Here is a 62,311-nt window from a genome sequence, read left to right on the forward strand (position 1 = left end):
CACAGGTCACTGGCCATCCTCACACACACTGACTTGCTGGTGCTTTAGCTGGTGTCCATCACCGCGTCGTAATCATCCAGCAGGGCGTCCATCTCCTCGCGGTCCATCTGGCCTTCCAAATCCTCAGTGTCCCTCATAGCGTTGTAAGTGTCCAGTAGGGTGTCCAACTCAGGGGTGTCCCTCATCCTGCTGTAAGCGTCCAGCTGGGCGTCCATCTTTTTGGTATCCCTCATTGAGTTGTAAGCTTCCTACTTGGCGTCCAACTACTTGGTGCCCCTCATCGCTTTTTAATTGTCCAGCTGGGCATCCAACTACTTGGTGCCCCTCATCACTTTGTAATTGTCCAGCTGGGCATCCAACTGCTTGGTGCCCCTCATCGCTTTGTAATTGTCCAGCTGGGCATCCAACTGCTTGGTGCCCCTCATCGCTTTGTAATTATCCAGCTGGGCGTCCAACTGCTCAGTGCCCCTCACGGCGTTTTCAGCGTCCTTCTGGGCGTCCAACTGCTCGGGACCCCTCATATCTCTGTAAGCGTCCAGCTGGGCGTCCAAATTTTTGGTGTCCCTCATTGATTTGTAAGCGTCCAACTGGGCGTCCAACTCCTCCGCTGAGATCTGTCACTTTGAATTGCGGCCAGTGTGCCTGCCTGTGCTCCCGTTGCTTCCGCAGGCGCCCCTCCGAGTGCTGCCACCGAAGCCTCCAGATCCTTGGTTTGTAGTCACCCAGCCTCTGTTGACACTCGGTACTGCCCTGGTATGCGAGTCTATCTGTGAGATGAGGATCTGATGTTGAGGGGACGGCAATCCAAAGGGACCCCGTTGTACTGCTTCCTGGCTTCCAGGGCGTCTGCCTTCCTTTCAAAGTGCACGTGGGCTGTTCCCAGGCTGCGGCCAGAGTGGTCGTAATGGACACCGGCCTTCTTCAGAGGCCCGAACTCCGCAAACAGCTGCTGGATGTCCGCGTCAGACACTCCGAAGTCCAGGTTGGACAACAGCAGCTTCCCCCGGTCATCAGGCCGGCGCCCCTGCCGAAGGCCCAGCGGAAGCTGCGGTGTTGCCACTCGTCGGGAAGCTGTCTCCACCTGCTGTAGGGCGCCGGCCGGTTCCTGACTTGGCCGAGGGCCGCCCAGTTCCAGAACGGCCCGCCGCCCCTGCTCTCTGGTGCGGCGGCCTGCGCTCCACAACCCCGGCCTCTCTGGGAGGCAGCCCGGCCTCGGTCCGGCCTAGGTCCTTGCCCCCATCCCCGCCGCAGCCGCGGCCCCGGCCATGACCGCCCCGCTGGCTCCAGTCCAGCCTAATGTCATCCAGTGACATGTGGATTTTGTCGGCCATGGCGGGGCCCGAATCGGCCTCGGATCGAGCCCCTCCGGAGGCACACAGGTCCTTCACTTCCCGCACAGCACCAGAGCTGTTCCTGTGCGGGCACCAGATGAGCAAAACCGGTTAGGGCGGGTCACACATCTTTGTACTGGTGAATGACAAGAGGTAACTAGTCACTTACCTTTTTTCCAGTGCCCTTGGGGCACAACCCAGAGTCCCAGGGAAGAGACCACAGATTCCCTCATTGTCACTGTTGTCATGTTAATTTTTGACCGCTCACTATCATTTTACAGTTTACCAACCCAGAGCCTCCGCTCCTTTGCTTTCTCCCACCTCCCTCATCTATCATCACTGGATTTCATGGAAACCCACTGGTCAACAGCAGGAAAGAGTGTAGAACAGTGTTTGAAACCACTTACAAGTCTCATCCTTGGATGGTGATTTATAAAAATAGGTCAAAGACATGCTTGTGGACTTTGGGCTTTGCTGTGCTGTGTATCTATTCAGAGACAGGGTGATTTTAAACTCCTATGTGATAACTTAAGTTTATTCTTCACCCCTTGTCTGGCCTCCGAACTTTGTTATCTAGGCCTTGGAAAGGTCTCCTCCCTGCCGTGAAAGGAATAGATTTTTAATTCCTTGAGATTCTGCTTCCTGGCAATTGCCGACAGTCTGGTTCAAATAAACTCATCACAGAAATTATTTACAGGTTTGAGTGTTTCTCAGGTTAATGGTATGGAACTCCAAGAAAACACACACACACCGCACACACCACACACACACACACACTCACCACACACCACACACAGACACACACACACACACACACACACGCAAACATACATGCAAGTTTTTCAAGTGTACAACTCAACAAAACATCACCTGAATACAGTGCCGAGAGTATAAAGCCTCTTTCTGTAACAATTTTCCTCCCCCCCCAACCCCCCCCCCCCGGTTTCTTTCTCTTTGGCTTTCTTTTGTGTTCCCCCCTTCCACTACCCCCCCACCACCCCAAACCTATTAATTTCAACATAGGGAGGGGGCATTTCCAAGGCATACAAACAAAGCAACAAAGTCAGGAAGCCATAGAGGCAATAAACGCTAACCTTGACCACATCTGCCACTGCCTATGTATATATATATATATATATATATATATATATATATATATATATATATTCACAAGAAAGCCCAAAGAGAGCAAGCAGGTGGGTGTGGGGAACATTCGTACAATGTCATGTGGTTGTCGATTTTAGCGTGACTCTCCTTATGAATGACAAGAAAGTGTTGGGGCGGAGCGGGAGCACACTGTAGTATGTGTGTTTGAAGTGAGGTAAATCTGGATGAGGCCTTGTCCATGAAATGTACAAAATCAATCAATTTGGACCTGGACCGGTGGCTCAGTTGGCAAGAGCACCTTCCCTTATGCCACTGTTTGTGGTTTGGATCCCCAATCAGGGCACATACAGGAAGCAACAGAGCCCTGGCTGGTGTGGCTCAGTTGGTTGAGCATCATCTTGTGCATTGAAAGGTCACCAATTAATTTCCAGGTTGGGGCACATGCCCAGATTTCAGGTTCATTTCCCAACTGGAGTAGGTATTGGAGGCAACTGATAGGTATTTCTCTTTCTCTCTCTCTCTCTCTCTCTCTCTCCCCTTCCCTTTCTCCCTCCTTTCCTAAAATCAATAATACACACACACAGACACACACACACACACACACACACACACAAACATTTGTTGCTGTCAATCCTCACCCGAGGATATTTTTCCATTGATTTTTGGGGAGAGTGGAGGAGACAGGGCAAGACAGAGGGAAACATCGATGTGAGAGAAACACGTCAATTGTTTGCCTGCGACCAGGGCAAGGGCCCAAAGAACCTGCCACCAAGGTCCATGACCTTGGCTGGAATCGGACCTGGGACCCTTTGGTCCACAGGCTGGCCACTGCTCAATGCACTGAACCAAACAGGCTAAGAGAATTATATATATATATATATATATATATATATATATATATATATGCTGTACCCAGCCACGCATTGCTGTGGCTCAGTCTGGTTAAATGGAAAAGAAAGAAAAGAGAAAGCACAGGTTTTCTAATGCCCTTAATTTCACAATGCCTGTGGGTATGCAACATTTTGTGTTGTTCCATTGTCTGTGCAGATATAGAGATTGTCTGGTTTGCCAACTCTAGAACACACAACATCTAATTGTCCATGTGAGAAGGAATCCACGTCTAGATCTAAACCGCACAATTCTAAAGATTGGCCCTGAGCTTTGTTGATGGTGATTGTAAACGCCAATCGAATTGGGAATTGCAATTTCTGAAATTGAAATGGCATATCCGTTGGAATCATAGGAATGTGAGGAATAAGGACATCTTCACCTTTGAAAGGTCCTATCAAGATTGTTGCTTCTATGACATTGCTCATTAATTTTTTTTACTGCAAGCCGCGTGCCTGTCAAAGCTTTGGCTGCTTAACATTTCGCAACATGGTAATTGGCACGCCGATTTTCAATTGCAGTGCATGCGGTGGCATCCTGGCAGATCGAGTGAATTCAAAAATTCTGTTGGATAATTAACCGCTTCATCTGCTTCCACAACAGTGTTAACGGACTTGTATGTGACTGCCTCGCTTTGAATGTTAGACTGAATGATATTGTTAAGTCCATAGAAGTCTTTGTTCTTGGCGGCAAGAATAGCTCATTCACTCAGCCAATCATGATTCTTATAATTGGTTTGAATATTGGGAAATACTTTTTCAACCAATTCTTCTTTTGATGTCACTAAATTGCAGAAGTGATGAGGCAATGAAATTCGTCCTGAGGTAAGATCAACCAGCACCTTTCCGTTCCCAATTCCCAGCAATTGATGTGAGAATATCTCAGCTGATGGACCGTTTTGCAGCTGGACATGCATATCTGTGGTTAATTTTATCTGAAATTTATAATTGTAAACAAAAACATTGAAATAGAATCGTAAAATATTTAGTTTAGCGTGTGTTGCTTTTACGTCCAAGAGATGGCGCTGCTTTTCAAAAAAGGCATGTTTTTACCTGTCACAGGTGTGACATCTATATAATATTAGGTATATAGATATATAAAAGCACGCGCGTGTTCGAATGCAACATTGTGTCAAAATTTCTAAGCAAGGCCATGTACTTGGGTTGCAGGCACATCCCCAGTAGGAGATGTGCAGGAAGCAGCTGATCAATGTATCTCTCTCATTGATGTTTCTAACTCTCTACCTCTCTCCCTTCCTCTCTTTGAAAAATCAATAAAATATATTTTTTAAAAAATTCAAAGCAATCGGTGAAGAGCTTTCGGAGATTTAAAATTTTGACCAAATGAACATTTGCATTTATATATATATTTAAAAGCTACCGACGAATGAATAAACAACCTCTCTCTCTCTCTCTCTCTCTCTCTCTCTCTCTCTCTCTCCCTCTCTCTCTCTCCCTCCCTCTCCCTCCCTCCTCTCCACACTTCTACTCTCTCTTTTTTTCCCCCACTCTCAAAAAACAAACAAACAAACAAAAAACTAACCCTAGCTTGTTTTGCTCAGTGGATACAGCCAAAAGGTCCCAGTTTTTATTTTAGTCAAGGGCACATGCCCGGGATTCGGACTAGATCCCCAGTACGGGGTGTGCAAGAGGCAGCCGATCCATGATCCTCTCTTTTCGTGGATGTTTCAATCTCTCCCTCTACCTTCCTCTCTGAAATCAATAAAAATTATATTTTAAAAAACACATCAAGCCCTAGTCGGTTTGGCTCAGCGGATAGAGCATCAGCCTGCGGACTGAAGGGTCTCGGGTTCCATTCTGGCCAAGGGCAAGCTCAATCCCCAGTAGGGGGAGTGCAAGAGGCAGTTGATCCACGATCCTCTCTCATCATGGATGTTTCAGTCTCTCTACCTTTCCCTTCCTCTCTAAAATCAATAAAGAAATACATTTATTTTAAAAAAAATACATCAGGAATCAGTGTAGAGCAGTGTTTGACAGCACTTGGGAATCACTGCTAAAGTGCAATACACTGTAGAACAGTATTTGACACCACTTGGGATTCTGGTTGGTTCTCCAGTTTGAAACTTGGAAGAAAATAATAGGATTAAAATTGTATTTTATCATACATTGACATAATTCTTGATAATAACTGCAGAACACTTATTCTTAGAATGAATCAGAACAGAATCTAATTTTGGTTGGGATTTTCGTCTAACTATATTTTCTGACAAAATTACTAGATGTTAAATGCAGTGTGGTATCCCAAATTGGATCCAGGAACAACAAAGTGCATTATAACAAAAAAATTGGTGAAATCTGCATAAAATTTGCAGCTTAGTTAATAATAATACGCAGACATTTTAGTTTTAACAAAAGTTCCATGCTAATGGAACATTAGGGAGAACTGGTGAGGGGTAGACAAGAATTCTCGGTATAATAGTTGGAATATTTCTATCAATCTAGCAATATATATATCTGACTTGAAAAAATGGGGTGAGGAAGCAAATTACAAGCCCATATTTTTATTTTTTCCATAATGCAAATCTATTGTTACACAAATGTACAGTGTTTGAACAGAGCAAGAAAGCCGCACTGTTGCCTAGAAAGAGGAGTTGAAGCAGCACGTGGGAAGCAGGATGGTCCCGAGATATCAGGTGTGTGGTTAGCGGCTCGGCTCCATGTATGTGGAGATGTCCATTTCTTCAGGAAGCTCCGCCACATTGACTTCAAACCGACCCTGAACCTCATTGAGGATTTTGGCATCATTCTCATGAGACACAAAAGTGATAGCCAGGCCTTTGGTGCCAAAGCGCCCGGCACGGGCCACCCGGTGGAGGTAGGTGTCCGAGTCCCCAGGCATGTCATAATTGAAGATGATGTTGACTCGCTCAATGTCCATCCCTCGGCCAAACAGATCGGTGGCCACCAGGATCCGCCGCTGAAAGTCCTTGAACTGCTGGTAGCATGCTAGGTGCTCCTCCTGGGCCATGGCCCTGTGGATGGCGATGGCTGGGAAGTTCTGTTGCACGAGTAGGTGGGCCAGGGCCATGCAGCACTGCACCGACCTCACGAAGATCACCACCTGGTTAAACTCTAGCACGTCCAGGAGGTCAAGGAGTTGATGGTTCTTTTCTCTCTCTTTGAGCTTGACATAGTATTGCTGCAGCCCATGCAGCGTGAGCTTGGTGTCGTCGTCCACCGACACCTCCATGGGATCTTGCATGAACTTCCTGCAGACAGGCCGGATCTCCTTGCTCAGCGTGGCACTGAACATCATGCACTGCTTCTCGCGTGGTGTCAGGCGAAAGATCTCCTGTACATCCCGCCGCATGTCTAGCTGCTCCAGCATCTTGTCACACTCGTCCAGCAGGAAGTGCTTCACATTTCTCAAGTTGAGGCTCCTGTTCCGCACGAGTGCCAAGATGCGACCTGGAGTCCCCACCACAATGTGGGGACAGTTCTTCAACACCTCTTCGTCCTTCTTGATGGAGAGACCCCCGGAAGAACACGGACACCTTGACACTGGGCATGTACTTGGAGAAGCGCTCATACTCCTTCCTGATCTGAAAGGCCAGCTCCCGAGTGTGGCACATGACCAGCACGGCCACCTGTCCATTGATGGGCTCGATCTGCTAAAGGGTGGCCAGCACGAAGACTGCAGTCTTACCCATTCCAGACTTGGCCTGGCACAGGATATCCATGCCCAGGATGGCTTGGTGCCCCGACCTGCAGGGCACGCTTCGTGGGTACACCGCACCAAATCCTGCAAAGGAATGAGAGGATAGGAGACGCGAAGAAATGGAGGCAAGACAAAGTTCTGATCAAGCCTCAGTTTTATTTTTACAGCGGGTGGTATTTATGTTGTTTCTAGAGGAGGGGGTTGGGCAAAGGAAGTCGTTAAGGATGTAACAGGCTTTGGAATGTCGCAGCTTATCAGCGGAGATGTAGCTTGCTTTGTGCTTAGGGTGAGGGTATGTTATCTTTTAACTCCAGGCTAAATCGCAAGGTTAACTTTTAACTCCAGGCCAAACCAGGAGTTGGCTTGGAGGAGCCAGAAACCTATTGTTGTAAGCTGGAGATGTATATGTGATTTATAATGGCTCCCAACAATTCCTCCCTTACCATTTAGTTAAGGGTGGGCATTAACCGACTGGGGGAGTAGTGACCTGGTTCCTCCCATGAGATCGGCAGATCTCACCTCTGGTGGCTCTTGGTATCTTTTGGGGAGGAGAGGCAGAGCCAACAATTATATATGTATGGATACCAACCTCTATGCAAACCAGGTGTGCTCACAGAGAAATCCAGAGGCGGTCGAGAAAATTTTGATTTTCTGTTTTGACCTTCCCTTGCAGTGCTTTGCCCTGCACCCAGACGGTACCCATACCATACCTCTATATAGAGTGTAGGTAAGCATTCCTCTGGCTTTATGCTGTCCCCGTGGGGAGGGAGCTCTGGCAATCATAATCACGTTCTCGGTCTATAGTAGTTAAACGGTGGTAGTGAACCTGAATGGGTTTGGCCAGGATGCTATCAATTTGCTGTTTGACAAAACTTGTCAGTTTCTTAAAAGCCCATGGACCAAAGGTTAAAATTAACAGTAAGCTGACAAGGGGGCCAAGTGCAGGAAGCAGGTAGGGGAGTAGGCCATTGAGTCCGCTCCAAAGGGGGTTTTTGAACAGCTTTCTTCGCCTTTTCACCAGGTCTTCCTGGAGTTTTCTTATCTTGTCTCGGACGATTCCAGATTTGTTGGCATAAAAACAGCAGCGTTACTGTAGGGCTAAACATATTCCTCCCTGCTCTGCTATAAGTAAATCTAATCCTCTTCTATTTTGTAAAACTACTTCTGCTAGGGAGTCAATTTGGTCTTGGAGATCATTGATAGTACCTGAAAGAGCCTGAACATCAATTAACTGATTAGATAATTTATTATAGGTATGTAATGCGGTTCCTAATCCAGCTGTGCCAGTGGCCACAGCTCCAGAGACTCCCAGTCCTGTAAGTAAAGGAATAAATTGGACAGCCCGCTTACTGCGTCCAGCAATGTAATCAAGGCTGGGTAGGGGGACAGGTTCTCCCCCTAGAATAATATCAATGTCAGGGAGAATACTAGCCTGAACACATAATCCTGTCCAGTTTAAAGGTAGAGCTGTATAGGCCATATTACCTCCATATACAAACACTCGTCCAGGAGCGGGGCAAAGGGAGGAACTGTGATTGTGAACGGGAGAGCAGTTAACAAAGCTAAGGGGGTTTTCGTAGACATGAGGAAAAGTTGAATGCAACAGGTTGAGTTCTAAAGGGTAAACTGAGGGTACAATTGTTATTAGAAGTGATGTTACTGATGTCATCTGGAATGACAAGGGGCATAGGTGTACCTAGGGTCATGCATAGCCAACAGTTTTCTGCAAGGGATGGATTGGAGGCATTTAAAGCACGGAGTGTGGCTTCTAAGATATCAGAGGTTTGGGTGTCTAGATCTACTCCTGGTGATTTAGGTAAGGCTAAAGGGTGATAGTGGAGGGGAGGATACATGTTTCTAATGAATTCTTCAATTTGGTTCTGAACTAGGGCTTCCCTGACTCTGTCAGAATTTATAGTATGCTAGGCAGCTTTCTCATTTGATGACCCATCAGTAAAAACAGTTAAAGCTCCAGGAATTGGTTCCTGCGTAGTATTTTTTGGTATAATGATGGAGGTCTTATATAAAAATTGTAAAAGTTTATCTTTTAGTAGGTGACAACTAAGTTCCCCTGAATATCCATTTAACCCAATTTGCCAATTTTAAGTCAGTTTGAAATAGCATTTATTCTTTTAACTTTGCTTCTCCTAAGTTATGGACAGTAAATGACCTTAATTAAATTTCTGGTATTAGTTTTTGGGTAAATTTACATAAACTTTGTTTAAGGAGACAAAACACAAATTATTTAATTTAGCTTTTGAGGCCCAATATATTGATTTTTAATTTTAGTTAGGCATCTGAAGGAAACCTTTTTATTTCCTTCCAGACAGCTTTCTTTCTCACACAAGCAACAAATGTAAGAAACATGGTTGCCTTTGAGATTTTAACAAATACTGTCGCAAAGCTATATATTTCAAGTGATTATTTTAAAAAGGCAAAGCGAAGCAAGTAAATTTAGTATTTAGTAAACTTTTGATTCACAAGGGACAAATGCTGCCCCACCTCCAGCCTAATTTAATATGCAGCGGTGAGGAGCTTTTGTTATTTCAAATTACATCTTAAAATTCCACTGCTGTATTTTAAGAAATATTAAACAAAATTACTTGTTTTGCCCTTTCTCAGAGGCAAAAACCTAAAATATATTTATTAATTTATATTTGATAAAGCTTTCCATGTGATTTCAAGTATATTAAATTGGCTTTATTAAAAAACCTTTAAGAAGAGAGAATAAACTTTTGAAAACATTTCAGGGCCCATAAAATGTCCCAAAGTCATTCCTTGGTTATAGTTTTGAAATCTAACTTGGAAGACCATCAAATATATATGTGTATATATGATTTAAAGATTATATACCTTTTATAATTATTAAGAGATATCAATTAAATTTAAACTGATCTTTATATTTAAAAATTTTGGTTGGGATTACAAAATTTATCCTCTTTTTTCAATTAGACAAATGTTGAAATTTTACTATAATTATATGATTTTTCCAAATTTATTCAACCAGAACTTTAAACTCGTAGCTGGCAAGTTAAATATTTAGCATTTCTCAATCAGTGACATTTTTAGGAATAAACTTCAAAAAATGCAGGACATAATCAACCAACAGATTTAATTCTGTTCTTTAGATTTTGTACGAAGTACACTTAGATTTTATTTAATTCAGTATTATGTCACTTCAAGATACCTAGGTATAAACTCCAAGGTCTTAAATTTCACAGCAGATTTGGAAAACCACACTTGAGGCTGGCAAGGCAGGCCTGGCCCCAGCCTTTGAATTTAAAACGACCATAATTTTTCCTCTGGGGAAGGCCAACAAACAAGGTTGTAGATACATTGCTTCCTGCCTCTTGCTAGTCGGTGGGAAGTTTCAATATTGGCCTGGGGGAGGAAAGGGGGGGCTGTTTTCCCTGGAAGAACAGGTTTGGCCTAGCCTGGATTAATCAGATGTAAATTGACCACATTCTTTAAGAATTTGCTACAGGTGGGAAGCAACTAGCCCCTTTTCTCATTAGAAATGTTTTGGCCAGCCTTTTCAATTAACAAAGGGCCGGTTTTTTACCGGGCTACTTAGATTTTTATAATTAATATAGATCAATAATTCTTGAGATTCAAATCTAGATTATTATTTTAAGGCAGTTATTTTGGTAACTTTTCTATAACAGACAATTTTACTAAATTTCTTTGAGGCTTTTAAGATTAACTTTGGAACAGGCTTTATTAATATTTCAAAAATCACTCTTTATTATGGAAATATACCAATCTTATTGCTAGAGCCAGCCTGCATTTCTTCCCTGGCTCAAATATGCCATTTTTCTTAGGAAATAATCAGTCTTGGGTTTTATTCTGTACATTTGTAAAGAGATTTTTAGCTCAAAACTCTACCTAAATGTCCAAAATCGGATGATGCGCACTTTTAGTTCCAAGCCAGTTTTTCTCTTTACATGTGAACAGAAATCCCAGACGCATTTTCTAAATTTTGTAAAACTTTTTTAATTACGAGAAGGAGATTTTAAATTTGAATACTGGGGAGGAGGCGTCCATATAGGATCGCCATGTGTTCCTTTTTCCTTTCCCCTACATATCCTGCTTTGGGGGAAGTTTTAGCAAATGACTTAGATGGCGTATTTGTTCCCAAAGTCATGCTTAATAGAAGAAGACATTTTAAATTTTTTCCTATTTTGCTTTCTGAAGTCATGGCTAGCACCCAAGGTAATCTTAGCCAAAGTTTGGTTGTCATAAGATGTTCTCCAGTAATTTTTAAATAAAACACCAAGTAATCTCATTGCAGGAGAGCCCACAGCTCTGCCCTCTCCTGCCATCTCTGAATCTCTCCGAACCAGAGAGAGATTCGGCAGCGGGGTTTCATTTCTTAAAAGTAAAGAAGCCTTTTAAATCTTTCTTTTTATCCCTAAATCTTCGTGCTCTGAGGGACTCCCTGAGTCCTTCAAGAAGCCTTTTGAATCTTTCTTTTTAACCCTAAATCTTCGCGCCTTGAGGGACTCCCTGAGTCCTTTAAGAAACAGGTCATGAGAACTCAGAGCCTGACCCATGTCTTAGCCTCTTCCACGTAAGCCTCCGGGACGTATAAACCCCGTGCCAGGTCAGCCCAGGAGTCGACAAGGAGACGAACCAGCGAGGAAGATGCCAACCGTCACCTCAAAAGAGAGGCCCCTCTTCACGTGTCATAGGTCTGGATGTTGAAATTCTCTGCTGAGACTACTTCAGTCCTGTTTATGCCACAGGTGTGTTTTCCTACGTAAGCAACCGGTTGGTATAATCCGCCAACTCGGGCCCCTGAATCAGAGCTCCCCAGATCGAAACTTGTTTTCAAGTGCCTTCCTCGGAGCTGCTTCTGCAGCTCGCTCCTCCTACGTAAACAGCCGGTTGGTATAACCCGCCAACTCGGACCCTTGTGCGGCAGGTAACCTGCTAGGACCCTCAGGCATTCACCAGTCGGGAGTCAGGCACCCCATGAGTGCTCACAAGGTGGACGGCTTGCATTTTTAAGTAGGCAAGGAGTTTTCCCGGAGTAACAGTGACACAAGTTTTTTCTGGTTTACTTCTAATTTTGGGTGGACGGTTTAAGCTTTAAAGTAGGCAAAAACACTTACTTCAGAGTCTCAGCTGGAGTCCCCATTTTCTCAGAAAGACCACTAAGACAAGGTGAACGCAGGGTTTTTGGAAGGAGTCAACCACGTGGAACGAAACCAATGGACAAGCCTGAGTGATTCGGAGTTCTCTCCGCCGAAATCGGGTACCTTTCACTCTTCCCCGAAATGACAAGAGAGTACTCAAAGTGGACTAGAGGCAGGAGACAAGGGGGGAGACAATGAGGGAAGAGAATGCCTATCCAAAATGAATGCGTTCACTTACCAAAGCAACAGGTCTGACTCGCAAAGCGGGTAAGCAAAGCGGCGACCAGGAAAAAAGCAGGCTGACTCACAGGGCGATCCCAGTGGTGCCAAAGGGAGGTCCGGCCGGACATAAAAAGTGAACGTTCCTGAGGAGGATTGGAGAGCGGAGACCACGGTTGGGCGCCAGTTATGCCCCGACCTGCAGGGCACGCTTCGTGGGTACACCACACCAAATCCTGCAAAGGAATGAGAGGATAGGAGACGCGAAGAAATGGAGGCAAGACAAAGTTCTAATCAAGCCTCAGTTTTATTTTTACAGCGGGTGGTATTTATGTTGTTTCTAGAGGAGGGGGTTGGGCAAAGGAAGTCGTTAAGGATGTAACAGGCTTTGGAATGTCGCAGCTTATCAGCGGAGATGTAGCTTGCTTTGTGCTTAGGGTGAGGGTATGTTATCTTTTAACTCCAGGCTAAATCGCAAGGTTAACTTTTAACTCCAGGCCAAACCAGGAGTTGGCTTGGAGGAGCCAGAAACCTATTGTTGTAAGCTGGAGATGTATATGTGATTTATAATGGCTCCCAACAGCTTGGGGGATGCACTGGTGCTGAACCTCAGATGGATGCTCAAAGCCACAGTCCCCTATGGCCCTCAGGAGCTCAGGCTTCAGCAGAAAGTCCAGGAAGCCAGAGCTGTGGATGGAAAAGTAGGACCCCTTGGCATCTTTCTTGGGGGTATTGGGGTGCTCTCTGTAGGAGCCCGGGGCTCTTCATCTTCCTCATAATCCAGAAGCTCGTTTTTCACATCCTGTTCCGCCATCATACTGGTTGGCCGTTCGCCTCGGCGCTCGCGCGCGCGTGCTGGGAGAGTCCACTCGAGCTAGAGCGCCCCATATGGTCGGTCGGTCAGTGAGGGCCCTCTTTCAATGGCAGACCTCCGACTTGTTGCAGTCTCACTTGGGGAATGAGACAGGCAGCTCTCTCAGGCCGCCTTTATAAGGGCACAAATCTCCTCCTGAGGACTCCACCCCCAGGACCTAATCCCATCATGAGGGCTCCACCCCCAGGACCTAATCCCATCCCAAAGCTCCAGCTCCTAATCCCATTACCTGGCATGATAGGATTTCAATTTATGAATTTGGGGCATGGTGGGAGTCACAAGCATTCAGCCCATAGCACTCATCTTCACTTCACTGTGCTTTATTGTCCTAAATGATTTAGAAAAATGGGCTCTAGCCAGTTTGGCTCAGTGGATAGAGCATTGGCCTGCGGACTGAAGGTCCCGGGTTCAATTCCGGTCAAGGGCCTGGGCTTCCTGGAAGAAGGCCGCACGTGGCCCCAACATGGAGGATACAGGCAAGTTGGAGGGGAGGGCATAGCCCTCGCCCTTTCAGTATATATATATATATATATATATATATATATATATATATATATATGCTGTACCCAGGCACGCATTGCTGTGGCTCAGTCTGGTTAAATGGAAAAGAAAGAAAAGAGAAAGCACACGTTTCTAATACGCTTAATTTCACAATGCCTGTGGGTATGCAACATTTTGTGTTGTTCCATTGTCTGTGCAGATATAGAGATTGTCTGGTTTGCCGTCTCTAGAACACACAACATCTCATTGTCCATGTGAGAAGCAATCCACGTCTAGATCTAAACCGCACAATTCTAAAGATTGGCCCTGAGCTTTGTTGATGGTGATTGTAAACGCCAATCGAATTGGGAATTGCAATATCTCAAATTGAAATGGCATATCCGTTGGAATCATAGGAATGTGAGGAATGAGGACATCTTCACCTTTGAAAGGTCCTATCAAGATTGTTGCTTCTATGACATTGCTCATTAATTTTTTTACTGCAAGCCGCGTGCCTGTCAAAGCGAATTGTGCCAGAGGTGGGCGGGGGGGGGGGGGGCGGGGGGGGAACGGACAGGAGTCATTCCCTGAGCGGGCCCCCAACGTATTTCTAAGACAGTGAGCGACTCTGGTAAGGGCATGTGGTAGGAGGAGAGCAGCTGGATTTCTGTTTGTTGGCTGGGGGCTTGCAGGGGATGGGGAGGGGCTGGGGTCCCTTTGCTCCTTTGTTGATGTCATTTTCTTTCTTACTTTCTTTCTCTTTTTTAAAACAAAGGTGAAGAACTCTTCGGGTGGAGGTATTTCTGCAAGAAAGTCTGGCAGGACAGGACATGGGGGTATGCGGGCCAGGCCAGGCCATTGACCAGAAAACGCAAAGGATCTGTAGTGGCTCTGACTAGTGCCCTTCCTTTAAGAAACAGGAAGACAGGGGAGTTTCTCTCGGGGTCCCTCCCTCTCCCCTCCCCCCCCCCACCCCCGCCACACACACACACACACACACACACTCACACACATTCACTCACACTCACACACAGTGGCACCTGAGTAGCAAGAGCTTTCCAGAATGAACTGAATTCCAGGGCCTAGCCAGGCATCCACGCTGCACCAAGGGAAAGACCTTATAAAAACGGCCGCCAGGTGGCGCGCGAATACTAGCGAGAACGTCAGTGGGGAGGCTTGGGGCCCTGGGCCAGGCTGGCTGGGCCCGGGCGGGAGCCCGGCTGCCAGCTGTGTGTGTGTTTCGGGGGAGGAGGGGGGCAGGGGGCAAGGGTGGCCGATCTCCTCCCTGCGCCCACCTCTCCAGTGGGACCCTGTGGGGCGCGGGCCGGAGCTCCACCACCTGGGGTTTGCCCAGGAAGGCCCCATGCGTGCGTGCCTGCACGAGCGCGCACACACACGGCCTGGAAGCGGAAGGGGGACTGGAAAAGTTTTTTTGGGGGTGGGGCCTGACAGAGGACCGAGAGGATGTACCCAGAACACTTTTTGTGGGCCCGGGACCTTTAAAATCTCAACAGGTGGGGGTGTGGGGGTGGGGTGGGGTGGGGGGTGTCACGACTCTGAAGACCTAAAGGCGGCGAGTATTCATGGGGCAACAACGGAGGAATCATTTCCTCTGTTTCCTTTCAGTTATTTTTTTTTTTGGAATTGAATTTATTGGGGGACACATCGGTGAATAAAATGAAATGAAATGCAATAGGATAAAATGAAAGGCCTGGCCTTGCAAACTCAGACACCTCAAGTGACCACCCAGGATGTTCTGAATTTAAAAAAAAAAAAAAAACTTTTTAAAGTGGAAAGCAGTGTATAGTGAGTGGGCAGTCACGCCCTAGGCCCGGTATCTCCCCTGAGAGAGATCACCTTTGAACTTACTGGCATCTGAGCCTACTATCTTTCTATGCCTCTAGGTCCTAGAGTCTAGGATCACGTGTCTTTGGAGTAGTGAATGTCCAGGTAACTAGTCACTTTCCTTTTTCCCAGTGCCCTCAGGACACAGCCCAGGGTCCCAGGGTAGAGACCACAAATTCCCTCATTGCTACTGTTGTATATTTTTTTTAAAAGCTAGGGAAAAATGAATAAACAAGTGGAAAAATAATTCTCTCTCCCTCCCTCCCTCTCCTTTCCTCTCTGAAATCAATGAAAAAAAACATTTTTAAATGATGAAGGAATACCCTTTAAGATACAAGACAGTCATGCCCTCTGTCACTAATCCTACTTCAACGTAATTCTCAAAGTATAGCCAGTTCAGTGGGACGAGACGACGGATCTGAAAGAAAGAAGCAGAATGGATAAACTGTGATATATTTATACATGTTGTACTATAAGGCAGAAAAAAAATAAATGGTTGCACACACAAATTTAACTCTTCTACACCCCAAGAACAAACAGTAAGCAGGAAAAAAAGTCTTAGAAGGATCTTTTCATTATAAAATTCAAATCAGGGAAAACTAAATATATCTCTTAGGGGAACATTTATCAGTGGGGAAAATATAAAGTCAAGGAGGGGAGGATAATTAACATAAAATTCACTTCATTTGGCAAATATTGAGTGTGGAGAGGGCATGCAGCTGGGGCTGGGTAGGCAGAGCCAGCAAAGGATCTAATAATGTCTTTCTTCTTAAACTTAAACGTTTTGAGGTGAGGTTGGTTAATACGATTATATAGGTTTCAGGTGTACATCGTCTGTATTTTGCATTGTGTGCTCACCGCCCCAAGTCTAGTCTCCTTCCATCACCAAATCTTTGACATGCGCCCTAAAATGCCTCTCTCTCTCTCTCTCTCTCTCTCTCTCTCTCCAACAATAAATGTAAAACATTTTTAAAGAAAGAAAACCACGCCTGAAGCATGTGAAACACATGAGGTGAGTCCTGCTGTACATACTCAGAATCATTGTGTGCCTTTTCTGTGTGACAGAAGAATGGCCCTGGCACAATAACATTCTCATGGAGCTTCAGAGGTGGGAAAGAGCCAATCATTTAGACGAATTTCATAATCATTTAGAATCTATGGTTCTCGACCCCTTTGGCGGTCGAACGACCCTTTCACGGGGTCACCTAAGACCATCCTGCATATCAGATATTTATATTATGATTCATAACAGTAGCAAATAATTTTATGGTTGGGTCACAACATGAGAAACTGTATTTAAAGGGCCAGAAGGTTGAGAACCACTGAGAAGAGAGTCACCCCTGTTGCCTAAATTAGCCAGTTTGGAGAGACCAGAAGGAACTTTCTCACAAACAGAAGCCTTGGGACTCCACAATCAGAATCTTGGTTTGAAATATCTACCCCGGTAGGAAACCAGGAACAAAGAGCTAGACCACACCCAACGTGGGGACATTAAAAAAAAAAAGAATTTGTTTCACCTATTCTTAGGCCTGGTCATCACCCTTGAGCCAATGGAAGGAGAGCAATTCATTGGCCAATCATATGGCTCCATAGCCTATTTCTTCCCAGTCCCAGCCGCTACTCATTAAGGACCCTCCAGGAAGACCTGGAGTGGTGAGTCAGCGAAGAGACTACCCTGCAGTCTCTCTTTTATCTGCTTTGTCACTCCAAGTCTTTGCCGTCTCCCCCTTTGTCCTGCCTCCTTTCTTGACCACCCAGACAGCAGTCCTTGTGACCTTAACCATGGCCCTGGATTTTGACTCTTTAACATGAGAAATTTCGGTTGAAAGACTCCTGCCATGATGGTGTCCACCCTCTATTGGAACGCTGTATTCCAGTACCATAGCTCGGCCCTGGCCCAGTAGCTCAGTTGGTTATAGCATTGTCCCAATACCCCAAGGTTGCCGGTTCTATCCCCGGTCAGGGCACATACAAGAATCAACCAGTGAAACATAAATAAGTGGAACAACAAATTGAGATCTCTCTCTCTCTCTCTTTCTAAGATCAATTTTCAAAAATATTGAATAGCCCTGGCCAGAGGGTTCAGTTTGTTGGAGCATTGTTTCATGTACCAAAAGGTGATGGGTTTGATTCCCAGTTAGGGCACACACCTAGATTTTGGGTTCCATCCATCCCAGTTGGGGATGTGCTGGAGGCAATTGATTGATGTTTCTTATTAGAGTAGAAAAAAAAAAGCCAGTTAAGTGGAGTAGGAGGAGCCTGGCTGAGCCAGTGTTGGAGCATGGCACTTCATTTCTTTCTCACATGGATCTCTCTCTCTCTCTCTCTCCCTCTTGCTCTCTCTCTCAAAAATCTCAGGTGAGGATAAAAAAAATTATTTTCCCCCCATGCTTGTGTTCAGGACCTGACACTGAGAGCCACCATCAGGTGGTCCGAGGGTGGCAGTGGGGCTGCTGTAGCACTGGACTGGAACCCGTTAGCCACAGCACAGCCAACAGGTCATGAACAGTGCTGAAAATTTTTTTAAAAATAAAATAAAGTGCCATGCTCCAACACTGGCCCAGCCAGGCTCCTCCTACTCAACTTAACTGGCTTTTTTTCTACTCTAAACTGGTAGACCAAATGAACTGTGTGTGCCTGTACATTCCTTATTAGCTCAGCCTACAACCAGTGGGAAGAGTGGGGGGTCTCTAATACACAGGAAGACATTCATGCACAAAAGGCATCATGAGGATGGGAGAACTTGGAGCTTAGGGCTGAGTTTTCTTTTTAAATTAGATTCATACCTGTTGAGACAAACAGGAGAACAGAGATGAGGTCCAGAGGATAATGTGGATAATTTGAAACTTCTCTGAATTTTACACAGGTTTCAGTTAGTCCTTGTTCCTGGTAATTCTCTCTCTCTCTCTCTCTCTCTCTCTCTCTCTCTCGACTGTGATCTCTGTCCGGGCCAAGATGGCATCATCTTTCTTTTCTGAATTTGGCCTTCTGTGGTACCTGGAGGAGCTCAGTAGTAACGAGTTTAACATTTTTAAGGAGAAGCTCAAGCAAGAAACTCTGCACCTGGGACTCCAGCAGATCCCCTTTGCTAATGTGAAGAAGGCAACCTGGGAAGTCCTGGCAAACCTGCTGGTCAAGCATTATAAGGAAACACAAGCCTGGGATGTGACCTTCACCATCTTCCAGAAGATCAACCGGGAGGACCTCTGCCAGAAGGCCAAGAAGGAGTGTACAGGTGAGGGAGTCCGGGGTTGGTGCACGGGGACAAGGCTTCTCATATCAAGGATCCTGACATAATTTTGATAAATGATCTCCATCTATCATCTCCATCTAATGGGCTCCACAGCAGACTCAGCAAGTACCAGGGGATCGTGTCATCCTTGTCCACAGAAGACAGTGGTGAATGTGATTGGGTACCATGTCTTCGCCTGAATTGCACATCTGAGTTACCGATAATTTTGTTATTTTTATTTATTTATTTTTAATTCTCACTCGAGGATATTCTTTCCATTGCTTTTTTTATTAGTATTGATTTCAGAAAGGAAGAGAGAGGGAGAGAGAGATGGAAACATCAAAGATGAGAAAGAATCATTGATTAGCTGCCTCCTGCATGACCCACACTGGGAATTGAGCCCACAACCCGAACATGTGCCCTCGACTGGAATCGAACCTGGGACCCTTCAGTCACCAGTCCAACGCTCTATCCACTAAGCCAAATCTGCTAGGGCTCCATTGTTTTTTAGAGAGAGTGGAAGGGGGATGGAAGGGAGAGAGAGAAACATCAATTGGTTGCCTCTCACATACACCCTGACCAGGGCCAGGGGTCAAACCTGCAACCCAGATACGTTCCCTTGACCAGGAATTGAACCTGAGACCCTTCAGTGCATGGGCTGACACTCTAACCACTGCTCACACCAACCAGGGCTGGGTTACTGATTATTTATCCTTGCATCCAAGCCAGAAACTCTAAGGTGAAGTTGTATCACAACAACTACGAACTTTATAGTTCAGCAAAAATCATAGTTAACATCTTTTGTGGATCACACACTGAGCTAAGGTTAACTTGGTGTCATTGTGTATTTATCCAAAGCAACTATGGAATTCCAGTATTCAATAAGATTTCTAAGTCACTGTCCTGTATGGATGCATTTTAATCTTTAACAAGCAAATGTTAAAGTCAGAGGAGCTATGAACTACATGCAATATAGCCTTAAGGGCCAATTTTTTTAAAGGGAAGATTGTATTTTGTTCTATCAAGAGTGGCTCAGTTGGTTGAAGCATCATACAGTACACCAAAAGATTGTGGGTTTGATCCCTGGTCAGGGTACACATGGGAGGCAACAGATCAATGTTTCTCTCTCTCTCCCTTTCTCTCTCTCTCTCTCTCTCTCTCTCTCACTCTGGGCCCCCTTCCTCTCTCTCTCAAAATCAACAATCATATTCTGAGGTAAGGATTATATTGAAAAAATATTTGACCATTTTTCAACATGATAGCCCCAATAGTAACACTTGTCATGATCTCTGATCACCATGATGACCATTGGCATTTGTGTATAGATCATGTTCACATAGAATGCAATTTTCTCAGCAGCTTCATTATATCCTCACAGTAGCCCTATTGGAGCATTTAAATATTGGAATGCAGCCCAGCTGGTGCTGCTCAGTGGTTGAGCATCAACCTATGAACCAGGAGGTCATGGTTCAATTCCCAAGGTGGGGCATGCAGGAGGCAGCCAATCAATGATGCTCTCTCATCATTGATGATGTTTCTATCTCTTCCTTCCTCTCCCTTCCTCTCTCTCTCTAAAATAAAACAAGAAGATTAAAAAATATTGGAATGCATGCCATTTTGCTATAATAACAGTTGGGATATTATGTTGACTTTTCTATTGTGGTACCTGAAAAGTTGCACACAATACTACAATAGTTTCAGGTAGTGGCAAAGCAGCTGTAGACAACATATAAGCAAAGAGCATGACTGAGTCACAGTGACATTTTTTTTTTTACAACACAGACTGTTGACCAGCTCTGGTGGCGAAAACACAGTGAGAGGGAAAATGGCAGGGCCAATGCTAACATCTGTACTGGGGTTTTCACTCAAACATGTGTGTTTTGTCTTATTTTCTTGGGCTCACGGACTCAGACACACGAAGACCTATCGCACTCACATCAAGGAGAAATTCAGCAAGGTGTGGTTCCAAGACACTGTCATGCATTGTTACGGATACGTTGACAAGGAGCTCACCCAGAAAGAGTGCAAATGCCTGGAGTTTCTTTTTGCTCCCAAGGAGCCCAGGAGATGGACGGTGATCCTTACAGGGGCTCAGGGGGTCGGGAAGACCACTGTACTGGCAAAGCTGATGCTGGCCTGGGCAGAGGACAAGCTCTACCAGCAGGAGTTCTCCTACGAATTCTACCTCTGCTGCCAGGAGGTGAGGCAAGATCTGCCAAAAGAATAAAGCCTACTGCCTCCACACCCCCCCCCCCCCAAAAAAAAAAACTTGACCTGGCAGGGAGAGCTTTCCCTTTCTTTTTTTTTTTTTTTTTCAAAATACAGACAAACAGATTAAAAGCATTGATTTTGCATCTAAGCGTAGTTTTGCCTGAATTTCTAACATTTGGATTTTTACTTTGGTTTATTTTAAAATGTCTAACCAAGCTGATTCCCTGACCACCACCCCCCAACCCCCCGCCTTCCAAATGAAAACTTCTTAACTGTGGTTTTAATTCTGGAAATTTTATATTTTTGTATTGATCTTATACAGAGAGAGAGGGAGAGGGATTGAGAGTTAGAAGCATCGATGAGAGAGAAACATGGACCAGCTGCCTCCCGAAAACCTCCTACTGTGGATGTGCCCGCAACAGAGGTAGGTTTATGCCCTTTACCGGAATGGAACCTGGGACCCTTCAGTCCGAAGGCCGACGCTGTATTCACCGAGCAAAACCGGTTTGGGCATGGACATTTTAAATATTTCGTTTGTGTTGATTGATTGGTCTGAAACTTCCCCAAAAATGCCGGCGGGGGGCGGGGGGAGAGTCAGCTTTCCTGCTCCTGAGTAACCACTTCCCAGTCAGACTGGAATGAAAGATGTGGGTGCTTCTGAGATGCTTGTCCTGGCACCTGCAGGGGAGAGCTATGGGTCTGGGGTCACTGAGCCCAATGGACTGAATGAAGGTCCTGGGTCCCATTTCAGTCAAGGTCATGTACTGGTTGGGGGCAGGATCCTTGACCCTGATCCCGAGCTTGGGGGAGGCAACCAATCAATGTGTCTCTTTCAATAGATGTTTCTCTCTGTCTCTTTGCCTCCTTTCCACTCTCTCTAAAATATCCATGGAAAATATATCCTCCAGTGAGCTTTAGCACCAACAAGAACAACAACAACAAAAAAGTTAAAATAAAATAAAATCAAAATCAAAAGGCAAAAACAAAAATGTCTAAGAGCCAGGACAGAGCTTCCCTTGTAAGATCTCCACTGTCAACACCACTGTCCAGGACAGATGCCGGAGTTGGGTACTAACCATCACATCTGCTCATAGAAAAGGAACAGGCCTGGGGCGGGGGGGGGGGCGGGGGGGTGAGGGGGGTGACTGTCCCGAGGTCACACAGGGAATGAGTCCTGAGCTGGGATTTGAACCCAAGCAGGGTGCCCTAGGCATGCCTGCTCCGCCCTTGTGAAAAACTGCTGCTCCCTTCCAGGAAACACCAGCAGAAGCCCAACTCAGGACTCACTGGGCACGTCTGGGTCTCCTGTGCACTTATCTCATGGCCCCATACGCGTGTGGTTGGTGTGATGTTGCACTGCAGACAAATTCCATGATACCTCGTGGAGGCAGCCTGGGTCTGTGCTATCTGTTTCCAGGAGAACTCAGCTACAGGCGTCAGCACTCACTACACTGCCTCCTCTCCTCACTCCAGAGTCTGTTCAGTGGTGCTGTCTACTCTACGTGACTCAGAGTTCCCCAGAGTCAGAGCCTGGCACACACACTGGGTGCTCAGGGGTGTCTGTGGGGTGAGTGACTGACAGGAGAAGGATGGGGGCCTAGAGGAAGAGCTCCACATGGCAGCAGTGGGGTGGCAACAGCAGGCCTTTCTCACACCGCCAAGAACCAGTAACTCATTCCACAGACAACTCAGGAACCATGATTGTTCCTGAGGGTGGGGAGCCCTTCCTGCCCTGTCCTCTGGGGTAGCCGCCTCCCATGGTGCTGCCCGCTGCCTCCTCCAGCCCAGACTGGCCACCAGGAGCCGCCCCTCCCCCGCCTGGCTCCTCCCTGGTCTAAGAAGACCTGTACCCCAATGTCCTTGGGTCCTTCCCAGCTGTTTCTGCCCCAAACCCCGCTTTCCCGCGAGGCGGGGGCCGGGGCCAGTGCGCGGGCGGAGCTGCCCATGGTTGGGGCTGGGGGAGTTTCCGTTCCGAGTGGACTTGACCTTATTCCTGAGTTCAAAGTAGCGTGTGTTTTTCTTTTGAATTTTGTCCCATTTCGCAAAGGGCAATGAAAAGTGGAGGCACCCAGATCTCCCCTCCGCCCACCCCTCCTCACGCCCGCCCCCGTGAAAGGGGCCTCTTCATAGTCCCCTGCCCCCTCTCCCTCGGGCACACAACTCATGGGGGATGGGGAGCAGCGAGGCGGTCCAGGGGCCCAGGAGAGGAGCACAGGTGGGCTCCTTGGACAAGGGGCAGCTGAAAGCAGAGGAGGGGCCTGGCAGCGGGCTCCGTGGTCTGCGACCCAGGAAGGCAGGAGCGGGACGGAGATGCCTGCTCTGAGAAGCGCCTGGAAACAATTCACCAGCATCTGCCCAGAAATAAAGTCACTGATGAGGTGCCAGCCCCATTCAGGGTTCTGAGGGGGCGCCACCCTCGGGGGTGCGGGGGGAGGAGAGAGGTTTCTGGGAACCTACACAGCTCCTGGACAGCCGTTCCTGCCCTTGAGTCTAGAACGGGGACCCGGTGAGAGGTGATGGAGGTGAAGGCTCCCCCATTTCCACCCGCGGGAGATACGCATACCCGCTGGGCCCCAGGATCAGATCACCCCACGTCCCTCTCAGAGGCAGGGAAAGGGCCTGCTCAGCACCAGGCCCGCTGGGGCTGTGGTTCTGGAGACTGGGCTGTAACCGGGGGCCCGGCTGGTGCTCCCAGAGGTCTGTGCGTGCCTGGCTGGGGTGGGGGGTGATCCTTCTGTCCCAGCTCCTTGGGGCCTGGCCAGGGGCTCTGTAGTTCCTCCGCCTCTGCACCCCCTCCCGTAACAGGCCCTTGGCCTGGAACAGGGGCAAGACCAGGCCCCACCCCATCTGACGGGCGAGTGGTGGGAGCAGCCTGGGCCGCCCTCGCCTGGTCCCTGAATCCATCTCAGTCCCACTGCTGGACCCCCCTCACCCTCCAGGTCCAGCCACTTCCGAGGGCTCAGAACTCATAGCTTCCCATGGCTCTCCCGGGTGACGGTCACCCCACGGCGTGACTGAGGAGGAGAGATGGCAGCGAGCTCCCGCCAAGCGGAATCCTACAGGACTGCGACCTGGTATCCATTGCCTGCATACCAGGCTGGGCTTTTTGATTTATTTATTTATGTTAAATATATTTTATTGATTTTTTACAGAGAGGAAGGGAGAGGGACAGAGAACTAGAGACATCGTGAGAGAGAAACATCGATCAGCTGCCTCCTGCACACCGGCTCCCAAGGTACATGTGCCCACAACTTAGGTACCTGCCCTTGACCAGAATCGAACCTGGGACACTTCAGTCCTCAGGCTGATGCTCTGTCCACTGAGCCCAGCAGGTTAGGGTGGGCCTTTTTATTTTTTAAAAAATAAATTATTTTCTATTTAAATTACTTCTAGGGACAGAAAGAGAGGTGGCGGGGGTGGGGCGGGAGAGAAACATTGAACCTATTGAGCTTGAACCCAAAACCAGGGCATGTGCCCAAACAGGGAACCGAACCCGTGACCCTCCGTGACCCCTCGGCACCCAGGCACGCACTGGTATCACTGAGCCACACCTGCCAGGGCCAGGTCTGCGTGTGTGGGTCCTTCAAACACTTCAGACGCGTGTGAAGCAGCTCATAGGCCAACACGCCCCATGCGGCCGCAGGAGTTTTTCTCCCGGAAGCCATGTCCCATCGGATTATGAAAAATGGATCAACCCTGGTCTCTAACCAATCTCAGGGCGGGGCGGGAACAGGAAGTGATACCTGGAGCGGGTATATAAACAGGCGGGTTTCAGCGCCTGGCACAGAGTTCCCCAGTCTGGACTGCCAGGCGGTATGTAGGGCGAGGGCGTCCGAGGCCTGGGGTTTGGAAGTGAGTGATTACCGATGCATGGATGGAGGGATGGATAGATGAGTGGGTGGGTGGATGAATGGTTCGGCGGACAAATGCACAGATGGATGCACGGAGGTTGTTCTCAGAAGTCCTGGGTGTGTGCCCTGTGCATCTTTTCTGAGATCCTGTGGAAACCAGGGGTAAACCTGGCCCCCCTTCACACACAGGGCGTGGTTTCTATTTTAAATGAGCGCATTTCAGACTAGGCCAATGTTGGCGTTTTGACCAGATTAATTTTTAATTTGGGAAGTGTGATGGGGGTGCATCTTAGGGAGCATTGCAGTGCCTCCTCTATCCCCCCGCCGCCGCCCCCCCCTCCCCGCTCCCTAGGCCCGGTCACGACGACTATCAGTCTGTTCTTGGTGCCTAGGAGTGTATTTGGTCATTCACTTTGTTCTGTAGATTCCACATCGAAGGGAAATCTTGGGATAACTTGTCTGTCTGACTGGCCTCTCTCACTCAGCATATTGAATCCCATGCAATTCCAGGTTGTAAATATTTGTTTTCTGTATTTTCCTATAGAATCATGACCAAATAGTGCTTGTAATTTACCAATGGAATTACTGTATCTTATATTTCTTAATTGATGATTTTTGAGAGAGAGAGAGAAAGAGAGAGGGAGAGAGAGATATTTCTTGTTGCACTTAGCATTGCATTTATTGGTTGACTCCTGTCTGTGCCCTGACCGGGCACGGAACCTGCAAACTTGTCCTAGGAGAAAGACACATTAACCAACTGAGTTGTCTTGAGGAGAAGCAACAAACGCTGATGTTATTGTTGAAATAGATTTTGGAGCTCGGCTGGTGTGGCTCAGTTGTTGAGTGTCGACCAATGAACCAACAGATCACTGGATTGTTTCCTGGTCAGGCACATGCCCAGCTTTCAGGCTCAGTCCCCATTGGAGGGCCAGCAGGTGTCAACTAACCTTTCTTTCTTTCTTTCTTTCTTTCTTTCTTTCTTTCTTTCTTTCTTTCTTCTTTCTTTCTTTCTCTCTGTCTCTCTCTGTCTCTCTACCCCCCCTCTCTCCTCTTCATTTGTCTCTCTCTAAAATCAATAAAATGAAATATTCTTTAAAAGAAAAATACTATGGGTTAACTTCCAGGGTATTCAATATGGGACAAGTGAGAGGTGTTTATTATTGGGTGGATCAGCAGGTGAATCCCATCTCATTCTCTCCTTTCTTCCCCCCAGAACTGTGAACCTGTTACTGAGTCCGTACCTTCTGTCGCTCTCCCTCAGGGGCTGACTTCAGGCTGGGTTTGTTCCAGTCCCATTGGAGACGTTCCCAGAGAATATGGCTACAGACCAGGCATTTTACCCTGGTCATAGGCACCCGGAACCAGCCAGCACCCCTCCACAAGGCTCCATGGCCAATAGCACTACAGTGGTAAAGATACAAGGCACACCTGTGTCTGGAGGGCGTCTCAGCCCCGAAAACAACCAGGTGTTGACCAAGAAGAAATTACAAGACTTAGTAAGAGAAGTGGACCCGAATGAGCAATTGGATGAAGATGTATAGGAGTTGCTGCTGCAGACTGCTGATGATTTCATCGAGAGTGTAGTGACAGCAGCCTGCCAGCTTGCTGGGCATCGCAAGTCCAGCACCCTGGAGGTGAAGGACGTCCAGCTGCACCTAGAGAGGCAGTGGAACATGTCGATCCCAGGATGGGGCTCTGAAGAAATCCAACCCTACAAAAAAGCTTGCACCACAGAGGCTCACAAACAGAGAATGGCATTGATCTGGAAAACAACCAAGAAATAACACATGGAAAGATCAGGGAATGGGCAACATTGTATTTGGAGATACTTGAGCTGAGACCTCAGCCATCTCATCTTTGGATTTTTCTTTAATGCTTTACAGAGAAGCATATATTTTTTATTAACTGTGCAGCAATATCTATAATGACTGAGAGGATCTGCCAAAAGAATAAAGCCTACTGCCCCCCGCCCCAAAGAAAAAAAAAAAACTTGACCTGGCTGGGAGAGTTTTCCCTTTCTTTTTTTAAAAGTACAGACAAACAGATTAAAAGCATTGATTTTGCATCCAAGTGTAGTTTTGCCTGAATTTCTAACATTTGGATTTTTACTTTGGTTTATTTTAAAATGTCTAACCAAGCTGATTCCCTGACCACCCCACCCCCCTTCCAAATGAAAACTTCTTAACTGTGGTTTTATTTGTGGAAATTTTATATTTTTGTATTGATTTTATACAGAGAGAGAGGGAGAGGGATTGAGTGTTAGAAGCATCGATGAGAGAGAAACATTGAACAGCTGCCTCCTGTACGCCCCCGACTGGGGATGTGCCCGCAACCAAGGTACATGCCCTTCACCGGAATTGAACCTGGGACCCTCCAGTCCGCAAGCCGACGCTCTGTCCACTGAGCCATACCGGCTAGGGCCACAGAGAGTTTGGAAAATTCAGATCTACTCGCTCATATGTGGGATCTAATTAACAAAATAAGCTGATGAACGGAGTGGGCCCAGAGACATGGAACAGAGTGTGAAATCTCAGAGGGAAGGTAGGGGAGGGTGGTTGGGTGTGAGGTAATCAACCAAAGACTTTGTATGCATCTATGCAAGGCCCATGGACACGGACAGGAACAGGGGGCGGTGATGTCCTGTGGGGGAGGGGCTGAGGGATTGGAGCGGGTCCATGGGGGGGGGGGAAAGAGGACATATGTAATACTCTCAACAATAAAGATTCAAAAATTAAAAATAAAAACACACACTCACATACACAAATTCAGATATAATTCACATACCGTAAGTTCACCCTTATAAAATGTACATTTCAAGGCTGGTCTGTTTTTTGTTGCAAAGTGGAGGCCCCATCAACACTGTCTAATTCCAGAGCTTTTTCTTTTAATTTTTTCTTTTTAAATTTTTATGGTTTTATTGATTTCAGAGAGGAAGGGAGAGGGAGGGAGAGAGAGATCGAAATATCCATGATGAGACAGAATCATCGACCGGCTGCCTCCTTCCTGCACGCCCCACACTGGGGGATCGAGTCTGTAACCCAGGCATGTGCTCTGACCGGGAATCGAACGGTGACCTCCTGGTTCCTGGGTCGATGCTCAACCACTGAGCCACACCGGCCGGGGCTCAATACTCTCTCTCTCTCTCTCTCTCTCTCTCTCTCTTTTTAACGTATTTTATTGATTTTTTACAGAGAGGAAGGGAAAGGGATAGTTAGAAACATCAATGAGCTGCCTCCTGCACGCCCCCTACTGGGGATGTGCCCGCAACCAAGGTACATGCCCTTGACCGGAATCCAACCCGGGACCCTTCAGTCCGCAGGCCGACGCCCTATCCACTGAGCCAAACCGGTTTCGGCAAGTTAGGGTTTTTCAAAATGCTGACACGCTGAGCTCAAAAGGTTCGCCATTACTGCTCTATCCACTGAGCAAACCCGCCAGGGCTCTTCTTTTTCTTTCTTCTTAATGATTTCAGAGAAGAAGGGCGAAGGAGAGAGAGGTAGAAACATCAATGATGAGAGAGAATCATGGGTCGGCTGCCTCCTGCATGCCCCCCACTGGGGATTGAGTCCCCAACGACTGGAATCCAACCGTGACCTCCTGGTTCACAGGTGGATGTCCAACCGATGAGGCACACTTGGCCTTTGTTGATGCTCTGTTCTGCCTGGAACACCCTCCCTCTATCATCTTTGTCTGGAAAAACCTTTTTTTAAAATAATATATATTTTATTGATTTTTTACAGAGAGGAAGGGAGAGGGATAGAGAGTTAGAAACATCGATCAGCTGCCTCCTGCACACTCCCTAGTAGGTATGTGCCGCAACCAAGGTACATGCCCTTGGCGGGTATCGAACCTGGGACCTTTCAGTCCGCAGGCTGACGCTCTATCCACTGAGCCAAACTGGTTTCGGCTACTCTATGTATCTTGATGTCAATCTGTACAAAGAGTAGGTAGTTTCCTCTGGATTGTTCAAAGAATGGGTTGTGGTTAAAAGCTCCAGCCAGGTGTGACACCACACTGCCTGCTGTCGAGCTTGTGACACCCTTTAAAAAGGCTATTAGAGAAAGGCTCGGGGCTGCAGCAGGATGGGGCTCCCTCTGTGCAGGACCTGTTGCAGTCGCTGGCCAGCTTTCAGTAAATCCTCGCTTGCTGCTAAGACCTGATTGGAGTAGGTGATCTCATTCTCGCGAACAGTGGTCCACAACAGTATGCCAGCTTCTAGCGCAAGAAGGAGGAAAAGGAATGTTGAAGATAAAGTACAAAGATAAAAAAAGAAAAGCTAAAGTAAACCCAAAGATAATGAGATAGTTTTGCTGGATGGAAATCTAATAGATAATGGGGCCTATATCTGGAAAGATAGTTTGAATTAAGATTATAAAATGTTTAAGTAAACCTAAGAAGTCTGAATCAGGAGACAATGGTAAGTGGAGCACTTCTGAAGATTTTGATAGTTTGAATTAAGATTATAAAATGTTTAAGTAAACCTAAGAAGTCTGAATTAGGAGACAATGGTAAGTGGAGCACTTCTGAAGATTTTGATGCAAGAAAACACCATGGTGTTATATAGTGAGGAATATAGTACTAAATCATATGTAGCTATTAAAATATCATAAACTTCCCACCCTATCCAAATGAAAGGAAAGGAGATCAGAGGTGTTGGAGTCGGCGAAGAAGGAATGACACGGAGGCAGCATTCAGTTGATCAGCAGCCTAGCCAGGATCTCTAGCCAGGAACTCCAGCCAAGTTCTGGTCCCTATCTCCAGCCAAGTTCTGGCCAAGTTCTGGTTAGGATCTCCAGAGAAGTTCTGGTCAGGATCTCCAGAGAAGTTCTGGTGGTTCTCCAGCCAGGTTCTGTGTCCATGTTCTCTCTCTCTCTCTTTTTTTTCAGATAAATTTGTTTCTAATAAAGGAGTTAATTTTCTTTCAACCCTATATAAAACAATAGCAATTAAAAACTTCATTTTTGAAAGTAAAATATTTACATATGAACAAGTAACTGTGCAAAATTTACATGAAAAAATGGAAAGACGGGATTTCCTAAAAGACAAAATCAAAGGTGTTAACAGTTCTCAGGTGTCGGTAAAAAATACTGATCTTTCAGCTCCCACTCTGGCGAATCAGTCTACTGCCAGGCTCCCACGGAGAAAGCCAAGTATTTATAGTCATAAAAGTACTATCAATAGGCAATTTAATACAATAACCTCTGAAAATATAAAGAACCAATTAGTATATTTGTAATAAAAAAAAATAGGTACAAAGAAGGGGCTTGCTCTGGGCATCTGTAAAGGGCCCACAGCTCGCACACAGTCTCTTAGCTAAATAATTACAGTTTACAGAGGCGTTTCATGTTATGTGCCAAAATATGTACAATTACTGACAAAATACACCAGCCATTCTCAACACTTGATTCACACTGAGAAAGTCTTTTGATGATTCTTCTCAACTTTGATTTTATTTCATCTAAGTTTTCACTTTTAGCTAAAAAACACAGTGCAAGTAAAATATATTTATGCTGAAAAGGTTTTCATTTCTTTTAACTTTACAGCTTTACAAACTATAGCAAATGAAATGCATCTGTACAGATGCTGGCCACACATCCAGGAGCCGCCAGGCCGGCTCCGTGAGGCAGGAGAGTGACTCACCCAGAGGCCGTGGTGGGCCGTGTTCCTAGTGCTGAACGGGGAAGGGGGATAAACAGTCTAAAAATCAGTTTGCTTTGCCAACTGACTGATACAAAAATAAAATAAATGAAATGAGGTCATTGGCTTGCAGACACACACCTAGGCAGTAAGTGGGGCTGAACTAAAACCAAATGCACAAATAATGTAAGAGCCGCTGGGAGGCGACATAGGGCAGCTAATTATTTGCGAAACGATTCTGTCAGCTTCTATATATGGCTTGTTTGGCAAGAAGGCCACTCAATCAAAGATGAGTTAAGATTTAGTTATCCGTTAAGAGTGCCCATGGGCCTCTGTTTTCTCTGTTACAGAAACTTGTTCTCTTCCGGACTGAAGAGTTGACTTAGAAACAGGAATATAAAACGGTTCCGTGGCAAAGAGGTGGCTGTTTTTTATTTTTTTATTTTTTATTCTTTTTTTTAACTTTTTATTGATTAAGGTATTACAAATGTGTCTTTATCCCCTCATTGTCCCCTCATCCCCCCAGTCTTGCCCTCACCCTCACCCCCTGTTGTCTACGTACATCACTTATGCTTATATGCATGCATACAAGTCCTTTGGTTGATCTCTCCCCTGTTTTATTTCTATGTATCTGCAATTAACATCCCAAAAGTAAATTAAGAAAATAATCATATATCAAGGCATGTAAAAAATAAATTTAACCAAGGACATGCAAGACCTATGCTGTGAAAAGTATAAGATATTGTAAAAATCAACGAAAGGGGACTTAATAAATGAAAATACATCCCATGTTCATGGATTAGTAGAAGCAGTATTATTGTTAAGATGGAAACACTACCAAAGGCAATCTAGTGGCTCAATCAATCCTCATTAAGATCCCAAAGGCTCTTTTACAAAAATGTAAAAGCTGATACCAAAATCCATATGGAATGCAAGTGACCAGAATGCAAAACAATCTTGGAAAAAAAAGAGTAGAAGGTTACTACACTTTCTAATTTCAAAACTTATTTCAAATCACTGGTAATCAAGACAATTGCTGTCCCTGTTTGGGCGCCAGATGCTGGGGTCCAACTCCAGCAGGTCCAGGGGTTCCCCAAGGTGTGGACGGAGTCGGCGAAGAAGGAATGTCACGGAGACAGCGTTCAGTTGATCAGCAGCCTAACCAGGATGTCTAGCCAAGTCCTGGTCAGGACCTCCAGTGAAGTTCTGGCCAAGTTCTGGTCGAGGTGGCTGTTTTTTAAAAGATATCCCATTTGCTTGTTACAAAAAGGTGTCATCTGCAAATATATAAAAACGTCCCCAGGCGTCTCTAACGAGATGCCGCAGGTCCTGTGCTACTTAAGGAACGCTTTATAGAGCAACAGTGAACGGCGTGTCTCGCGTTCTTTTTCTAGACAAAATCTGAGGTCCCTGAGGTTGACCCGCGTGATCCTTTGTCGTGTGAACTGTCGGGGGGTTCCCATGCCGGAGCTGCCGGGGACTGCAGAGCCCGGGCCGGACCCCTCTGTCCCGGAGCCCGGTCCCGGGGAGTCCACTTTCCGCTTCTTGCGGAGCCCGATGGCTGCCAGCGCGGCGAGATTGGCGTCACGCAGTCTCATCTGCGCCAGCTCCTGCTGCTGCATCGCTTTCGCCTTCTGTTTCAGCCTTAATTGTTCTGGATCCTCTTGTCTGGAGCGAGACTTGGCTGCTCGCATTAAAATCTCTCTTTCCTGTCCATCTTTCCTCTGTTTTTCAATCTGATCTAGTTGTTCAAAAAATCTGAGCTGAGCCCGAACATCACTCGCCTGCTCGTATCTGTCATCATCCTTATGAGAAAATTTCTTCAGTTGAGCCGTTTCTGATATCTTTTCCATGAGGTTCTGCAGCCTCTGTTGCGTGGCGCGTGACACGTAACTCACGACGTCGGGGTGCAGTTCCGTTATGCCGTGTTTCTTACCTATTTCCAATATCCTTCTCTGCAGAAGCGCTGGCAGGAGGAAGGTTTCGTCTTCGCAAAACCGTGTAAGCGTGCCCACCACCTCAGAGCTCGTGGCTAAGATCCTTGCCCTTTCTTCCGATAGGTTTACTCCAGCCATGGACGCCACATCGTTAATGTCATCGTAGTCCCGAAAGGAGCCTCCCCCAGGCTCCTGGAGTTTATTTTTCTGCGCAGCAGCTGCTTGGGCCGAGACAGCAGAAAGAGCTTTGGTTCCAGGGAACACAGCAGGTTTCACCACCGGGACCGGCTGCAGTGGGTTCAGCTGGGTCTGCTGGGGTGTGGTCTGCAGGAGGCGGTGGTGGGGCTGCCCGAGGGCCACCGTGGGCGTCTGCGTCGGCGTCCCCTGCGGGGGCCGGATCCGTGCTCCGGGCTTAGGAGGCTGCTGGATCACCGGCGGTGTGGGCTGCCCCTGCTCGCCAACGCCAACCTGTGTGGGCTGCGTGAGGCTGATGACAGGGGGCTGGAGGGCGCTGGTCAGAGTGGCCGCCGTCTTCCCGGCCGTGCGCTGGACGGAGCTGCTCAGCACCACGGCTGTGAGTGCAGCGGTGGCCTGCGGGGCAGGCGGCTGCTGCTGCTGCTGGCTCTGCTGGTTGAAGGCTGCGGAGTCAGGGGTCAGCTGTCTCAAGGCGGGCAAGCTCCTCTTCAGGAAAGGCACAAGATAAGGTTGAGGCGAAGAATGAAGTTCTCGGTACAGCCGGCTGGTGAAATCTTCCGCTTCGATTTTTCCATCCAGCAGGTGCTGCACCAGCTCCTTCACGTTCGCCGCCGTCGTCTCCTCTGTGGACTGTTTACCTGATGAGGCCAGCTTTATTAACGTCGACAGAAAGTTCTTACATTTCTTCACGTTTTCCATAGTGTCCGTGGCAGCTGTGGAGGTGGTGGTGGCCCCCGGGACAGTCCGCTGAGGTGTCCCCGTCTGGACAGCTGTCGCCGTCCCAATCGAAGCTGTCTGGGCAGCACCACCCAGAACAAGCTGAGGCTGCACTCCGGGTGAGCGCTGCAGCGCGGCGGCCGGCTGTACCGTGGTCTGGGCCTGAGACACCTGCTGAATTATGGTCGTCGGGGTCACCTGCCGGGCAATAATAGGGGTCCCAGGTGCCTGGACGGTGGAGACCTGGACAGGTGGGGCACTTGTGGGGGTTGCAGGGCGGGGTGCCATGGTGGTCTGAGGCTGGGCCTGGGCGTGGGCCTGGGCCAAGGCCTGCTGAGGGATCATTAACAACTGCCCATTCTCGCTGCGCACGAGGACCATACCTGGGGGCAGCTGGAAGTTCTGGATGTTTGTTGGGTTCTGGGGCGACTGTGGCAGACGAAGGGCCAGGACCGTGGGCGTCAGCGTGGCCCGGATACCGCTGGTAGTGACCCAAGGCGTCCTGGGCAGACTCTGGGTGACCGCGCTGGCAGAGCCCTTGGGCAGCCCGGTAGGGGTGCCGGGGGCGGGCGGCGGGAGGCCGGTGGCCGTGGACAGCAACCCTTGCATAGTTGGCCAGAGGATCATGCCGGCCCCCGCGCCGGCTGGGCAACTGCCCGCCAGGGTCTGTGGTGGTGGGGGCGCCGGCTGCACCAAGGTCTTGGGTGAGTCTGCCTTGGCCACCTGCGCGGGCGCGGTGGCAGGCCCGGGCTGACTGCTGGCGGCCTGCGCTGGGGAAGGCGCGGGGAGGGTGCAGGCCCGGGGCTGGGGCCGGTGCAGGCGCGGGGACTAGGACGGGTGAGGGCGCAGCGCACGCCCCGTTCTGCAGTTCTGGGTGTCCTGTTGTCTTGTTACATCTGTATTTATGCTAGTTGATTCCAATCCTATCAATCTCTATTCCAAAGGTTAGGGCGTTTCTTATCTCCATTCCAGGGAGTAAAGATTATGTAGCTTAAGGGTGATTGTTCGTAGTTAAAGTGATTAACTACCCACCTGGCATTTAGTTAAGGGATTTTATTCCCTCCCTACTTAAGGGGAAAATCCCTACCTGCGGAAACAACCTTTCTTCGAGAGGTGACCTTGGTTAAAACACCTAGCGCTAAGGGGAGCAAACATATTAAGAACAGTATGCCATAGACACCAAGTCCCTTGAAACATATGCTGTGCAGATGTTTCTTCCCTGCAGCAACTATGTCAAGCAGCAAGGATGGACTGGCTCCCGACACAGAGGTAGAATTAAAAAATGAAATGACTTTTTGTGGTTTCACTTTTCTTTTTGTGTGTATGTGGTTTTACTCTGCCCCCCCCCCAAAGGATATTTATTGATTTGTCACTTCTTATTCAAGATGATTTTGTGACATTATAAAAATAAATAAGAGCACATTAAAACTATGTTTCATATGACTTTGGTTTTAAAGAAAATATTAAAGGTCTTTTCACAATGATTTTAAAATATACTACAATGAAAAGGGAGCAAGTTTGGGTACCTACTACCATCAAGTTTAAAGTTATTTTATAACTACTCTTACAGTAACTGTATTGTCATTGAATAAAGTGACTAAGAAGTGACTAAAGGGGCACTGGATCAAGTATGACTTAAGGTCATACTGGGTTTCAGTGAACAATACTCTAGTTGGAAGCAATCACTTCAAGAGACATTGCCCAACCCTGGCTGGGTGGCTCAGTTAGTTGGAGCACGGTCCTGTTCACTAAATGGTTTCGAGTTTGATTCCAGGTCAGGGCATATACCTAGGTTTTGGGTTCAATCCATGGTCTGGAAGTGACAGATCCTACCATGAAAGGTGCAAAGCTCACCAGCACCGGAACATACGCAATACCGACTATAGAGGCAGAGGCATATGCAATTGGGAAGAAAGAAAAGCCACCTTTCTTCCCAGAGGAGCCCTCTTCGTCTTCTGAAAAGGACGACCCTATCCCAGACGAGTTGCTCTGTCTCATCTGCAAAGACATCATGACTGATGCCGCTATCATACCCTGCTGTGCGAACAGCCACTGTGATGAGTGTATAAGAACAGCGCTCTTGGAATCAGAGGACCATACATGCCCAACGTGTCATCAACATGATGTCTCTCCCGATGCTTTAGTTGCCAATAAAGCCTTGCGACAGGCAGTTAATAACTTCAAAAATGGAACTGGTGGTTCTACAACAGGACTACGGAAACCGTTACCCCCACCACCACCGCCGATACTGCCTCGGAGACCACTCCTTCAGCTGAATCTACAGCCTCTGTTGAGATCTCCAATATCAAGACAGCCAGGTCCTCAGATGATTCCAGTAGAGTCTTCAACAGGCCACCTGGCTCCCTCTATACCTTCGTTCACTTCTAATCAGTCTTCCTTAGCCCCTGCTGTGCCTGGAAATTCATCTACCCCAGTGCCTGCACCTGATGTAACTGCAACGGTCTTCATATCAATCCACTCAGAAAAACCAGATGGGCCTTTCTGGGATTCCAATCTTAAAATATTGCCGGCCGCAGCCCTCGCCTTCGAACATTCAGAGGGAACATCTTCAAGAGCAATGACTGCCCTTGTGGAGGAGAAAGGTTACCAGGTGCCTGTGCTCGGAACCCCATCTTTGCTTGAACAGTCACCACCTGCTGGGTATAGCGTCCCTCTCCCCGGGTTCCCTGCAGTGCCAGCCAACTTTTCCACACCTTGGATATCATCAGGAGGGCAGACTGCTCACTCAGATACCATCCCAACAACACAAGCACCACTTCTGTCCAGGGAAGAATTCTACAGAGAGCAGCGACGGCTAAAGGAAGAGTCTCAATATCCCTACAGTGGTTCCGCATACTCCAGAAGTCCTTCTGCCAATTTACCAGCATCTTGGGTGTCATCAGGAGTGCAGACTGCTCACTCAAACACCATCCCAGCAGCACAAGCACCACTTCTGTCCAGGGAAGAATTCTATAGGGAGCAGCGATGGCTACAAGAGAGTCTAAGTCTAAATATCCCTATAGTGGGTCCTCATACTCCAGAAGTCCTTCTGCTTACGAAAAATCAAGACGTGGTTCAGGGCGCTCACGTTCTCATTCTCGATCACCTAGCCACTCACACTCTCGTTCCTATTCCCGATCACTGTCATGCCCCAGAAGAGGCAGAGGCAAGAGTCGAAATTACCTGGCAAGGTCAAGGTTTAGATCTCATGGATATCATCATCGATCTAGGTCAAGGTCACTACTATATAGGCGACATGCATCGCAATTAAGGTCCCCTCAAGCATTTAGGGGACTGTCTCCAAATAAACGCACAGTACCACAAGGGGAAACAGAACGTGAATATTTTAAGAGATACAGAGACGTTCCACCACCCTATGACAGAAAAGCTTATGATGGGAGGAGTGTTGACTTTAGAGACCCATTTGTAAAAGAGCATTACAGAGAATGGGAGAGGAAATACAGGGATTGGTATGAAAAACACTACAAAGGTTATGCTGCTGGAGCACAGCCTCGACCATCAGCAAATGGAGAGAACTTTTCTCCAGAGAGCTTTCTACCACTTCATATCAGGAATTCTCCCCTTACAAGGGGCTGCAGAGAAGATGATTTGGGTGGGAAAAGTCATAGAAGTAGAAGCGTAGGTGGTAGCAACCATCCCGAAATGCTTTCAACAAGAGACAGCCACAATCAGAAGGATAGTACAAAATCAAAAGGGAAGGAGAGGGACAGTGCTGCAGGAGATGGTTCAGGAAGTAAACATACAGATCTTCGAAGCTGAAGAAAGTGAAGGCTTTCTAAACCCAGAGCTGTTGGAACCTTCTAGAAAATCAAGAGAACCTACAAGTCCAGTGATGAGATGCCTCCCAGGGCCTCCGGTTTGGGTGGGAGTGGCATTCCAGCTGCACCCCTTCCCCAACTCCAGGGCTGCACCTCCGAGGATGCTGGGCCTCTCCCACCACTGGGTGCTGACTGCCAGAGCAGGCCCTGCCTTGCGTTCTGCAGGGTTCCGTGCAGAACCCCTAAACCTAAACTTAACAACCCCATCCCTAACCCAAACTACCCTCACCCTCATCCTTACCCAAACCTGACCATGACCTGACTCTGACACTTATGTTTACCCTGACCCTGACCATAGATCTGACCCAAACCCTGACCCACTATCCCATATGCCCTGGCGTCCACCACCTGGGTTTTCCCCCGGAAGGCCCCGCAGGCGGAATGGCAGTGAAAGGGGGACTGGAGATTATTTTTATGTGTGTGTGTGTGTGTGTGTGTGTGTGTGTGTTGTGTGTGTGTTGTGTGTGTGTGTGCGTCTGTCTGTGTGTGTTTGGCTGGGGGTGGGTGGGGGGGATTGGGTGTGACTGAGGACCGAGAGGATGCACCCAGAACACTATTTGTGGACCTGGACCCTTGAAACCCCGGGAACTCTGAAAGCCTAAATGAGTATTCCAGGGAAAACAATGGGGGATTCATTTTCTCTTTGTTGTTGTCCTCGTTGTTGTTGTTGCTGTTGTTTTTGCAATTGAATGTATTGGGGGAGACATCGGTTAATAAAATGAAATGGAATGCCATAGGATAAAATGGAAGGTGTAAATACAAAAGAAGCTTTGCATTGTGGATGAAAAGGGGCCACATGCTCACCTGACCCACTCCCGGGAGGCCTGGCCTGGGCTTGCAAACTCAGACACCTAAAGAAATCACCCAGGATGTTCTGAAAATAAAAAGTCTTTTAAAAGTAGAAAGCAGTGTATAGTCAGTATGTTGTCATGCCCTAGGCCGGAATCTTCCCTAAGAGAGATCATCTTTGACCTTACTGGTATCAGAGCCTATTATCTTTCTATGCCTCTAGGATCATATGTCTTTGGATTCGTGAAGGCCACGGTAACAAGTCACTTTCCTTTTTTCTAGTGCCCGCAAGGCACAGCCCAGGGTACCAGTGTAGAGGCCACAATTTCCCTCATTGTTAGTTTTGTATTTTTTTAAAGAAAAAAAGCAAGGGACACATGAATAAACAAGTGGAAAACCAATTTCCTCACCCTCTACCTCTCCCTCTCCCTCTCTCTCTTCCTCTCCCTGTCCCTCTCCCTCCCCTCTACCTCTCCCTCTCCCTTCCAGTGTGTTTTTAAACAACAACAGCAAAATGGCCCTAGCCGGTTTGACTCAGTGGATAGAGTGTCAGCCTGTGGACCACGAAGCCTCCGGGGTTCGATTCTGGTCAAGGGCACATGCCAGGGTTGCGGAGTGGGTCCCAAGTGTGGGGTGTGCAGGAGGCAGTTTACCAGGGATCCTCTCTCATTGTGGATGTACTAACGCTCTCTCCCTCTCCCTTCCACTCCGAAATCAAAAATTATATATTTTAAAACACACACACACACACACACACAAACACACAAGCACACACGCACACACACACGCGCGCACACACACACACACACACACACCAACCACACAAAGATATTAGTCCACTTCCGTGTAGTAAAATGTACACTTCTGCAATGTTTTGAAATTGCATTTTGTGCTATCCAAACTAGGAAGTTAAAATGCGAGAAGGGGGGCTGCAGGGAGAGGGTTCAAGAGAGGGATTGACCTTTGCCATTTCAAATTGGCGGCTGCCGCCCTAACTGGTTTGGCTCAGTGGACAGAGCACCATCCTGCGGACTAAAGGGTCCCAGGATCGATTCCTGTCAAGGGAATATACCTAGGTTGGGGGCACATCCCCAGTAGGAGGTGTGCGGAAGGCAGCTGATTGACGTTTCTCTATCTTTGAGGTTTCTAATTCTCTATCCCTCTTCCTTCAAAGCCTGAAGGAAAAAAATCAATAAAATATATTTTTAAAAAATGGCGGCTGCCAAGTTACTGGGGCCAAAGTGGCGGGAAGTATTCCAGGGTCACCCACATCACTGGACAGTGCATCAACACTAAGGTAGAGATCCACCTCATGCGACACATCCACCTGTCAGATGGAGAAATCTTCCACAACTTCAACGAGCTCTCCAGGGTGCTCCCGTAGATTGGCCAGCAGGTGATCTGGGAACAGGAGCAGCAGCGAGAGCAGCAAGAACACGGGACTGAGGAAAGCCAGGGCCATGGCTGGCAGGACCCTGCCCAGCCGAGCGTTGGGGAGTCCAGGGCTGCAGCTTTGGAGGAGCAGCCTGTTCCATTTGTTCTGCCTGTGGGCCTGGGCTCAGGAGACCAGAATTACCCCCTAACCTGCAGGATGTGTTCGTATAGCGAGAGTAGAAACCAGTACTGTTAACTTCCCTACGGTCGTCTTGGCCAGGCGCCGCCATGGAGTCTTCATCCTGTTCGATGAGAACCACTCCGAGTTCATTTGGCTGGAGGCAAAATACTTCATCCTGTTCAGCAGAGTCCAGAAATCCTTCCAGAAGGTGGAGGCACCATCCCCGCAGGCTTTCCCGGAGATGCTCTCGAACATTCAGTCTGGGCCCCCTAGGAGGAGAAGCTTGCATGCACTTTGAAGATTTGACCATCAGACCTGGTTTTAAAAAAAACCAAAACCAAAACCAAAACCAAAAACACTCCTTTTACAATTGAAAATTAAAAAAAAAAATAAACCTCCTTAAGAAAATCCTTCTTTAAAAGAATTCTTAAAAAAAAACAAAGAAACAAACAAAAACAAAAAACCTCCTTAGAAATGACATGGATCCAGCCTGTGGGCGGGGGCCTGACCATCCCATCCATCCAGAGAGGGAGCATGGCGCAGGGGAAGGTGGGGGGGACTGGCGGGGTGAGCCAGGGCGGGGCCGTCCCCGCCCTCTGCTGGTCGAAAAGCACCAATGCAAGCCACTCTCCTGCAACCAGAGGCCGGTGCCTGGACTTGACCTGAGTGGGGAAGGGCCAGCAGGGGGCACGCTAATATACAAAACCATACACATTTTATTCACATCAACTTCAGCCTCTGCCTCCCATGACCTCCAAGGCCAGCTTCATGCTGTGTGTTTGCGTCTCGTGTCTACCCGCTTCCGCCCCCCCACCGCCCACCCTCCACCCTCGCCCGGCCCATTCCCTTTGAGGAATGAATATCAGGTTCAGCAGGACCTTTCCTTTCGGTACTTTCGCGGGGCCTAGCTTGGGGGCATGTGCACCCAACTTGTGACTTCACAGTCCAGGGGGCGGCTGATTGGTCGAGAGGCTGATTTGGCTCCTCCCACCACGCTCTGGCGCTATAAAAGAAAGCAGGGTCCTGGGTGCGGAGCTTCTCAGCCCTAGGCTTGTTGTCTTGGTCGCTGTCGCCAACTCCTTCTCCAAGGGAGCTTTGAGGGGAGACGTCTCGCCAAGACCCGGTCCCGGGACATAGAAGCCGCTGAAGCACCTGGCTAGAACCTGGCTAGGCTGCTGATCCACTGACGGCCGTCTGCGTGTCATTTCTTCTTCGCCGACTCTGGTCTTCTCGCGGGGCCCGGGGCCCCCCAAACCACGGAAAGAGCCCCCGGGAGGTGCTGCCGCACTAAGGACCCGGGACCTCGCTGGGTCACTGGTACTTGTAACGTTTTGACTCACCGCTGGTGACTGCACTGCCTGCTGGCCCTGAGGTTGAGCGAGGGGGACCCGGCCTGGGTGACGTGGTGCCCGTTGGCAGAGCCCAGGGCCCTCCCACCCTGGCCCGCCCTCCTGCACAGAAAGTGATTCCGCAGTCCGGGACTGGATTGCGGTTCTCACGCCCCTGCTGTGGGGAGGGGGTGTTCAAACCAAGGCCTTCGGTCCTTCGGTGTCTTGCGAGTGTTCTGTGTATGCCCATATTGTGCTCTTCAGTTCATTAGTATACGTGTACTGAGCGTGTCCACGTCTCCTCGCCCAAACTGAGGAGTCCTTTGGCACCATGTCCTGTGTGCATTATAAATTCGCTTCCACACTCAACTATGCCATCGTCACCTTTGATGGGCGGCACATCTCCCACCGAGACCTAGGAAGCAGATTTTGGGGAGAGAGAAGCTGAAAGCTGCCAAGTGCGACCTGCAGATCAGCAACTCGCAGACCACGGAAGAGTACACTGATGATAATGCTCTGATTCCTAAGAATCCATCTGTCATTGTTAGAAGAATTCCTATTGGAGGTGTGAAATCTACAAGCCAGACGGACGTTATACGTCGAACTGAACCAGCGATGGGAACTTCAAAAGTCACTGACGACTCTTCTGCACCTATGTGTCTGGCCCAGCTTACAAAGACTGCCAATCTGGCTGAAGCCAATGCTTCTGAAGAAGATAAAATTAAAGCCATGATGTGTCAGTCTGGCCGTGCATACGACCCCATCAATTACATGAAGAAGCCTCTAGGTCCACCACCTCCATCTTACACCTGTTTCCGCTGTGGTAGACCTGGCCATTATATTAAGAATTGCCCAACCAATGGGGACAAAAACTTCGAATCTCGTCCTGGGATTAAAAAGAGCACGGGAATCCCCAGAAGTTTCATGATGGAAGTGACAGATCCTACCATGAAAGGTGCAAAGCTCACCAGCACCGGAACATACGCAATACCGACTATAGAGGCAGAGGCATATGCAATTGGGAAGAAAGAAAAGCCACCTTTCTTCCCAGAGGAGCCCTCTTCGTCTTCTGAAAAGGACGACCCTATCCCAGACGAGTTGCTCTGTCTCATCTGCAAAGACATCGTGACTGATGCAGCTATCATTCCCTGCTGTGCGAAAAGCTACTGTGATGAGTGTATAAGAACAGCGCTCATGGAATCAGAGGACCATACATGCCCAACGTGACATCAACATGATATCTCTCCCGATGGTTTAGTTGCCAATAAAGCCTTGCGACAGGCTGTTAATAACTTCAAAAATGGAACTGGTGGTTCTACAACAGGACTACGGAAACCGTTACCCCCACCACCACCGCCGATATCGCCTCGGAGACCACTCCTTCAGCGGAATGGACAGCCTCTGATGAGATCTCCAATATCAAGACTGCAAGATCCTCCGATGATTCCAGTGGCGTCTTCATCAGGCCACCCGGCTCTCTCTATACCTTCGTTCACTTCTAATCAGTCTTCCTTAGCCCCTGCTGCGCCTGGAAATTAATCTACCCCAGTGCCTGTACCCGATGTAACTGCAACCGTCTCCATATCAGTCCACTCAAAAAACCAGACGGGCCTTTCCGGGATTCTGATCATAAAATATTGCCGGCCACAGCCCTCGCCTTCTATCATTCAAACGGAATCTCTTCAATAGCAATGACTGCCCTTGTGGATGAGAAAGGTTACCAGATGACTGTGCTCGGAACCCCAACTTTGCTTGGAGAGTTAACACCTGCTGGGTATAGCGTCCCTCCCCTGGGTTCCTTGCAGTGCCAGCCAACTTTTCCACACCTTGGATATCATCAGGAGGGCAGACTGCTCACTCAGATACCATCCCAACAACACAAGCACCACTTCTGTCCAGGGAAGAATTCTACAGAGAGCAGCGACGGCTAAAAGAAGAGTCTCAATATCCCTACAGTGTTTCCGCATACTCCGGAAGTCCTTCTGTCAATTTATCAGCACCTTGGGTATCATCAGGTGTGAAGTCTTCTCACTCAAATACCATCCCAGCAGCACAAGCACCACTTCTGTCCAGGGAAGAATTCTACAGAGAGCAACGACGGCTACAAGAGGAGTCTATGTCTAAATATCCCTATAGTGGTTCCTCATACTCCAGAAGTCCTTCTGCCAAAATATCAACACCTTGGGGATCATCAGGAGTGCAGACTGCTCACTGAAATACCATCCCAACAACACAAGCACCACTTCTGTCCAGGGAAGAATTCTACAGAGAGCAGCGACGGCTAAAAGAACAGTCTCAATATCCCTACAGTGGTTCCGCATACTCCAGAAGTCCTTCTGCCAATTTATCAGCACCTTGGGTATCATCAGGAGTGCAGACTGCTTACTCCAATACCACACCAACAGCACAAGAACCACTTATGTCCAGGGAAGAATTCTATAGAGAGCAGCGACGGCTACAAGAAGAGTCTAAGTCTAGATATCGCTATCGTGGTTCCTCATACCACAGAAGTCCTTCTGCTTACGAAAAATCAAGACGTGGTTCAGGGCGTTCACGTTCTCATTCTCGATCACCTAGCCATTCACACTCTCATTCCTATTCGCGATCACTGCCATGCCCCAGAACAGGCAGAGGCAAAATTTGAAGTTACCTCCCAAGGTCTAGGTCTAGAGCTCATGGATATCGTCGTCGATCTAGGTCAAGGTCACTACTATATAGGCGACATCCTTTGCGATCAAGGTCCCCTCAAGCATTTAGGGGACTGTCTCAAAATAAACGCACTGTACCACAAGGGGAAACAGAACGAGAAATTTTAAGAGATACAGAGACGTTCCACCATCCTTTGACAGAAAAGCTTATGATGAGAGGAGTGTTAACTTTAGAGACCCATTTGTAAAAGAGCATTACAGAGAATGGGAGAGGAAATACAGGGAGTGGTACGAAAAACGTTACAGGTTATGCTGCTGGAGCACAGCCCCGACAGTCAGCAAATGGAGAGAACTTTTCTCCAGAGAGTTTTCTACCACCTCATATCAGGAATTCTCCCCTTACAATGGGCCGCAGAGAAGATGATTTGGGTGGGAAAAGTCGTAGAAGTAGAAGCATAGATGTTAGCAACCATCCAGAAAAGCTTTCAACAAGAGACAGCCACAATCAGGACAGTACAAAGTCAAAAGAGAAGGAGAGGGACAGTGCTGCAGGAGATGGTTCAGGAAGTAAGCATGCAGATCTTCGAAGGTGGAAGAAGGTGAAGGCTTTCTAAACCCAGAGTTGTTGGAACCTTCTAGAAAATCAAGAGAACCTACAAGTTCAGTGATGAGATGCCTCCCAGGGCCTCCGGTTTGGGTGGGAGTGGCATTCCAGCTGCACCCCTTCCCCAACTCCAGGGCTGCACCTCCGGGGATGCTGGACCTCTCCCACCACTGGGTGCTGATTGCCGGAGCAGGCCCAGTCTTGCGTTCTGCAGGGTTCTGTGCAGAACCCCTAAACCTAAACTTAACAACCCCATCCCTAACCCGAATTACCCTCACCCTCACCCTTACCCAAACCTGACCATGACCTGACCCTGACACTTACGTTTACCCTGACCCTGACCATAGATCTGACCCTAACCCTTACCCACTATACCCTATGCCCTGGCGTCCACCACCTGTGTTTTCCTGCGAAAGGCCCCGCAGGCGGAATGGCAGTGAAAGGGGGACTGGAGATTTTTTTTTTCTTTCTGTTCGTGTGTTTGTGTGTGTGTGTGTGTGTGTGTGCGTGTGTGTGTGTGTGTTTGGCTGGGAGTGTGTTTGGGGGGATTGGGTGTGACCGAGGACCGAATGGATGTACCCTGAACACTATTTGTGGACCTGGACCCTTGAAACCCCGGGAGCTCTGAAAGCCTAAAAGAGGCGAGTACTCCAGGGACAACAATGGGGGATTTATTTTCTCTTTGTTGAGCTTGCTGTTGTTTTTGCAATTGAATGTATCGGGGGAGACATCAGTTAATAAAATGAAATGGAATGCCATAGGATAAAATGGAAGGTGTAAATACATAAGATGCTTTGCATTGTGGATGAAAAGGGGCCACATGCTCACCTGACCCACTCCTGGGAGGCCTGGCCTGGGCTTGCAAACTCAGACACCTAAAGAAATCACCCAGGATGTTCTGAAAATAAAAGGCTTTTAAAAGTAGTAAGCAGTGTATAGTGAGTGTGTAGTCATGCCCTAGGCTGGGTATCTTCCCTGAGAGAGATCTTCTTTGACCTTACTGGTGTCTGAGCCTATTATCTTTCTATGCCTCTAGGATCACATGTCTTTGGACTCGTGAAGGCCATGGTAACAAGTCACTTTCCTTTTTTCCAGTGCCCTCAGGACACAGGCCAGGGTCCCAGGGTAGAGACCACAAATTCTCTCGTTGTTAGTTTTGTATTTTTTTTTTAAATCAAGGGACACATGAATAAACAAGTGGAAAATCAATTTCCTGTCCATCTCCCTCTCCCTCCCCTCTCCCTATCCCTCTCCCTCTCCCTTCCAATCTGTTTTTTAACAACAACAGAAAAATGGCCCTAGCCGGCTTGGCTCAGTGGATAGAGTGTCAGCCTGTGGACCACAAATCCTCCCTTGTTCGATTCTGGTCAAGGGCACATGCCTGGTTTGGGGGCTACATCCCCATGTGGAGTGTGCAGGAGGCAGTTGATCGGTGATCCTTTCTCAATGTGGATGTACTATCGCTCTCTCCTTCTCCCTTCCTCTCTGAAATCAATAATGATATATTTTAAAACACACACACACACACACACACACACACACACAAATACACACACCAATGACACAAAGATATTAATCCACTTCCGTATAGTAAAATGTACACTTGTGCAATGTTTTGTACTTGCATTTTGTGCTATCCAAACGCGGAAGTTAAAACGCGGGATGTGGGGCGGCAGGGAGAGGATTAAAGAGAGGGATTGACCTTTGCCATTTCACAATGGCGGCTGCCGCCTTAACGGGTTTGGCTCAGTGGACACAACACCATCCTGCGGACTAAAGCGTCCCAGGATCGATTCTGCTCAAGGGCATATACCTTGGTTATGGGCACATCACCAGTAGGAGGCGTGCGGGAGGCAGCTGATTGAGGTTTCTCTATCTTTGAGGTTTCTAATTCTCTATCCCTCTTCTTTCCACTCTGGAAAAAAAAAATCAATAAAATATATTTTAAAAACAAAATGGCAGCTGCCAAGTTACTGGGGCCAAAATGGCGGGAAGTATGCCAGGGTCACCCGCATCACGGGACAGTGCATGAACACTAAGGTAGAGATCCACCTCATGGGCCGCATCCACCAGCCAGATGGTGAGATCTTCTGCAACTTCAAGGAGCTCTGCAGCGTGGTCCAGTAGATTGGCGAGCAGGTGATCTGGGAGCAGCAGCAAGAACACGGGACTGAGGAAAGCCAGGGCCATGGCTGGCAAGACCCTGCCCAGCCGAGCGTCGGGGAGTCCAGGGCTGCAGCTTTGGAGGAGCAGCCTGTTCCATTTGTTCTGCCTGTTGGCCTGAGCTCAGGAGACCAGAATTACCCCCAAACCCGCAGAATGTGTTCCTATAGCGAGTGTAGAAACCATTACTGTTAACTTCCCTACGTTCGTCTTGACCAGGCGCCGCCCTGGAGTCTTCATCCTGTTCAATGAGAACCACTCGGAATTCATCTGGCTGGAGGCAAACTACTTCATCCTGTTCGGCAGAGTTCAGAAATCCTTCCAGAAGGTGGAGGCACCATCCCCACAGGCCTTCCTGGAGATGCTCTCGAACATTCAGTCCGGGCCCCCTAGGAGGAGCAGCTTGCATGCACTTTGAAGGTTTGACCTTCTGACCTGGTTTTGAAAAAACCCCAAAGCCAAACCAAAAACACTCCTTTTAAAATTGAAAAATAAGAAAAAAATTAACCTCCTTAAGAAAATCCTCTTTTAAAAAATAAATCTTAAAAATCAAACAAACAAAAACAAAAAAACCTCCTTAGAAATGACATGGATCCACAAAAAACTACTAGACTTAATACATGAATTTGGCAATGTAGCAGGGTACAAAATTAACCCCAAGAAATCCGAGCCATTTCTATACACCAGTAGTGAACTTTCAGAAAGAGAGATTATAAAAACAATCCCATTTACCATCGCACCAAAAAAAATAAGATACCTCGGAATAAACTTAACTAAAGAGGTAAAAGACCTCTACTCAGAAAACTACAGGACGTTGAAAAAAGAGATAGAGGAAGACATAAAGAGATGGAAGAACATACCATGTTCTTGGATTGGTAGAATCAACATCATTAAAATGTCCATACTACCCAAAGCAATCTATAAATTCAACGCACTTCCCATTAAAATACCAATGGCCTTCTTCAAAGATCTAGAACGAACTCTCCAAAAATTCATCTGGAATAAAAAAAGACCCCGAATAGCTGCAGCGTTCCTGAGAAAGAACAAAGTAGGTGGGATCTCAATGCCAGATATCAAGCTGTATTACAAAGCCACTGTTCTCAAAACTGCCTGGTACTGGCACAAGAACAGACATATAGATCAGTGGAATAGAATAGAGAGTCCAGAAATTGGCCCGAACCAATATGCTCAATTAATTTTTGACAAAGGAGGCATGAACATACAATGGAGTCAAGATAGTCTCTTCAATAAATGGTGTTGGGGCCGAAACCGGTTTGGCTCAGTGGATAGAGCGTCGGCCTTCGGACTGAAGGGTCCCAGGTTCGATTCCGGTCAAGGGCATGTACCTGGGTTGCGGACACATCCCCAGTAGGAGGTGTGCAGGAGGCAGCTGATCGATGTTTCTCTCTCATCGATGTTTCTAACTCTCTATCTCTCTCTCTTCCTCTCTGTAAAAAAATCAATAAAATATATTTTTAAAAAAAAATAAATAAATAAATGGTGTTGGGAAAATTGGACAGATACATGCAAGAAAATGAAACTAGACCACCAACTTACACTTTACACAAGAATAAACTCAAAATAGATAAAGGACTTAAATGTAAGACAGGAAACCATAAAAATTCTAGAAGAATACAAAGGCAACAAAATCTCAGACATATGCCAAAGCAATTTCTTCACTGATACAGCTCCTAGGGCAGTTGAAACTAAAGAGAAAATGAACAAATGGGACTACATCAAAATAAAAAGCTTCTGCACAGCAAAAGAAACCATCAACAAAACAACAAGAAAACCCACTTCATGGGAAAACATATTTGCCAACGTCATATCTGATAAGGGCCTAATCTCCAAAATTTATAGGGAACTCATACAACTTAACAAAAAGAAGATAAACAATCCAATCAAAAAATGGGCAAAGGACCTAAATAGACACCTTTCAAAAGAGGACATTCAGAAAGCCAAGAGACATATGAAAACATGCTCAAAGTCACTAATCATCCAAGAGATGCAAATCAAAACAACAATGAGGTACCATCTCACACCTGTCAGAATGGCCATCATCAACAAATCAACAAACGACAAGAGCTGGAGAGGATGTGGAGAAAAAGGAACACTTGTGCACTGCTGGTGGGAATGCAGACTGGTGCAGCCACTATGGAAGACAGTATGGAGGTTCCTCAAAAAATTGGAAATGGAACTCCCATTTGACCCTGTGATCCCACTTCTAGGAATATATCCCAAGAAACCAGAAACACCAATTAGAAAGGATATATGTAACCAGATGTTCATAGCAGCACAATTCACCATAGCTAAGATCTGGAAACAGCCTAAGTGCCCATCAGTAGATGAATGGATTAGAAAACAGTGGTACATCTACACGATGGAATACTATGCTGCTGTAAAAAAGAAGGAACTCTTACCATTTGCAACAGCATGGATGGAACTGGAGAGCATTATGCTAAGTGAAACAAGCCAGTCAATGAAGGAAAAATACCACATGATCTCACTCATTCATGGATAATAAAGACCATTACAAACTTTTGAACAATAATAGATACAGAGGCAGAGCTGCCTCAAACTGATTGTCAAACTGCAGTGGGAAGGCCAGGGAGGGTTGGGGGACAGGAGGGAGGGGAGTAAGAGATCAACCGAAGGACTTGTATGCACCTATATAAGCATAACTAATGGACATAAGACACTGGGGGGTAAGGGAGGGCAGGGGTTTGTCAAGGGAGGGGGGGAAAAGGGCACTTATGTAATACCCTTTGTAATACTTTTAGCAAAAATAAAAAAAAATAAAAATAAATAAAAAAAATAGAAATGACATGGATCCAGCCTGTGGGCGGGGGCCTGACCATCCCATCTATCCAGAGAGGGAGCATGGGGCAGGGGAAGGGGGAGGGGTCGGGTGAACCAGGGCGGGGCCGTCCCCGCCCTCTGCTGGTCGAAAAGCGCCAATGCAAGCCACTCTCCTGCAGCCAGAGGCTGGTGCCTGGACTTGACCTGAGTGGGGAAGGGCCAGTAGGGGGCACGCTAATATACAAAACCATACACATTTTATTCACACCAACTTCAGCCTCTGCCTCCCATGACCTCCAAGGCCAGCGTCATGCTGTGTGTTTGCGTCTCGTGTCTACCCGCTTCCGCCCCCCCACCCCCCACCCTCCACCCTCGCCCGGCCCATTCCCTTTGAGGAATGAATATCAGGTTCAGCAGGACCTTTCCTTTCGGTACTTTCGCCGGGCCTAGCTTGGGGGCATGTGCACCCAACTTGTGACTTCACAGCCCAGGAGGCGGCTGATTGGTCGAGCGGCTGATTTGCCTCCTCCCACCACGCTCTGGCGCTATAAAAGAAAGCAGAGTCCTGCGTGCTGAGCTTCTCAGCCCTAGGCTTGTTGTCTTGGTCACAGTCGCCGACCTCCTTCTCCAAGGGAGCTTTCAGGGAAGACGTCTCGCCAAGACCCAGTCCCGGGACATAGAAGCCGCTGAAGCACCTGGCTAGAACCTGGCTAGGCTGCTGATCCACTGACGGCCGTCTGCGTGTCATTTCTTCTTCGCCGACTCTGGTCTTCTCGCGGGGCCCGGGTCCGCCCAAACCACGGAGAGGGCCCCCGGGAGGTGCGGCCACACTAAGGACCCCGGACCTCGCTGGGTCACTGGTACTTGTAACGTTTTGACTCATCGCCGCTGACTGCACTGCCTGCTGGCCCTGAGGTTGAGCGAGGGGGACCCGGCAAGGGTGACACGGTGCCCGTGGGCGGAGTCCCGGGCCCTCCCGCCCTGGCATTGCCCTCCTGCCCAGGTCCTGATTTCGCGGTCCGGGATTGGATTGCGGTTCTCACGCCCCTGCTGTGGGGAGGGGGTGTTCAAACCAAGGCCTTCGGTCCTTCGGTGTCTTGCGAGTGTTCTGTGCATGCCCATATTGTGCTCTTCAGTTCATTAGTATACGTGTACTGAGCGTGTCCACGTCTCCTCGCCCAAACTGAGGAGTCCTTTGGCACCATGTCCTGTGTGCATTATAAATTCGCTTCCACACTCAACTATGCCATCGTCACCTTTGATGGGCGGCACATCTCCCACCGAGACCTAGGAAGCAGATTTTGGGGAGAGAGAAGCTGAAAGGTGCCAAGTGCGACCTGCAGATCAGCAACTCGCAGACCGCGGAAGAGTACACTGATGATAATGCTCTGATTCCTAAGAATCCATCTGTCATTGTTAGAAGAATTCCTACTGGAGGTGTGAAATCTACAAGCCAGACGGACGTTATACGTCGAACTGAACCAGCGATGGGAACTTCAAAAGTCACTGACGACTCTTCTGCACCTATGTGTCTGGCCCAGCTTACAAAGACTGCCAATCTGGCTGAAGCCAATGCTTCTGAAGAAGATAAAATTAAAGCCATGATGTGTCAGTCTGGCCGTGCATACGACCCCATCAATTACATGAAGAAGCCTCTAGGTCCACCACCTCCATCTTACACCTGTTTCCGCTGTGGTAGACCTGGCCATTATATTAAGAATTGCCCAACCAATGGGGACAAAAACTTCGAATCTCGTCCTGGGATTAAAAAGAGCACGGGAATCCCCAGAAGTTTCATGATGGAAGTGACAGATCCTACCATGAAAGGTGCAAAGCTCACCAGCACCGGAACATACGCAATACCGACTATAGAGGCAGAGGCATATGCAATTGGGAAGAAAGAAAAGCCACCTTTCTTCCCAGAGGAGCCCTCTTCGTCTTCTGAAAAGGACGACCCTATCCCAGACGAGTTGCTCTGTCTCATCTGCAAAGACATCGTGACTGATGCCGCTATCATACCCTGCTGTGCGAACAGCTACTGTGATGAGTGTATAAGAACAGTGCTCTTGGAATCAGAGGACCATACATGCCCAACGTGTCATCAACATGATGTCTCTCCCGATGCTTTAGTTGCCAATAAAGCCTTGCGACAGGCAGTTAATAACTTCAAAAATGGAACTGGTGGTTCTACAACAGGACTACGGAAACCGTTACCCCCAACACCACCACCGATACCGCCTCCGAGACCACTCCTTCAGCGGAATCTACAGCCTCAGATGAGATCTCCAATGTCAAGACAGCAAGATCCTCCGATGATTCCAGTGGCGTCTTCATCAGGCCACCCGGCTCCCTCCATACCTTCGTTCGCTTCTAATCAGTATTCCTTAGCCCTGCTGCGCCTGGAATTTCATCTACCCCAGTGCCTGTACCCGATGTAACTGCAACCGTCTCCATATCAGTCCACTCGGAAAAACCAGATGGGCCTTTCCAGGATTCCGATCATAAAATATTGCCGGCCGCAGCCCTCGCCTTCTAACATTCAAAGGGAACCACTTCAATAGCAATGACTGCCCTTGTGTAGGAGGAAGGTTACCAGGTGCCTGTGCTCGGAACCCCATCTTTTCTTGGACAGTCACCACATGCTGGGTCTAGCATCCCTCCCCCCGGGTTCCCTGCAGCGCCAGCCAACTTTTCCACACCTTGGGTATCATCAAGAGGGCAGACTGCTCACTCAGATACCATCCCAACAGCACAAGCACCACTTCTGTCCAGGGAAGAATTCTACAGAGAGCAGCGACGGCTAAAAGAAGAGTCTCAATATCCCTACAGTGTTTCCGCATACTCCGGAAGTCCTTGTGCCAAAATATCAACACCTTTGGTATCATCAGGAGGGCCGACTGCTCACTCAAATACCATCCCAACAGCGCAAGAACCACTTATGTCCAGGGAAGAATTCTATAGAGAGCAGCGACGGCTACAAGAAGAGTCTAAGTCTAAATATCCCTATAGTGGTTCCTCATACCACAGAAGTCCTTATGCTTACGAAAAATCAAGACGTGGTTCAGGGCGCTCATGTTCTCATTCTCGATCACCTAGCCATTCACACTCTCATTCCTATTTGCGATCACTGCCATGCCCCAGAACAGGCAGAGGCAAAATTCGAAGTTACCTCCCAAGGTCTAGGTCTAGAGTTCATGGATATCGTCATCGATCTAGGTCAAGGTCACCACTATATAGGCGACATCCTTTGCGATCAAGGTCCCCTCAAGCATTTAGGGGACAGTTTCCAAATAAACGCACTGTACCACAAGGGGAAACAGAACGTGAATATTTTAAGAGATGCAGAGACGTTCCACCACCCTATGACAGAAAAGCTTATGATGGGAGGAGTGTTAACTTTAGAGACCCATTTGTAAAAGAGCATTAACGAGAATGGGTGAGGAAATACAGGGAGTGGTACGAAAAACGCTACAAAGGTTATGCTGCTGGAGCACAGCCTCGACCATCAGCAAATGGAGAGAACTTTTCTCCAGAGAGCTTTCTACCACTTCATATCAGGAATTCTCCCCTTACAAGGGGCCTCAGAGAAGATGATTTGGGTGGGAAAAGTCGTAGAAGTAGAACCATAGGTACTAGCAGCCATCAGGAAAAGCTTTCAACAAGAGACAGCCACAATCAGAAGGATAGTACAAAGTCAAAAGAGAAGGAGAGGGACAGTGCTGCAGGAGATGGTCCAGGAAGTAAACTTACAGATCTTCGAAGGTGGAAGAAAGTGAAGGCTTTCTAAACCCAGAGTTGTTGGAACCTTCTAGAAAATCAAGAGAACCTACAAGTCCAGTGACGAGATGCCTCCCAGGGCCTCCAGTTTGGGTGGGAGTGGCATTCCAGCTGCTCCCCTTCCCCAACTCCAGGGCTGCACCTTCAAAGTGTATGCAAGCTGTTCCTCCTAGGGGGCCCGGACTGAATATTCCAGAGCATCTCCAGGAAGACCTGTGGGGATGGTGCCTCCACCTTCTGGAAGGATTTCTGGACTCTGCCGAACAGGATGAAGCATTTTGCCGCCAGCCAGATGAACTCGGAGTAGTTCTCATCGAACCGGATGAAGACTCCAGGGCGGCACCTGGTAAAGACGTACATAGGGAAGTTTACAGCAATGGTTTCTATGCTCGCTATAGGAACAAATCCTGCGGTTATGGGGTAATTCTGGGGTCCTGAGCTCAGGCTAACAGGCAGAACAAATGGAACAGGCTGCTCCTCCGAAGCTGCAGCCCTGGACTCCCCGACGCTCGCCTGGGCAGGGTCCTGCCAGCCATGTCCCTGGCTTTCCTTAGTCCCGAGTTCTTGCTGCTGCTCCCAGATCACCTGCTCGCCAATCTACTGGACCACGCTGGAGAGCTCCTTGAAGTTGCAGAAGATCTCACCATCTGGCTGGTGGATGCGGCCCATGAGGTGGATCTCTACCTTAGTGTTCATGCACTGTCCCGTGATGCGGGTGACCCTGGCATACTTCCCGCCATTTTGGCCCCAGTAACTTGGCAACTGCCATTTTGTTTTTAAAATATATTTTATTGATTTTTTTTTTCCAGAGTGGAAAGAAGAGGGATAGAGAATTAGAAACCTCAAAGATAGAGAAACCTCAATCAGCTGCCTCCCGCACGCCTCCTACTGGTGATGTGGCCACAACAAAGGTATATGCCATTGACAGGAATTGATCCTGGGACCCTTTAGTCCACAGGATGTTGCTCTGTCCACTGAGCGAAACCAGTTAGGGTGGCTGCCGCCATTGTGAAATGGCAAAGGTCAATCCCTCTCTTTAATCCTCTCCCTGCCAACCCAATCCTGCGTTTTAACTTCCGCGTTTGGATAGCACAAAATGCAAGTACAAAACATTGCACAAGTGTACGTTTTTCTATTCGGAAGTGGATAAATATCTTTGTGACATTGGTGTGTGTGTGTGTGTGTGTGTGTGTGTGTGTGTTTTAAAATATATCATTATTGATTTCAGAGAGGAAGGGAGAAGGAGAGAGCGACAGTACATCCACGATGAGAGAGGATCACCGGTCAACTGCCTCCTGCACACCCCACACTGGGGTTGTAGCCCCCAAACCAGGCACGTGCCAGGCACTTGACCAGAATCGAACGCGGGAGGGTTCGTGGTCCACAGGCTGACACTCTATCCACTGAGCCAAACCGGCTAGGGCCATTTTGCTGTTGCTGTTTAAAAACAGATTGGAAGTGAGAGGGAGAAGGAGAGGGAGAGGGGAGGGAGAGGGAGATGGACAGGAAATTGATTTTCCACTTGCTTATTCATGTGTCCCTTGATTTAAAAAAAAAATACAAAAGTAACAACGAGGGAATTTGTGGTCTCTACCCTGGGACCCTGGCCTGTGTCCTGAGGGCACTGGAAAAAAGGAAAGTGACTTGTTACCGTGGCCTTCACGAGTCTAAAGACATGTGATCCTAGAGGCATAGAAAGATAATAGGCTCAGATACCAGTAAGGTCATAGATGATCTCTCTCAGGGAAGATACCCGGCCTAGGGCGTGACTACACACTCACTATACACTGCTTATTACTTTTAAAAGACTTTTATTTTCAGAACATCCTGGGTGATCTCTTTAGGTGTCTGAGTTTACAAGCCCAGGCCAGGCCTCCCGGGAGTGGGTCAGGTGAGCATGTGGCCCCTTTTCATCCACAATGCAAAGCATCTTATGTATTTACACCTTCCATTTTATCCTATGGCATTCCATTTCATTTTATTGACCGATGTCTCCCCCAATACATTCAATTGCAAAAACAACAGCAAGAACAACAAAGAGAAAATGAATCCCCCATTGTTGTCCCTGGAGTACTCTCCTCTTTTAGGCTTTCAGAGTTCCCGGGTTTCAAGTGTCCAGGTCCACAAATAGTGTTCTGGGTACATCCACTCAGTCCTCAGTCACACCCAATCCCCCCGCACCTACCCCCACCCCCGCCAAACACACACACACACACACACACACACACACACACACACACGAAAAAAAATAAAAAAAAAATCTCCAGTCCCCGTTTCACTGCCATTCAGCCTGCGGGGCCTTCCGCGGGAAAACCCAGGTGGTGGACGCCAGGGCATAGGGTATAGTGGGTCAGGGCTAGTGTCAGATCTAGCGTCAGGGTCAGGGTTAACATAAGGGTCAGTGTCAGTTCATGGTCAGGTTTGGGTTAGGGTGAGGGTCAGGGTAGTTTGGGTTAGGGATGGGGTTGTTAAGTTTAGGTTTAGGGGTTCTGCATGGAACACTGCAGAACGCAAGGCTGGGCCTATTCCGGCAGTCAGCACCCAGTGGTGGGAGACCCCAGCATCCCCGGAGGTGTAGCCCTGGAGTTGGGGAAGGGGTGCACCTGGAATGCCACTCTCTCCCAAACCGGAGGCCCTGGGAGGCATCTCATCACTGAACTTGTAGGTTCTCTTGATTTTCTAGAACGTTCCAACAACTCTGGGTTTAGAAAGCCTTCACTTTCTTCCACCTTCGAAGATCTGTATGTTTACGTCCTGAACCATCTCCTGCAGCACTGTCCCTCTCCTTCTCTTTTGACTTTCTACTGTCCTTCTGATTGTGGCTGTCTCTTGTTGAAAGCTTTTCTGGATGGTTGCTAGCACCTATGCTTCTACTTCTACGACTTTTCCCACCCAAATCATCTTCTCTGCGGCCCATTGTAAGGGGAGAATTCCTGATATGAAGTGGTAGAAAGCTCTCTGGAGAAAAGTTCTCTCCATTTGCTGATGGTCGAGGCTGTGCTCCAGCAGCATAACCTTTGTAGCCTTTTTCGTACCACTCCCTGTATTTCCTCTCCCATTCTCGGTGATGCCCTTTTACAAATGGGTCTCTAAAGTTAACACTCCTCCCATCATAAGCTTTTCTGTCATAGGATGGTGGAACGTCTCTGTATCTCTTAAAATATTCACGTTCTGTTTCCCCTTGTGGTACAGTGCGTTTATTTGGAGACAGTCCCCTAAATGCTTGAGGGGACCTTGATCGCAAAGGATGTCGCCTATATAGTGGTGACCTTGACCCAGATCGACGACGATATCCATGAGCTCTAGACCTAGACCTTGGGCGGTAATTTCGACTTTTGCCTCTGCCTGTTCTGGGGCATGGCAGTGATCGCGAATAGGAATGAGAGTGTGAATGGCTAGGTGATCGAGAATGAGAATGTGAGCGCCCTGAACCACGTCTTGACTTTGCGTAAGCAGAAAGACCTCTGGGGTATGAGGATCCACTATAGGGATATTTAGACTTAGACTCTTCCTGTAGCCGTCGCAGCTCTCTATAGAATTCTTCCCTGGACATAAGTGGTTCTTGTGCTGTTGGGATGGTATTTGAGTGAGCAGTCTGCACTCCTGATGATACTCAAGGTGCTGATAAATTGGCAGAAGGACTTCCGGAGTATGCGGAAACACTGTAGGGATATTGAGACTCTTCTTTTAGCCGTCGCTGCTCTCTGTAGAATTCTTCCCTGGACAGAAGTGGTGCTTGTGTTGTTGGGATGGTATCTGAGTGAGCAGTCTGCCCTCTTGATGATACCCAAGGTGTGGAAAAGTTGGCTGGTGCTGTAGGGAACCCGGGAGTAGGGACGCTATACCCAGCAGGTGGTGACTGTCCAAGAAAAGATGGGGTTCCGAGCACAGGCACCTGGTAACCTTCCTCCTCCACAAGGGCAGTCATTGCTATTGAAGAGGTTCCCTTTGAATGTTCGAAGGCGAGGGCTGTGGCCGGCAATATTTTATGATCGGAATCCTGGAAAGGCCCATCTGGTTTTTCCGAGTGGACTGATATGGAGACGGTTGCAGTTACATCGGGTACAGGCACTGGGGTAGATGAATTTCCAGGCGCAGCAGGGGCTAAGGAAGACTGATTAGAAGTGAACGAAGGTATAGAGGGAGCTGGGTGGCCTGATGAAGACGCCACTGGAATCATCGGAGGATCTTGCTGTCTTAATATTTGAGATCTCATCAGAGGCTGTCGATTCCACTGAAGGAGTGGTCTCCTAGGCGGTATCGGCGGTGGTGGTGGTGGTAACGGTTTCCGTAGTCCTGTTGTAGAACCACCAGTTCCATTTTTGAAGTTATTAACAGCCTGTCGCAAGGCTTTATTGGCAACTAAAGCATCGGGAGAGACATCATGTTGATGACACGTTGGGCATGTATGGTCCTCTGATTCCATGAGCGCTGTTCTTATACACTCATCACAGTGGCTGTTCGCACAGCAGGGAATGATAGCGGCATCAGTCACGATGTCTTTGCAGATGAGTCAGAGCAACTCGTCTGGGATAGGGTCGTCCTTTTCAGAAGACGAAGAGGGCTCCTCTGGGAAGAAAGGTGGCTTTTCTTTCTTCCCAATTGCATATGCCTCTGCCTCTATAGTCGGTATTGCGTATGTTCCGGTGCTGGTGAGCTTTGCACCTTTCATGGTAGGATCTGTCACTTCCATCATGAAACTTCTGGGGATTCCCATGCTCTTTTTAATCCCAGGACGAGATTCGAAGTTTTTGTCCCCATTGGTTGGGCAATTCTTAATATAATGGCCAGGTCTACCACAGCGGAAACAGGTGTAAGATGGAGGTGGTGGACCTAGAGGCTTCTTCATGTAATTGATGGGGTCGTATGCACGGCCAGACTGCCACATCACGGCTTAATTTTATCTTCTTCAGAAGCATTGGCTTCAGCCAGATTGGCAGTCTTTGTAAGCTGGGCCAGACACATAGGTGCAGAAGAGTCGTCAGTGACTTTTGAAGTTCCCATCGCTGGTTCAGTTCGATGTATAACGTCCGTCTGGCTTGTAGATTTCACACCTCCAATAGGAATTCTTCTAACAAGGACAGACGTATTCTTAAGAATCAGAGCATTATCATCAGTGTACTCTTCCGCGGTCTGCGAGTTGCTGATCTGCAGGTCGCACTTGGCAGCTTTCAGCTTCTCTCTCCCCAAAATCTGCTTCCTAGGTCTCGGTGGGAGATGTGCCGCCCATCAAAGGTGACGATGGCATAGTTGAGTGTGGAAGCGAATTTATAATGCACACAGGACATGGTGCCAAAGGACTCCTCAGTTTGGGCGAGGAGACGTGGACACGCTCAGTACACGTATACTTATGAACTGAAGAGCACAATATGGGCATACACAGAACACTCGCAAGACACCGAAGGACCGAAGGACTTGGGTTGAGCAGCCGCTCCCCACAGCAGGGGCGTGAGAACCGCAATCCAGTCCCGGACCGCGAAATCAGGACCTGGGCAGGAGGGCAATGCCAGGGCGGGAGGGCCCGGGACTCCACCCACGGGCACCGTGTCACCCGGGCCGGGTCCCCTTTGCTCAACCTTAGGGCCAGCAGTCGGTGCAGTCAGTGGCGGTGAGTCCACACGTTACAAGTCCGAGTGACCCAGCGGGGTCAGGGATCCGTAGAGCGGCCGCACCTCCCGGGGGCTCTCTCCGTGTTTTGGGGTGACTCGGGCCCCAGGAGAAGACCAGAGTCGGCCAATAAGAAATGACACGCAGACGGCGGTCAGTGGATCAGCAGCCTAGCCAGGTTCTAGCCAGGTGCTTCAGCGGCTTCTATGTCCTGGGACCTCGTGTTGGGAAGACGTCTCCCCTGAAAGCTCCTTTGGAGAAGGAGGTCAGCGACAGGGACCAAGACAACAAGCCTAGGGCTGAGAAGCTCAGCACGCAGGACCCTGCTTTCTTTTACATCACCAGAGTGTGGTGGGAGGATTCAAAGCAGCCTCTGGGCCTGTCAGCGGCCCCCAGGACCAACATCACTTGTTGGGCCTCAAGTTTAGGAGAGGGGGCGTGCATTTGCGCTGCAGGACCAGGAGAGGGCGCCACTGGCCCGCCCAAGGGATTCACTGGGCTTGGGGGAGGACTTGGGAGACAGGGCAGTTGCCCAAGGAGGCCTGTAGGGCTCCTTCTCCATGCCTTGCAGGAGAGCATCGCCGTTTTTTCTCGGTGGAAGAGGGGGGCAATACATACTTAGACAGGCTCTGGTGGGCTCAGGAAAGGCTAAAAGCAGACAAAGCCACGGAAAATCTCCTAGGCGTGCCTCCCTTGGCAGATATCTTGTTAGCGGGACCTTTTGCTCTCGTGTGTGTGTTTGTGTGTGTGTGTGTGTGTGTGTTCGTGTGTGTGTGTGGTGGGGGGACGCGGGGGGGCGGGGAGGGGGGGTTGGAGGCGGGAGGGATAGGTGTGTGCCTGTGGGTGTGGGAGTTTGACTGCGCGCGAGCGTGTGCGTCTGTGCGTGTACATCCGCAGTCCCGCACGGACACTCCTTGCTTTGAACGGTCCGTCGCCATCCATGAACACCCTTCAGGCCCTGCCTTCTCAAAGACTACGCCCCCTGCACGTCCTTCCCGCCTAGGGTCTAGCCAGAAATTGGGAAGACCAGTCACCTGTCTGTGCTTTCCCCACAGGAGGTTGCAGGAGGGGGGCTTGCATTGACGCTTCTCGACCAGCAGAGGGCGGGGCGGGCTCTTCAGCCCCTGCCCCAGTCCACCCAAATTCTGTAATCCACAGCCAAAGATGACGTCCTGGCCTGTCCATCTGATTGTCACCCCGCCTAAGCCCACCCCGCTACCCCCGACCCCTAACCCTCCCCACACCCCGCTCACTCTGTAGATGGATGGTCAGACCCCCACCCAGAGACCAAATCCAGGCCTGACCACCTGGGCTTGCCAAAACCTCAGAAATTGGAAAGGCGGGATCAACCTTTTTTTCTGAGGAGGGTATTTTGTTGTTGTTGTTTTATCGGAGGGAACGAGTTCTTTTGTTTCTTTGTTTGTTTGTTTGCTTTACTTTTCCCACACATTTTCGGGTGATTATGGCCAAGGTGAAAACAGCAACCGGTAAAATGAATCCCGAAAATGACTCGGCACAAAACAGGTCTTTTTCAGAGTTATTTAATAAAATAAAAGTTAATGAAAAATCTTTCTAGGAGTTTTATATCCTATTTCCAAACAGAAGAAACAACTCCATCATTGGCCCCAGGTCCCTGGCCATCCTCGCGCACACTGACTTGCTGGTGCTTTAGCTGGTGTCCATCATCGCATCATCATCGTCCAGCAGGGCGTCCATTTCCTCGGCGTCCTTCATCGCGCTGTCAGCGTCCAGCTGGGAGTCCAACTCCTCGATGTCCCTCATGGCGCTGTAAGCATCCTTCTGGGCGTCCAACTTTTTGGTGTCCCTCTTGGCATGGTAAGCGCCCAGGTGGGCATTCATCCTTTTGGTGTCCCTCATCGAGTTGTAAGCGCCCTTTTGGGAGTCCAACTGCTGGGTGCCCCTCATCGCGCTGTAAGCGTCCTGCTTGGCATCCAACTGCTTGGGGCCCCTCATGAAGTTGTAAGCGTCCAGCTGGGCCTCCAACTCCTCCGCCGAGATGTGTCGCTTTGAATGGCTGCCCGTGCGCCTGCCTGGACGCCTGTTGCCTCCGCAGGCTCGGCCATAAGTGCCGCTGCCGCCACCGCAGCACAACTCCAGATCCTCGGTTTGTAGTCACCCAGCCTCTGTTGACACTCGGTACCGGCCTGGGCTGCGTGACTATCTTCGAGGTGAGGATCTGGATGTGGAGGGGGCGGCCATCCAAAGGGACGCCGTTGTACTGCTTCCTGGCTTCCAGGGCGTCTGCCTTGCGCTCAAAGTGCACGTGGGCTGTTCCCAGGCTGCGGCCAGAGTGGTCGTAATGGACAGCAGCCTGCTTCAGAGGCCCGAACTCCTCAAACAGCTGCTGGATGTCCGCGTCGGACACTCCAAAGTCCAGGCTGGACAGCAGCAGCTTCCCCCCGGTCATCAGGCCGGCGCCCCTGTCGAAGGCCCTGCGGAAGCGGTCCTGGTGCCACTCCTGGGGAAGCTGTCTCGGCTTTCTGTGCTGTCCCCCATTACTGTGCACCCTGAGGAGCCAGTGTTCCCCGCAGGCCCTGGGCTGCCCACTGGCCCTGTATTCCTGGCCAGTCCTGCAGATGCCGCAGGACCAGAGGGGACCAGGGTGTGCACCCAAGCGGGTGCTAGGAGCCCAGGTCAGTGTGCCTCCGCCGACAGTTGCTCGCCTGCAGAGTTGGCGAACCTCTAAGCATACACCCTGGGGAGGTGGCCTGGGCTCTGCACCCCGCCACCCTACCGCCAACACCCTGTGGTGGCCACTGCGCATGCACGTGGTGGCGGGCCTTGGCGCCTGCATCTGAGTTCCATGCCGAGCCCAGTAGGGCGCACGTGACCTTGCTGTCGGTTCACAGTGCTGGGAGAGCAATAGCTGCTGCCGGTGCAGGACCCACTGGAGAGCTGCTGCCCACCACCTTCCCAAGGACCCAGCCCAGCCTCCACGCTCCTCCTGGCAGCGGGCTCTGGCGCCCGTAGGACTGGGAGAACTTTCGGAGTGTGCACATCTGCGACTCCCAGCTCCCTGCTGCTTTTCCCATCGCATTCCCTGGACTCGGAGGATTCACCTCCTCTTGGCATCATTGAACATCGGGAAGATGCATCACGTCTTGTTGGGGGGTAGGGAAGTGGTGGGGGGGTTATTTTACTTATTTTATTTTATGTATTATGCTGTATGAAATGATTTATTAAATTCCGCTGCATACACTTTTTATCCCGTACTAGTAAAATTCTTCACAATAGGCCGTGCTTGTGATTGGGTTTCATTTGTCACCATGTCAGACCATGTTGGACATCATGGTTGTGCCACAAAGTTCAGGTCCCTGAGAGGAGAGTGGAGTCTGATGTTCCTTGAAATGACTGTAGTTTGGACTCCACCTGTAGGTCCCTGGATAATCCCTCTCTCACAGTCAAGGTCATCCCCCACCCTCAGGGGCACCAAAAGCCCTTAGGAATTCACCCACCAAAGGTGCCCTTCCCTTGTGGTCCTTCGGCAGCCTCAGTGCCCCTCTCAGAATCCCTCGCAGAACCCCTGTCCACCAAAACCCCATCCGAGGAGCCCTCCTTCACCTGGACGACTTCAGAACATGTCCAGAACCCTACCCCTGCGCCCACCATGCCATGAGAATGAGAGCTCTCCCCGCCTCTGCATGACGCGACCCTGCTCAGGCAAGTTCATTCGGGCATATGAAGGGCTCTCACGGAAAAAATCTTGGTGGGACATCATTCTACGGCTCTGCTAAGTGGGGCCAGGAGACAGAGTTCTAGACACTTTGTGTGTGTGTGTGTGTGTGTGTGTGTGTGTGTGTGGTTCGTTACACACCCTGTTTCTCTTTTAGACATCATGGAG

The 62,311-nt window shown here is 48.5% G+C and overlaps 2 protein-coding genes and 6 pseudogenes across 2 annotated transcripts; 4 read left to right on the plus strand and 4 right to left on the minus strand.

The window, feature by feature from the left end:
- Window positions 1–311: 311 nt before the first annotated feature.
- LOC139000787 (THO complex subunit 4 pseudogene) lies at window positions 312–1,331 on the minus strand (annotated as a pseudogene).
- A 4,656-nt stretch (window positions 1,332–5,987) lies between these two features.
- LOC139000801 (ATP-dependent RNA helicase DDX39A-like) lies at window positions 5,988–13,175 on the minus strand (annotated as a pseudogene).
- Window positions 13,176–31,825: 18,650 nt separating this feature from the next.
- On the minus strand, window positions 31,826–34,214 carry LOC139000788 (transcription initiation factor TFIID subunit 4 pseudogene; annotated as a pseudogene).
- Window positions 34,215–34,570: 356 nt separating this feature from the next.
- Window positions 34,571–39,821, plus strand: LOC139000790 (E3 ubiquitin-protein ligase RBBP6-like). The gene is given in 6 exon segments (XM_070402820.1): window positions 34,571–34,609; window positions 35,133–36,166; window positions 36,337–37,113; window positions 37,115–37,190; window positions 39,251–39,348; window positions 39,623–39,821. Coding segments are annotated over 6 exon segments (2,223 nt in total).
- Window positions 39,822–41,466: 1,645 nt separating this feature from the next.
- LOC139000800 (E3 ubiquitin-protein ligase RBBP6 pseudogene) lies at window positions 41,467–42,078 on the plus strand (annotated as a pseudogene).
- A 464-nt stretch (window positions 42,079–42,542) lies between these two features.
- Window positions 42,543–46,684, plus strand: LOC139000791 (E3 ubiquitin-protein ligase RBBP6-like; annotated as a pseudogene).
- A 3,584-nt stretch (window positions 46,685–50,268) lies between these two features.
- On the plus strand, window positions 50,269–52,852 carry LOC139000792 (E3 ubiquitin-protein ligase RBBP6 pseudogene; annotated as a pseudogene).
- A 134-nt stretch (window positions 52,853–52,986) lies between these two features.
- Window positions 52,987–58,130, minus strand: LOC139000793 (E3 ubiquitin-protein ligase RBBP6-like). The gene is given in 7 exon segments (XM_070402821.1): window positions 52,987–53,185; window positions 53,444–53,571; window positions 55,497–55,585; window positions 55,588–56,382; window positions 56,485–57,735; window positions 57,738–58,043; window positions 58,046–58,130. Coding segments are annotated over 7 exon segments (2,853 nt in total).
- Between the last annotated feature and the right edge of the window lie 4,181 nt (window positions 58,131–62,311).

The sequence above is a fragment of the Myotis yumanensis genome, unplaced genomic scaffold (assembly GCF_028538775.1).
Source record: "Myotis yumanensis isolate MYYU_CA2020_CCGP unplaced genomic scaffold, mMyoYum1.0.hap1 SCAF_30, whole genome shotgun sequence".
Taxonomy (NCBI): Eukaryota; Metazoa; Chordata; class Mammalia; order Chiroptera; family Vespertilionidae; genus Myotis; species Myotis yumanensis.